The sequence below is a fragment of the Gossypium hirsutum genome, chromosome A12, assembly GCF_007990345.1.
Source record: "Gossypium hirsutum isolate 1008001.06 chromosome A12, Gossypium_hirsutum_v2.1, whole genome shotgun sequence".
Classification (NCBI taxonomy): Eukaryota; Viridiplantae; Streptophyta; class Magnoliopsida; order Malvales; family Malvaceae; genus Gossypium; species Gossypium hirsutum.
In genome coordinates this window covers 7,574,642-7,646,730 of record NC_053435.1, presented here as the reverse complement: position 1 = coordinate 7,646,730, position 72,089 = coordinate 7,574,642, and the positions used below count along the sequence as shown (strand labels likewise).

The window sequence follows — 72,089 nt, the reverse complement described above, 5'->3', positions numbered from 1 at the left end:
ACACAATCACATTGTCCCTCATAAGGGCCTACGATGCCTAAAACATGCTTTAGAAGTGGTTTGGGACTAAACTGAAAACATATGAAAATTTTTGGAAACGTAGAAAAATTTCAACCATACAGGGGTCACACGCCTGTGTGAATAGGCCATGTGCCTCACATGGCTCTAGACATGCTTATATCTCAAGCCGTGTGGAAACAGGGCATACATACTGACATGTATCACACAGCCAAGGACATGCCTGTGTGCCAGGCCGTGTGAAAACTGGAGGGTATGCTAACCTATACCACATGGCCAGTCACACACCCGTGTGTGAGACCGTGCAGAGCATACTGAATTCAATTCAATTTCAACACCAAGGGACACAGGGCTGTGTAACATGATCGTGTGTCACACACGGCTAAGACATACACCCGTGCCTCTGCCCGTGTGGACAAAAATAGACCATTTGCAAGGCCAATTTGCCACCCCAACTACATAATACCTACACAAGGCAAAATGGTGCCATTTCATCATACAATTAGGCAGCCAAAATCATCAACCAAAAGCCCAATTCATACCATTATAACTTCATCTATTCCAATTCTCAAATCACTACCATTTATTTAGCCAAAACAATATCAAAATAATATGGTTCATTTACCATAATTCATACATACATCACTTACCGTATAAATAGCCAGCACAACATATAAAATCATACCTCATCAAGGCATTTCTAAAGCATTTATACTCCACAAATCAATTAACCATTTGAGCAACTATAAAACCACTATGACATTCATACCAAAACACACCAAAATAAGCCGTCACTCGTGGCTATATATACAAATCAAAACATATACATTTACAAGTCATTTCTAATAGCCAAACACACATCAATATTAGCATCATTTAAAGCCAAATCTCATGGCTATAATCATAACCAAAATACCATATCTAGCCTATACATGCCATATGCCAAAAAATGTTTAATCCAAAAGTACCAACTTAGATATTTGATAGTGTAATGATGTTCCCGACGACTCCCGGATCCGAGTTAGCCTTGATTCACTATAAAACATAGAAAAATAACATGAAATAAGCTTTTAAGCTTAGTAAGCTCGTATGAGATAAACTTAATGCGATCATATAAACATAAATCAATATGTAACATTCATTAACTATCAAACCTTTCAAGCACTCATTCACAAAACTATTTACTCTCATCATCATTTATTCGATTCAAATCTAAAATGGTTTATTCACATACATGTACCATATCGTACCAATCTTATATACGATCTCATCTTTCATTTACTCGTTGAACCATTCAGAATAGAAGCCGGATACTCAAAGGTCTCACACGATAAGTACCTATACTATGGCCCGAAGCCAAATCAAGGTATCTTATCCGAAATACTGATATCATGGCCCGAAGCCAAATCAGCCGATATGCATGGCCCGAATCCAAATCGGTTTATCTCACACCTGAAGTGCTAAATCATGGCCCGAAGCCAACTCAAGATATCCCCAATGACATATCACTAGCATCCTAAACTATTCCTAAGGTTCAACTAGGATTCCAACTGTCGAATCTTCGTCAAATCATTTTTGAACTTTTCCATAATCACATAATCACAATTCATGCTATATCAAAGTACACAAAATACATTTGCAATAAAATTATAACATACGAACTTACCTTAGATGTTAAAACGACGAATCGAGTCGATTAATCAATAACTTTATGTTTTCCCCGATCCAAGTTCGTATTTCTCCTTTCTTGATCTAAATATATTTGGAATTAACTTATTTAATCAACCATTCATTTAATTTTGTCCAAAACATACATTTAGGCCTATTTACACATTAGCCCCTAAACGTTCACACTTTTAACAATTTAGTAATTCTTTCACAAAACACAAAATTCACATAATTCCAATAAACCCAAGCTTGGCCGAATTATTTATAGGTCATTTGAAGCCCAAAACTTCCATTTATTTCATATTTCAACCACACAATTTTCATATTTCACAATTTAATCCCTATTATGCATTTTCATCAAAAATCACTTTACAAAACATGAAAATCTATCATCAAGCTTTCATATTTCAAAATTAAACATCAAAGAACACATAGATTCAACAATGGCAACTCTCAAAATCTTTAATAGTTTCAAAATCTAAGGTATGGGCTAGCTAGAATACGAAACAACAATCTCAAAAACGTAAAAATCATAAAAAACCAGCTCAAAACACTTACCAATTAACCTTGCAATTGCCGAACCCTAAAACTCAATCAAAGGCTTTCTTCATCATCAATATTCAGCCTAAAAGAGAAAAGACGGACAAAATTTCACTTTATTTTTATTAATATAACATTTATTAAAGATTTTAACATTTTAACCTTAAAATTAATACAAAATTTCATTTATGCCAAACCATTAACATCCACTAACCAACTAATGGTATATTTAACACTTAATGACCTAAAATTCAAAGTTCTATAGCTATTTGACATCATTAGCTAATAGAATAGCACTTTTACAATTTACGCAATTTAGTCATTTTTACCAAATTAACCATTCAAACAGTAAAATTAGCTCACAAAATTTTCACACATATCAAATAACATGCTGTATATACCAAAAATAATATTAAAATAATTTTTTCAACATTATATATGTGGTTTCAAAACCACTGTTCTGATTTAGATAAAATTGGGTTGTTACAACTCTCCCCCCTTAAGGATTTTCGTCCCCGAAAATCTTACCAGTGAATAGGTTCGGGTATTGTTTTCTCATAGCATCCTCAGATTCCCATGTAGCTTCTTCAACCCCGTGTCGATGCCATAATACTTTCACTAATGCAATTCTCTTATTTCTCAGCTCTTTGATCTCACGAGTTAAAATTCGAATCTGTTCTTCCGCATATGACATATCAGACTGAATTTCAACCTCGGTGGGGGAAATGACATGTGAAGGGTCAGATCGATATCGTCAAAACATCGAAGCATAAAACACATTATGTATTTTCTGTAACTCAGATGGTAAAGAAAATCGATATGCTACTGGCCCAACTCGCTTAGTAATCTCATACGGTCTGATGAATCGCTGGCTTAATTTCCCTTTCCGACCAAATCGCAATATCTTTTTGCCACGGAGACACTTTCAAAAACACTTTATCCCCGATCTAGAACTCAATATCTTTCCGTTTCAAGTCTGTGTATAATTTTTGTCGATCCGAAGCTACTTTCAAACTATCGCGAATTACTTTCACTTTTTCTTCAATCTCTCAGATCAAATCAACCCCGTGAATCTTATTTTCACTGAGCTCACTCCAGTCCAATGGTGTTCGACGTTTACGACCGTATAGAGCTTCGTACAGTGCCATCTTTATACTTGATTGAAAACTATTATTGTAAGAAAATTCAATCAGCGGTAGATATTTCTCCAAGCTACCTTCAAACTCAAGAATGCAACAACGCAACATATCCTCAAGTATCTGAATAACTTGTTCAGATTTACCATCCGTTTGCTGGTGAAACGCAGTGCTAAAATGCAACTTTGAACCCAATGTTTCTTGATATTTCTTCCAAAATCGCGAAGTAAATCCTGGATCTCTATCCGAAACAATAGATAGGGGAACACCATGTAATCTCACAATTTCAGAAATATACAACTCAGCTAATTTATCAAGCGAGAAATCTGTACGTACAGAATGAAATGAGCTGATTTCATCAATCAGTCAACAATAACCTAGGTTGTATCTTTCTTTTTCAGAGATAAGGGCAAACCCAATACGAAATCCATAGTTACTCTATTCTATTTCCACTCGGGAATCATAATAGGCTATAATAAACCTGATGGCACTTGATGCTCACTTTAACTTGCTGACAAATCAAACATTTCGAAACAAAATTTGAGATATCTCGTTTCATGCCGTGCCACCAAAAAAGCTGTTTCAAATCATTATACATTTTCGTGCTTCCAGGATGTACTGATAAACAACTACTGTGTGCTTCGTTTAGAATCTTCTGAATGAGCTCAGAATTTCTTGGTACACATATTCTATCACAAAACATCAAATAATTATCAGGCCCTATTCGAAACTTTGAATCAGAAGTCGACTCACACTCAGCTCGTTTTGCTTGTAATTCTTTACCAAATTTTTGAGCCTCACAAATCTGCTGTAGAAATAATGGTCTCACTTTAAACTCGACTACTATTGAACCGTCATCAGACAAAGATAATTATGTGTTCAAAGCACGTAAAGTAAATAAGGACTTTTGACTCAAAGCATCAAACTACATTCGCTTTCCTCAGATGATAGTCAATCACTAATTCATAGTCTTTTAGCAATTCTAACCATCTCCGCTGTCACAAATTCAAATCTTTCTAAGTCATCAGATATTTCAAGCTTTTATGGTCGGTATAAATATGGCATTTCTCACCAAACAAATAATGATGCCAAATTTTCAATGCGAACACTACCACGGCTAACTTTAGATCGTGCATTGGATAATTCTTTTCGTGCAGCTTCAACTGTCTCGAGGCATAAGCTATAACTTTGCCTTCCTGCATCAAAACACAACCCATGCCATTTAATGATGCATCACTGAAAACCATGAATTCTTTACCTGACTCAGGCTGAACTAACACTAGTGCCTCTGTAATAATGCTTTCAACTATTCGAAGCTCTGCTAACACTTTTTTAACCACTCAAATTTAACATCTTTTTGAAGTAATCTTGTCATCGGGGTCACAATCATCGAGAAGCCTTTCACAAATCGTTTATAACAATCGGCTAGTCCCAGAAAACTACAGACTTCGGATACATTTCTTGGAGGCTTCCAATCTATAATCGCAGAAATTTTGCTCGGGTCAACTCAAATACCTGCCGCTGAAACTATATTTCCCAGAAAACCAACCTCTCGTAGCCAAAACTCACATTTGTTGAACTTTGCAAACAACTGTTTATCTCTCAAAGTTTGTAACACTATTCTCAAAGGCTCGGTATGCTCAAATTCATCATGAGACTATATCAAAATATCATCAATAAACATAACTACAAATCAGTCTAAGTACGGTCTGAAAATCTGGTTCATCAAATCCATAAAAACAACAGGTGCATTTGTTAGTCTGAAAGGCATAACAAGAAATTCGTAGTGTCCGTACCTTGTTCTAAATGAAGCTTTTGGCACATCTAAGTCTTTAACTCGCAACTGGTAATAACCCGATCTGAAATCAATTTTCGAAAACACTACTGCCCCTTTTAACTAATCAAACAAATCATCTATTCATGGTAAAGGGTATCTATTCTTGATGGTCGCTTTGTTGAGCTGTTGATAGTCTATACACATTCTCATCATGCCATCTTTCTTTTTCACAAATAACACCGGTGCACTTTAGGGAGAGAAACTCGGTCTAGCAAAACCTCTATCTGTCAACTCTTGTAACTAAGATTTCAATCCTTTTAACTCTGTCGGAGCCATTCTGTACAGAACTAGCGATATCGATGTTGTTCCCGGTACTAATTCAATACTAAACTCAACCTCTCTGATAGGTGGTAAACCCAGAAACTCTTCGAGAAATACATCTAGATACTCGTACACAACAGATACTATTTCAATCTTTGTTTTTGTCACTTTCGTATCAAGTACATAAGCAAGATAAACTTCACACCCTTTTCTCACAAATTTCTGAGCTAACATAGACGAGATTACAATTGGCAAACTATTCAGATCATCAGATTCAATTGTAATAGTCTTATTATTCTGAGATTTCAATTCAATTGTCTTTCGTCTATAATTCACTATAGCATCATGCATCGTTAGCTAACCTATACTCAAAATAACATCAAATTCATTGAATGGCAACAACATCAGATTAGCCAGAAAGCAGAAATCTCGATTCATTAACGGACAATTCTTGCAGACTTTGTCAACCAAAACACATTTGCCTAAAGGGTTCGATACTCTCATCATAAATTCAGTAGACTCTACAGGCAAAGTCTTACTAGATACTAAATTCATACATATATAAAAATAAGTTGATCCTAGATCTATCAATGCAATCATATTAGTATCATAGAGAGTAAAAGTACCGGTGATAACATCTGGAGATGACGCTTCTTCGCGAGCGCGAATAGCAAAGGCTCTAGTAGGTGCTCTAGCCTCGGATCTCACAGTTGAGTCATTTTTTGCCCCTTGACTACCACTCACATTTCCAACATTGCTTGTTGGTCTTCCCCTAGTCGACATATTACTTGGTCTCACATCCTAAGGTCTATCTTTCTCAATCACCTCAGGACAGTCTTTAATAAAATAATCCAGCGAGTCACATTTGAAACAAGCTTTAGTACTTTTATTCCTGCATTCACCAAAATGTCTTCTCTCGCACTGTTGACACTCAGGTTTGTTATTTCTCACACTGCTAACACTCGAAACAGAAGTAGCTTGAACTTTAGAATTCACAGCTTGATTTATATGATCTCTATTCTGATACCCTACTGATGCATTCAATCAACCATATGAATCTCGAAATTTCTTTAATAAAGAATGATAAGATTTATTCATCGGTATTTTTCTCGAATCTCTAGCCTCTAAATCAGCTTTCTTCTTTTCTCGGCTAAAGTATTCGGCTTTACAAGCCCGATCAACTAACACAATAAATTCTTTTGAATCTAATATCATGACCAAAAGTTTAATATCTTCGTTCAACCCGTCGACAAACCGCTTACACATAATTTTTTTGGTAGAAACATACTCCCGAGCATACTTGTTCAACCGTACAAATTCTCTTTCATATTCTGTCACAGTCATTCGGCCCTGTTTTAATTCTAGAAACTCTTTGTGCTTTTGATCAAAAAATCTTTAACTAACGTATTTCTTTTTGAATTCGGATTGAAAGAACTCCTAAGTAACCCATTCTTTTAGAACTACATATATCAACGTGTTCCACCATTGATACGCGGTGTCTCTCAGCAAAGATACAACATATTTAATACATTTATCAAGGGTACAAGACAATTCATCGAATACCCAAATCATATTTTCGAGCCAGAACTCAGCTCTCTCAGCATTATCATCATCAGTAGCCCGAAAATTTTTAGCCCCATGTTTACGAATCTTATCTACTGGAGCTTGTTCAACTTTTTCGGATCTATAACTTGAGGAATAACAGGGATTTGTTCAGGAATAGGTGGGGGTGGAGGTTGTTAAGTAGTCAGGATTGTATGAATGTATTAAGTGAACCATTCATTCATCATTTGGAAGAAGGCTTCTTTAGCCACTCCTCTCTGACCTCCCGTCACGGGTATAGAATTAGATGGCACTGCCCCTTGTGCGGGAGTAGGCGCATTACTCTCAACCTCATCGGCTATAGCTTCATTGGGATCTATTACTATTCGAAAACACAATTTAAGTTGTCAGGAATCATCACACTATCGCAGAACAACTAGACTCACACACACACTATGTTAGTCCTAGAATCGACTAAACCATAGCTTCGATACCAATAAAATATAACACCCCTAACTCGTATCTCTCGCTGGAGTAGGGTTATGAGGTATCACCGATCAATATACATCATATAGCTTACATTTATCAAACATAGAGCATTCATTCTCATAGATCATTCAACACAATCACATTGTCTCTTATAAGGCCTACGAGGCCTAAAACATGCTTTAAAAGTGGTTTGGGACTAAACCGATAACATATGAAATTTTTTAGAAACTTAGAAAAATTTCAACCATACAGGCATCACACACCCATGTGAATAGGCCATATGCCTCACACGGTTCTAGACACGCCCGTGTCTCAGACCGTGTAGAAATAGGGCATACATACTGACTTGTATCACACGGTCGAGGACATGCCCGTGTGTTAGGCCGTGTGAAAACTAAAGGGTATACTGACTTGTACCACACGGCCAGTCACACAACCGTGTGTGAGACCGTGTAGAGCATACTGACTTCAATTTAATTTCAACACTATGGGACACACGGCTAAGACATATGCCCGTGTCTCTGTCTGTGTTAGACAAAAATAGGCCATTTGCAGGGCCAATTTGCCACCGCAACTACATAATACCTACACAAGGCAAAATGGTGCCATTTCATCATACAATTGGGTAGCCAAAATCATCAACCAAAAGCACAATTCATACCATTATAATTTCATCTATTCCAATTCTCAAATCACTATCATTTACTTAGCCAAAACAATATCAAAATAATATGGTTCATTTACCATAATTCATACATACATCACTTTCCCTATAAATAACCAGCACAACATCTAAAATCATACCTCATCAAGGCATTTCTCAAGAATTTATACTCCACAAATCAATTAATCATTTGAGCAACTATAAAACCATCACCACATTCATACCAAACATACCAAAATAAGCCATCATTCATGGTTATATATACAACCCAAAACATATACATTTACAAGTCATTTCTAATAGCCAAACACACATCAATATTAACATCATTTACAAGCCAAATCTCATGGATATAATCATAACCAAAATACCACATCTAGCCTATACATGCCATATGCCAAAAAATGTATAATCCAAAAGTACCAACTTAGATGTTTGATAGTGTGATGATATTCCAGATGACTCTCGGATCTGAGTTAGCCTTGATTCACTATAAAACATAGAAAAATAACACGAAGTAAGCTTTTAAGCTTAGTAAGCTCATATGAGATAAACTTAATGCAATCACATAAACATAAATAAATATGTAACATTCATTAACTATCAAACCTTTCAAGTACTTATTCACAAAACTATTTACTCTCATCATCATTTCTTCGATTCAAATTTATACTATCTCGTACCAATTTCATATACGATCTCATTTTTCATTTACCCGTTGAACCATTCGAAGTAGAAGTCGGATACTCAAGGTTCTTACACGATAAGTACCTATACCATGGCCCAAAGTCAAATCAATGTATCTTTTCTGAAATACTGATATCATGGCCAGAAGCTTGCAAGTGTTGAACCCTAAAACTCAATCAAAGGCTTTCTTCTTCACCAATATTCGGCCAAAAGAGAGAAAAGATGGACAAAAATTCACTTTGTTTTTATTAATATAACATTTATTAACTATTTTACCATTTTAACTTTAAAATTAATACAAAAATTCATTTATGCCAAACCATTAACATCCACTAACCAACTAATGGTATATTTACCACTTAAGAACCTAAAATTCAAATTTCTATAGCTATTTGACATCATTAGCTAATAGAACAATACTTTTGCAATTTACGCGATTTAGTCCTTTTTACTGAATTAACCATTCAAAAGTAAAATTAGCTCACGAAATTTTCACACATATCAAATAACATGCTGTAAATACCAAAAATAATATTAAAATAATTTTTCCAACATCAAATTTATGGTTTCAAAACCACTATTCTAATTTAGCTAAAACCGGGCTGTTACAGGTTTTATCTCGAAATTATTAGATGTAACTGTCGACCTTGCTATACTTTTTTGGACCATATCTAGACTTGGTAAAGCATAGTACCTTAAATTTCTTTTGTTCCGAGCCATCTAAATGTTTGCAGAAAGCTGTGGTGCTGGTAGGTCTCCTAGGGCATTATCATCAACGTCGTTAAAACAGTAGATTTTCACGTGGTACGTTTCCCACAGCTGGTAGTGGTGGATCTTGCATTTATTGTTGTTGCTGTTGTCTTTTTCAATGATTTCTTCATATTATTCTCTCTAGATCTGTTGCTGTTACAATAGGTGTGCCCCTATTGGGAGTCATACACTAACCTAGAAAGAAAAGATTAGTAACAGTAAATGAAATAAAGTAAAATAGTATTTATAACTGGGAAATTTCCTAATTATTCTTTTATGTGCAAAAATTAAAATTAACTTAGTGACGTTGCCTCCCTTGCAACAACACCAACAACTTGAAACGTACTAATGTCCATAGTGTGAATACTGCAATAAATATATAATTGCGAAGTGGTTTCAGCAAGTATACGGGTCTAGTTATAATCTAGTTTTACAACGGAATAGGTAAGTACTCCGAGGATCGTACCCAATGGAGGCGAGTGCTAGATTAATTTTAACCTAAGCACTCAAAGATCTAATTAGTACTTTTAGATTCAGTTATAGTACGAAGAGTATAAAATAAAGGGTTTTTGGGGTTTTATAATGATAAAAGTAAAACAACATAAAAGAATAAAATTTAAAAGATTAAAAAAGAAGAATAAATCAAATATGATTATGGGTGATTAGTTTGTTTCGGTAATCTCCATCAATTTTCATATAATGATAAAAATAAAACAACATAAAAGATTAAAATTTAAAAGATTAAAAAGGAAGAATAAATCAAATCTAATTATGGGTGATTAGGTTGCTTCGGTAATCTCCATCAATTGTCAATTCGGGTTTCTCGTCAATCAACTAGTCGCTGCCCTAGCAGGATCTTCCTATCTTCCACTGACATAATAAGTCAACAAGAACTACTTATCTTCCGACCTTAGAGTCCAGATTGGTTTGGGGTTAAGGTGTTCATAAATGGAACATACCAATTTTGGGTTAATTCCCACCTTGATGACTTCCTAGGGTTTTCAAGACTAGAGTTTGTTTCACATTCTCCCTTTCCAAAACAACTGATTCATTGAGTAACCCTACAAAATAGTTAACAGATCATACCTCCACTCGCTAATCCCCTATAAAAGGATTAGTTCCTCATGGCTTTCATAAACAATATATAATCTATGTAAAAAGTAAGCATGCTAATTAAATCAAGAAGATAGAGTAAATGAAAGAGCCTAATTGTATTGATATTAAGTGTAAATCCACAAAGTTGAATGATTCCATAATTCAGATCTCTTGAATGAAACCAAAGAATAAACTAAACTATAGAAACCTAAGAAAGAAAGAAGACAAAACTAAATTTAACGGAAGAAACCAGGTTAATGCCAATGTATTTTTAACATATGCCAAAAAAGCCTATTTATAACCTTTAGGTGTCCATCATCCTTAACCCTAGGTCAGCTAACTTTCCCAAGCTTTAAGTTTCATTGTGCAGACTATAACGCCCCTACTTTGTGTCTATTTTTCATCCCAAAGTTGATGTTGTGACACACTAAGACATGTGTCGTGGCATAGCAACTAGTATGCTCATCTATAGCTATCTTCAAGGGTGACACCCTCAATTTGTGTCACGACATCGAAGGCAGACTTAAGTTTTCATCATTTTGTTCCTTATGTTGCGACATCAGTCCTATCGTGTTGTGACATAGCATCCAGTATCATCTTAAAATGCCTTCTAATCGTCTCTTGCACACTTACATAGTACGTTAGCTCTCTCTTAGGCCTCATTTGGCCCTTAAGGTCAATAAAAGGCTCAATTTGCACATTTTATTGAATGTAAGAAAAAACTAAAGAAACTTAACTAAATTGTAATGAAAATGCTTGTTTTCAGGATTCTTAAGTGTGAAAACTAGTTTAATTTGCTACATCGAATTTTAGAAGATCAAACTCCCCTACACTTAAGTCATTTCTTGTCCTCAAGCAACATAAACAAATATGACAAAGAAACATGATGACCCTTGAAAAAATATAACAAAGAAATAAGGCGTTTCATGCTTACTAACAACTTCAACATGATGAATAGTTGACTTACCACCTTTGACTTCAAGCATCTAAGTTCAGTATGTTACAAAATATACAAGTATTAAATGTCTCTCCTATAGGAATCCATTAACAAATCATAGAAGTATTTTGACTGTCTGAACATAATACAAATAGCCATTCATGCATATATATAGTATGATGTCCATCCATGTAGAAGGATATTTAAGTCACATAGGACTTTTCGGCTTGCAATATTCTGAAGCTTAGGACATGTATGGAATTAAAAAAAAAAGGGGTAAGTATCAAAAGGGTTACAGACACAAAAATAGTTTGGCACATCGTATTGATCCATTTTCTTCCCCTTTAGTGACCCTTACCTGCTCACCACATTATTTCCCATTCTCTCACCTTCATCATCTCTTCAATAGGGAACCATAGCATGACATAGTAACTACGACTAGCCTACGAGTTTTGGTGCACTACTAAACGAGTTTTTTCTATTGTTGTGACTTTGCCACTATTCTTTTTCAATTTTTCTCACTCAAGAATGCTTTTTGGCTTTTAAGGTACTTTTTCTACTTGTAAGGGTTTTCTTTTTGGATTTTTCTTTTTGTTTTGCACTTTTAGGCTAACCTATAATTCTCATATCACACTAGTCTTTCCTTTTTCACTCTATTTTTACAATTCCACTATGATGTATCTACTTAACTCTCAATACGTATGGCCAGACGTCTATAATCATGCAGTGTAGGACCAAAGAATAAGGGCAAATACAAATTGACGTTTTCAGGCTCGGGGCTTGTAATGTGGTTCATTAAGAAGTGTCAACATGCTAAAAAATTAGTACTAAAGGTGAAATATAAATATGACAACTTTTTGGCTATGGATGTGTTCGCCTTAGGTCATCCTTAAATATCTTGACATGCACAAATTTAATCAACCAATAAAATACAAATTCGACTATTTATTATTCGTTCTAGCGTGTCCATTTACTTATGTTTTCTATATCACTTGGTACTATTGATTGCTTAATACCTATTTATAGTGTAACATATAGAACTTAGTAGCCTAATAGTCAAAAGTTTAAAATCACCTATCATCATGCCAAATTTATTCATAAGCACAAGCAACCTATGTACATGCTCCTAACCAATCCACTTGTATTTCTACAAGCTCAAGCACACAAAAGACAAGAAAAATAAAAGAAAATGTAAAAATTTGAAGTAAATTTTCTATGTTACCCCTCACATTGACTCTATTTCGACTAAAAACTTCCAGCTTTAAGGATGTTTCGGTTTAGAGATGAACCTACACCAAATAAAAGTCAAAATCTAAACTAAGTGATTAGTTTCATATACAATAATTTACAAAATTTAAACCGCAATTCAACCAATTTTTAAGTTTTACTATGAGATTCATGCGGCAGTGTCACCAATTCACTGATGAAGGATTTCTCTGTTCTACTAGTATTGGTCTATCTTCCATCATGCTGTTCCACCTGTGCCCGTTTGTCCCTTTCCTTAAACCTGTTTATTTTGTCTAAAAGGAAACATGTCCCTTGACTCAGAGACGTTAGAAATAAATAATTTTTACATTTTCCCCCAATTTCCTCTTATTTTCATTACTTGATTGATAGCCACATTTAAAATTTTCAGTCTAACCATTGATTTTCATAGTTAATTCATTCTTTTCTAAATCAATGGTGGATTTTGAAGTGGCTAAAAAGGGTCCTTCTAATAAGACTGGTATCACATGATCTTCTTCAATGTCAAGTACCATAGAATTTGAGGGGATAATAAAACTTTGCACTTTGACTAACACATCTTTCAATACTCCTTTTGGATGTACTGAAGACCTATCAGCCAACTGTAATATTATTTAAGTAGTTTTCAGATCCCCTAACCCGAGTTTTTCAAAAATTAGTAGATGCATTAAATTATTACTAGCTACTAGATCGCATAGAGCTCTATTAAAATGAATACTTCCTATCTCTATAGGAATAGTAAAACTCCCTGGGTCTTTCAATTTTCGAGGTACCTATCTTGAAATAATCATGCTATAGGAAGCATTTAAAGTAGCTTGCTCTCCTACCTTAATTTTCTTATGCCTAGCCATCATCTCTTTTAAAAACTTGGCATACTTTAGAGCTTTTTCAATTAATTCTATTAAAGGTAGGTTAACTTTCAATGTTTTAAATAGGTTTAAGAAACTTACAAATTCATTCTCATCCCACATTTACTTTTCTTTTAGTCTCGAAGGGAATGGGAATTTTGTCTTGGCATAATCTTTTGTTACTTCTTTCTCTGTCTTTGCTGTCGGTTTGATTACTTTCTCTAATTCTGGCTCAATTTATGTTTCTAGGGATACCTTTCAAGGATTGTCATTATTTTCCACGATTGCATTTGGAGTAGTGGTTTCTGGGCTCCTCAATACTTTGCCCTATCGGAGTGCAATTGGTTTCACATGCTCCGTACCTTCTCTCCATGGATTATCTTTCATCTTGCTGGGAATAACTGTGCCAATTTGTCTTTTGACGTCACCCATCTTGCTCATAAATTGGTTTATTTGATCCTCGAGTTTAGTCAATGTTCTTGTTGTATTGGTGCATTAGGACTGCACCTGTTTGACATTAGTTCTCATTTACCTCATTTCTCCCTCAATTCTGTCCAGCAGTTGACCACATGCAGTATGATCATTTGGGATGACCCTATCCTAGGGTTTCTACAAATAAGGAGGTTGGTAATTAGTTTTTTTAACTTGATTTAAATTATTACCTGCTCCTTAATTTCTTTCCCATCTCAAATTCGGGTAATCTTTCTAGCCAGGATTATATGTATCAGAATAAAGGTTTCCACCCCTATTCATGACGTAATTTACATCATTAGCAAGGTTGTTAATATAGTGGAAGAGCAATGTCTCCCCTATGCATAGACAGTGTAGAAGCTGATTCGATACGGTTGAGTCTATCCACTAACTATTGATACTTATCATCCTCTTAGATAGCTTTTACCATAGTAGGTTTCTGACCATATGTGAATCATTCAATTGGCCACTAGCACGAGTTTAGTGCCATATTCTCAATGAACTTATACCCATCCTCGTATATTCTGTTAATAAGGGCTCCTCATGCTAATTCGTCTAATCCAGATCGTGCATTTGAATCCTCCCCATTATAAAACACCTACAGTCACATCCACTTAGGAAATCTGTGGTGCGGGCATTTTTGAATCAACATTTTGAATCGTTCACATGCCTCATAGAAACTTTCTCCTTCCATCTATCTAAAAACAACAATCTCCCTTATTAGTTGTACTACTTTGCTAATCTAGAAAAACTTCTGTAAGAACTTTCCAGCGAGTTCATCCTTTGTCGTGATAAACCCTTGTGCCTACAAGTCTAACCAAGAAAAAACATTATCAATCGAGGAGAAGGGGAACAACCGAAGATGAATAGCGTCATCAGTGACCCTATTATACTTAAAAGTATCACAGACTTGAAGGAACCGTTTTAAATGTTGATTAGGGTCCTTTGTCATAATGCCCCTAAACTGCAGATTATTCTGGATTATTTGAATCATAGTTGATTTTATCTAGAAACTATTAGCTGTAATTGTCGGCCTTGCTATACTTTCTTGGACCATATCTAGACTTGGTAAAGCATAATCCCTTAAAGTTCTTTTGTTCCGAGCCATCTAAATGTTTGCAAAAAACTGTGGTGCTGGTGGGTCTCCTAAGGTGTTATCGTCAGTGTTGTTAAAACAGTGGATCTTCACGTAGTACGTTACCCGCGGCATCTCCCCAATTGGAATTGTAAACAACATAATAATCCTTATAAGCATTTGAATCAAATGCTCACTTTGATTCTTTTACGGGATTACAGACTCGTTTAGATTATCTACTGATGTAAGTTATCTTTCTCGTAATGTAAACGTTCTTACAATGCCACTTATCATCAGTTTGAACTTAGAAAATCAATGAGTTAATATTTACTTGTCACAATTTCGCTATGCATGCAAAACATGAAAGACAAAAACACATAAGATATAACAGTGGAATGTGAAATTAACTTTATTTATTTATTCATCGTTCAAATACATAAAAACAATTTCATGTTTACTACAAAATAGACATACTTCCCAACACCGAATAGACTAAGTTTTGTGGTGGCTGGATGATGTTTTAATTAAATGTTATACCTTATATTCTAGTAGAAAAATATATATTGGATTCATTATATGTTATTAGGTGCTTTTATAAAACAAATATAGATTTTCTTTAGTATGATTAAGGAATGTTTATTGTCAGATAATTATCATATAAATTGTATAATTAAATTGTGAATTGATTGCAGTTGTTCTGATAATAAATATGACACACTGTAGTTCGAACCCGACGGTCGAGTCAAGTAAAAGAGTATTACACATTTTTCTCCATAGCTCAAATGAGTCATACACGTCTTTGGCCTCAAGTGCACACGATTGATAATGTACATTGTTGTATTGATAGCTTCTGCCCAAAACTTGTGAGGAATGTTTTTACTATTGAGAATAGCACGAGCCATATATTGAATTGTCATAGGTTTTATATAAGTTTAGAGTATATATTATTTTTCTATCTTAATTTCCTCTTTTAAACTTAATTTTAACAATTTAATTTAATTTAACAATTTAATTTAATTTTTTAATATATCATTTTTTTTTTCAATAAACTAGTATATATGGATGCATATGATTGTTGGTTCTTATTTGCTAGAACTAGTCTAGATTGCCAATTGAATTAAGAACTGATAGTCTAACCAATTTATCTAATACCATAAAATAATTTAAAACTAGTTGAATTAGAAGCGAGGTAAACTCGATTCGATTCGGAAAAAAAATTTAAATTTTCAATTAATCGAATCGAGTTATTCAAGTCAGCTCAAATAAGTAATTCGAGTTCGAAACGAGTTGAATTTTACAATTCGAATAACTCAAATAATTTGCACAACAAATTAGTGTAAATATCCTTTTGGCCCCTGTTAAGTTTGAAAATGAGCAAATTGGTCCCTCTCTCAACAAAATTATAAAAAAATTCAAAATAGTTTTTAAAATTCAAAATATTTATAAAAAATATAAAATTTATATATTTTTTTAAAAATTTATTAAAAATTCAAAAAAATATATAAAGAAATTTAAAAAAAATAGAATAATATTTTTGAGACATAAATAAGTTAATTAATGATTCAAGTTTATTATACTAAAGTTTTTTTTTTCGCTTTGCAAAAGTTTTCAAATTTATGTGCTCTAACATGGAATTAGTTATACAGCAATAAGATTTTAATTTTACATGTTTAATTTTTTAATTTAACTCGAACAGTTTCACTCAATTCAACTTTACTTGAATTCCATTTCACTCGACTTGATTCGAAATTTTTTTTAAATCGAGTTAGGATGATAAAATAGGACTTGCCAACTCGATTAACTTGAAATTTTTTCACTGAACTTGACTCAATTTGATCGAACGCTCACCCTTAAGTTGAATCACTAAAAATCCATCGAATCGATTGAAAATTAGTTGAACTAGGTTAAAGCTAATTTAAATATTAATTATTGTCGTTATAATTTATAAAATAAATGTTTATATTTCTATTATTACTTATTTGTATCTGTTTTTTTCCCTATTTTCTTGAATTTTTTCTAATTTTTTATGGATTTTCAAGATTTTTGAATTTTTTTAATCATTAAACTAACGATTAGTCGATTGAACCAAAAATTAATAGTCTAAGTAATTTAACTACAAATTTAAATTTTACAACATTACATATTACCCACTATATATTCACATGATTGACATGTATGCATATGATAACCAGTTAAATGATAAAAATAACAATACTCTATATATTCCAAATTCCAAACATAAAACAAAACCCTTAGTTACCATAATTTTTACATGTGATCTTATTCATGATTTGTTAATTAAGTTTATTTGATTCATTGTATATTGTTTCTATTTTAATTATCAATATTGTGTAAAATTATTAACTCGTGAATCAAATAAAATTTATTTTTTAGTTGTCTTAAATATTTGATATGATTTTATTCATAACTTAATTTTAGGTAAATAAGTTTCAGTGTGAATTTCATCCTTTTATTTTACAAAAAATTCAAAAGCTAATTTTTTTTTACTTTAATTTGTTAGAATTTGATCATCATATTTTAGAACAACTACTAAGTTACTCTAGTTATCGATAAATATATAAACTTTAACAACTAATATTTTTACTAATTTATTACATATAAATCGTTGAAATATTAATTTTTATTAATTCATTTGCATATAAATAATTGAGCCATGAATTTTTAGAACAACAAATTAACAATAATGTTTAATAAGGTTAGCAATTGGATTAACTTATCACTTTTAAAGAATAAAATTAACAATTATATCTATTTTTATAATTAATATATATACCAAAATTATATAAAGATAAATATTATATATATCCATCCTAGACATATTAAAATTATGATAATAAATAAATTAATATTAAATTAAAAATCATTAGTAAAATATATTTTTTTATTTGAAATATTTTATTTTTATTTAGAATGAGGGATCAATGACGACCATGAACAATATTCTTCTCCCAACCAACAATGTTTTCAAAGGCTTCTACTAGCCTCACTATGCGAAAACTGAAACTTTCTTTTCGAGGGACAGTTTCTATTCGTAGCCTCACCATATGCTGCTTTGTTATTTGTCCACGTCACAATGTCAAAATATTATCTAATGCAGTCACGCCATCTGTAGGTTTAACATCTATATCCTGTATCAAGATACAGGCAAGCATTTCCCAGTTCGTCTTCAAACGTTAATAAACAGCAGAAGCTAAAAAAAATTCTTCAAAAGTAACGAGACTTGGTAACAAGCCTAAGCTGTGCTTCTCTCACGTACTCTTTTGCATTCGAACTCACTCAGATGTACTGAGAACTCAGCTAGCGTGTGTTTTTGTTTATTTCTTCAACTCGAACTGCAAAAAAAAAAAGGAAAAAAAAGTGTGTTATTTAGTTTTAATTTCTTCTCTAATTTGTGCTGATTTAGGGTTTGAAACTCTCGTTCCATAGTTTCAATTCCTGTTCATATTTTCAAGGTATTTCCTTTCAATTTTTCTTGTTCCCCCCTAATTAGCTGCAGCATTTGATAGAATGGAGCCTCCCCTGCCGGTTTTGCCTACAAATTATGGAATCTCAAACGGTATTTACATATTTAATTAATTGCCAAAGTTTATTATATGTTTATAAGCTTCTTTTTTCTTTCTTAAATTTTTTTCATTCTATATTTTAAGCTTTTGGTATATGATCTTCATCTTTTACTTAAGTTTTAATTTTTTTTTGTTGTTTTTTCAATCTATTAATCTGTTTACTGGATTTTCAATTTGCTTTTAGAATTTGTTATCTATTTACTTACATTGATATGGTATTTCTTAGCTTTTGTTTTAAGTTTTCCCATTTTATTGTCTTCATATAATGTTGATTTTCTTCTTTATGATCGTCTACAGAATTCTGTTCTAAAGGTTGTAAGAGGACAAGATTATCCAGTGATTCAAAAGATTATGACAGCACCATCTCTGCTGCAAATCCTCAAGATGGCAATGAAAAGAAAAAACCTAAGGTCTCCCCGAATGCAATTGATTTCAGTGACCCACTTGTATATGCTAAAATGCTTGAAACTTTTAATACTGGTGGTAAATATGGAAGTGTTACAAAAGATTTAGAAGCCCTTATTTCTAGGAATACACAATTGGTAAGCAAGGTACTTGCTTTGCATCCTCGTCTTTCAAATATGTCGGCAGATGTGGAAAAGACCCCGAGGAAAGAGGCTTCAAAGGTCCCAAGTCGACAACTTTCCCATTTGTCACGAAACAATTTTATCGACTTGGAGGATGACTCTATTGGAAATGACATCACATCGTCGGTGTCACCAGTAGTGATTCTGGATTCAGATGATGAAGACAATAGAAATCCTAGATCTCTACATCCGGTCCAGGAAATTGTATTGAGGAAGCCATCTGGGAATTTAATCTATAAAGAGATAAAGGTATGTTCTTGTTCACATTTAGATTTTGAGTTGTGTTTGAGGATGAAGAAAGAACATAAAAGTCAAAGGAATGGATAATGAATATGAACATTGAATTTATCATTCGTTAGTTTTATAAAATAATTTAATGTTCTAGGAATTTTTCTTTTTTTGCTTTCACATTTTTCATGGATCATAATCATGCAAGCTTTAATCTCATCATCCTGTCATGTATAATTTCCTACGTGTCTAATTTATCTTCACTTGCATTTATCCATCAAACAAGGAAGAAAACAGCATTCAGATATTCGAAGTAGCTAGTCTCTGAAATTTCTCTTCAGGCCCTTTTAACTTTTAAATATGAGTTTTAGCACATCCATAAAATCTTACCCTATTGCTTATGTAGAAAGTATAAGGTGATCATTTGTATTTGTAATGTGTATGTGAGGGGGAGATTAAGTTGCTAAAGCCTTCCCGACTCAGGACAACAATGATGCTTTCTTCCTATCTCTGATTGCAAACAACATGGTTGAGATGGAGCAAAATGAAATGATGTTTGAGAACATGTTTGTAATGTTTCTTGCATCACTTGTCTGGGATCCTATAAGGGCAAATGGCTGGTTTGCTGGAAATTTTTAAAGTTTATTGACTTTAGAAGTTGTATATGCTATGTGACGATGAGAGATTAAATCTATTCCATTTATATTAAATTTGTAAATAGAAAAGATAAATATAATGAAACAACGAAGCTGTAGAACCTCAATTGATTATGTTTTTATCAACGTTCAACTCTCTTAAAGTTTTTACTAGTTTCAAGTCAATCCTATCGTAGGCATGTTCGATGTAACTGTCACATCAATGGTTGATTATGGGTATTTTGAGTGTTTAAATATTACATACTCTCTTTATGTGTACTTGAGTGAATTTTGGGTACCATGGTACTCTTCTAACTCTAAATTGTATGTTTACTGTTTTTTATTTTTTTAATCCAATGATTGGCGTTATTGATGTATTTCAGGTTGGAGAGCCTAATTTGTTTCAGTTTGGGGAGTCTATGGGCTACCGAGTTTACAAGGAAGAGAAGGTTAGTCTAACCAGTGAATTTGATATCAAGAAGGATAAAGGTATTTATGTTGGTGTTGAAGACGATGTTGATGCTCAAACGGAGAATGAAGATGATGGTCTGGGAGATATTTGGCAGGAGATGTCAATGGCATTAGAATTCTCCAAGGTGTTTTATACTGCTCTTAAAATTTAATTGGTGGTTATTTGTTGTCTTCTTTATTATTATTGTTGTTGTTGTTATTGTTGTTGTTGTTATTATTATTATTATTATTATTTGCTTTCTTTTGAAAAAGCAATGCTTGTGCTTTTTTCAGAAATAGATGGTCAAGTCTTAGTACTCTCTGTATCGAGTTAACATTTGTGCATGTGTCTGTTCTAGCTGCTCTTTTTGAAGCTATAGAGACAACTATGTGGTCTTGTTTTGTTTTTTGTTACTTTGTTTTCATTCATTCCATATAAGGTGCATTTAGGTTGAGAAGGTTTCGGGGAAAATTACAAGGCAAAACATGTAAGACTCTTGAGTTCATAACCAGATAATTTTGCTTGATGAAATTAATTCATTATTTAACTTAACTCACATTTGATATCGTTTATTAGCATAAATAGACATGAAAAAGTGTTTATGTTTCAGGACTTTCCTTCTAATTGTTTCCTTTTTGAGTTATCTACATGCACTATATTCCGATTCTAAACATCTTGTTCTCATTCTTTGTTGTGTAAGATATGTAATTACTGTTTCCAGTTGTGGCTGTAGTAAACAACTCCTTCATTGCTTCTATTATATTAGGTCAGACTTTTTTGAATCTGCGACATGCTTCTTGCTGTTGTGGAAGAAGAAGAAAAATCTTGTTTTCTACACCATGTTCTGATTAAACATCTTGTTCTCATTTTTTGTGGTGTAAAATATCTCATCACTGTTTGGTTGTGGCAATAAGAAACAACTGTTGCTTTTATTATTTTAGGTCAGATTTTTTGAATCTGCTACATGCTTCCCACCATTGTGGAAGGATAAGAAAAATCTTGTTTTATATACAATTATCAGTTTTAGGTTGTTATAATTATTGAACTGCAGGCAATATTATTCCCTAGAAAGGATGTCCTATATTCTTTATGACTTATGATGCTTTTGATAGGATGCTATTGAGGATCCTTCAAACGAGCACATGCCAGAAGATGACGAAGATTGTGATCATTCTTTTGTCTTGAAGGATGATCTTGGTTATGTATGTAGAATTTGCGGGGTCATTCAGAGAGGAATTGAGACTATAATTGACATCCAATATAACAAGGTAAGTCAAGCTTATGCTATTGAGCACTATGACTTCCCTACATTACATTACAAATTAGGTTTAAGTATCTGTAATTTGGTTCTAGCCTTAGGCTGTGTTTGTTTCGTTGAAAACATCTTCTAGAAAATGATTTTTGGAAAATGGATTGATTTTCTGGAAAAATTGGTATTTTCTAGTGTTTGGATGATTCTCGTAAGATTTTGTCTGTTTGTTTGACAAATTTTCATGAAATCATTTTATAAAGGTTGTTCTTAGTAAAACGAACACGACATAAATATATTTGCAAAATATTGTAATACAATTTCTTTTTGTCAATCAAAATTTATTTTATAATAAGATAATATTTTGTAAAAATTAATATCATATATAAACTTAATAATAAACAATCCTTAATTACAACTTAATTTAAATTACATATATGAGAGTGCATATTGACACATTAAAGTTAGAAGGGATAAATGAAGCTAATCATGATTTAAACAAATATTCATATTTATATAGTTAAAATATTCATATTTTATACTAGGTTAAAATATGTGATAAGTACATGTACTCTTTGTAAATTTAGAATTTATTCCCGGTACTTCTATTTTTTCTACTTTTTAGATTTCAAAATTCAGATCCAATTGTTAACACTATTAAAATTATTTTGTTAAATTCAAGCTTATTACGTCATTTTTTTAGTTACACGGTTACCAAGTGAGTATTTTCTATTTAAAAATGTCACATCAATAAAATTAACAAAACAATTTTAACAATTAGACCTGAATCTGAAAAGTATGACTAAATTTTTGAAAATAAAAGTATAATTCCAAATTTGTGAAGAGGACATGGACTTTCGGCATTTTAACCTTTATACTATGGAACATTTATTATTAATATATTTATAACTGTAATTTATATTTATTATTAAAATATTAATATAAATATTTTTCAAAAAATATATGAATAATATTATTTAAACTTTAAAATTTTTATTAAAATAAAATTGTAATATTAAATAATTTATTATATTATTAAATAGAAATAATTAAATATGTATGTTTATTAATATTGATGATTAGAATATTTGGTATTAATATTTCAGATATTTTTATATATAAATTAAAAGTAAAATTTATTATTAATATAATAATACTAGGCTTGATTTAAGTTAATTTATATATAAAAATAGAATTACATATAAAGGAGCTCTTTTCCATAAAATGACTTGCACTTTTCAAGAGGGTAAGTTATTTTATAGGAAAAAGGACTTATTTTCCGTTGAGTTGTAAATCATTTTCCATTGACTAAATTGTTTTTCATGGAACAAACACAAGAAAATACGAAAACATTTTCCATGAAACAAATGCACCCTTATATGCTTTAGTAATTGAAGTGGATTTTAATGTAGCTTCTGCCAGTATTAAACTTTGATGTAGCACCACCTATTAGTCTTCCTGGATGTGCCAATTTAGTTGTGCTGTCTCACCACGAAGTGATCTTTGAAGCTTTTCCAAAATGGCTTGGTTCTAGAGTTCTATGGCTGGGATAATTTATTCTAGTATGAAAGCCAATTTGTAGCAGGGATCTGTACCCCTGTTACACTTGGTTGACCTACTATATTTGTGTCTATTAGCTGCAGTGGAAAATGAGGTTAAACTCTGGTATTTTGATCCTATTGTCTCCTGTGGAGGTGCCTTGTGTTGCATCGTTTAGTTTTTGTTTTATCAGTAGATGCACAAATTCAAATTTGGATTGCTTTTTGGTTATGGCATTGTTATTATATGCATTGAATAACACAAGCTCAATTTGTTTTGGTGATTTATTCAGGCTTGGTTAAATCCAACTAATAGGACTTGTCAGCTCATTCCTGGCTGAAAGATTCATTATCTAAACTTTTTTCTCCTTTACCTACGCAGGCCAAAAAGAGCACAAATGCTTATGCATTAGAGCCTCGAAATGGCAAAAATAGAGAGTCAATTGAAACTGGAGTTAAGTTCTCTGAAGATGATTTAGCAGTAACCGACATAACTGCGCATCCAAGGCATATGAAGCAAATGAAACCTCATCAAGTTGAAGGCTTTAATTTTCTTCTGAGCAATTTGGTGGCAGATAACCCTGGGGGCTGCATCTTGGCACATGCCCCTGGTTCTGGAAAAACATTTATGATAATCAGCTTCATGCAGAGTTTCCTAGCCAAATGCCCACATGCTAAACCACTAGTTGTGCTTCCAAAAGGCATCTTGGCTACATGGAAAAAGGAGTTTGAAACATGGCAAGTAGAGGATATTCCACTGCTTGATTTTTATACTGTGAAAGCAGATAATAGATCTCAGCAATTGGATGTTTTGAAGAAGTGGGTTGAGTGCAAAAGTATCCTTTTTCTGGGATACAAGCAGTTCTCTACCATAATTTGTGATGGTGGAACCAGCCAGACTTCTATATCTTGCCGAGAGATACTGCTCAGAGCACCTTCAATTTTAATTTTGGATGAAGGCCACACACCGAGGAATGAGAACACCGATGTGCTACAATCCCTTGCAAAAGTGCAAACAGCTCGAAAAGTGGTGCTTTCAGGAACTCTTTATCAAAATCATGTTAAAGAGGTATTTAACATATTGAACCTTGTTCGACCAAAGTTTCTTAGGTTGGATACTTCAAAATCAGTAATTAAGCGGATAATGAGCAAGGTGCATATAGCTGGGGTGAAGAAGCAGTTAAAAGCTGGAGCAGATGCGGCTTTTTATGATTTGGTGGAGCACACACTGCAGAAAGATGAAAATTTTGAGAGAAAAGTCTCAGTCATCCATGATCTGCGTGAGATGACCAGCAAAGTTCTTCATTACTATAAAGGTGATTTCTTGGATGAGCTTCCTGGACTTGTTGATTTCACTGTTGTGCTGAGTCTTGGTCCTAGACAGAAGGATGAAGTTCACAAGTTAAGAAGGTTTCAAAGGAAATTCAAGATTTCATCTGTTGGTAGTGCTGTTTATCTCCATCCAAAACTTAATTCTTTCTCTGAGAATTCTGACACAACAGATGATAAGATGGATGAGCTGTTAAACACATTAGATGTTAGAGAGGGCGTCAAAGCAAAAATTTTTCTTAATATGTTAAATTTGTGTGAGTCAGCTGGTGAGAAACTCCTTGTTTTTAGTCAGTATCTTGTCCCCTTGAAATTTTTAGAGAGATTATCCGTGAAAGTGAAGGGTTGGCAACCAGGAATTCAGGTTTTCTCGATCACAGGTGAATCAAGCTCTGATCATAGGGAGTGGTCTATGGATCGCTTCAATAACTCTCCTGATGCCAAAGTTTTCTTTGGATCTATAAAGGCATGTGGAGAGGGAATTTCTTTGGTGGGGGCATCCCGAATTATCATTTTGGATGTCCATCTTAATCCATCTGTGACCCGCCAAGCAATAGGTCGTGCTTTTCGCCCTGGCCAAAAGAAGAAAGTGTACGCGTATAGATTGGTTGCAGGGGATTCTCCTGAGGAGGAGGATCATAGTACTTGTTTCAAGAAGGAATTAATTGCAAAAATGTGGTTTGAGTGGAACAAGTATTGTGGTAACCGAGATTTTGATATGGAGACTGTTAATTTGAACGAGTGCAATGATCTCTTTTTGGAAAGTCAGTTGTTAAGGGAAGACATTAGGGATCTGTACAGAAGGTTAGTCTTTTATTGCAACAACATTCTCATTTATTTTATCAAAGTTCTTGCCTTCCAATTTCTAATCTCCCTATATTTCAGGTAGATGCTGGGACCATGGGCTGAGGCGGCCATGGGCAGTTTCCTTGTGGTGCACATGTATTTTCTTCTTTTGTAGTCTGTCTTTGGATGTGTTTCCCGGTTAACTTTTGAAAGCATCTAGGCAGTTGCTTGAGAGCAATATGAATAGATTCCTTGCTATAGAAATGACCTTTTTTGACAGTCGTTGGAAACTTTTCCCTCGTGTCCAAGGATCTTTAGTGCAGGCAGGAATCGAGTAGATGCTTACTATTTGTACATGAAATTATGTGTGCTAGTTTTGAAATGGGAGAAGGCGCTTGGTTTAGTAATCGAGGTTCCCATATCTGCTTGGCCATTTCAAGGTGAATTTAATGTTGTCCTTCTCAATTCGATTGATCAATTGTGGATTGAATCTTAATTATATGATAATGTAAAAACCCTCATCAGTGGTCGCTTCAGCCATTAGTTAAAGCGCAGAGCTGTCACTGTACTTAACAGGGGCATCCATTATCCATGTGTTGTTTTCTCAACATGCAGAAATTTCATGCATTTTGTTCAGGCAGCTCAGCTAATTTGAAAGACCCCAAAATAATAAAAAGAATACACAGTAGAACCCAAATCATTGTCTATCTGAATAAAACAAGTCAATTCTTACCTTTTATTTCAAATCAGGTGTCTTTTTCTTTTCTCTTCAATATTGAAGTTGCAACTGATTGTACATATTCTTTTTCCTTCACATATTAAACCAAAATTATGTATCTTTACAAATGATTTATATTACAACTGTGTCTTATACTTCATCATCTTTGACAAGCAAGATGAATTTCAGGTAAGTTCAGAACCTGGTTCTAGCTCTCTAGTTTCGGGATAACGATATGAAGATTAACCAATGTAATTAAGAAGTCAAGCACATTTCATGTGACAAAATCATGTAACAAATGAGAGGAACTAAACCCATGTTGCCGATTTCCAGGATTTATGCATTCAAAATCTGATGTTTCGGAGGCTCCTACGCTTGATGCAGTAGGATTGCATATGTCAGCCCCTCTCATTGCAACAAAATCTTGATGGCCTCCGCCTGATATAGGTATATTACCACCCTCACAATGCTGCAATCCCAAAGTGAGTGAGACACTGCTTCTATTTCCAAAATTACCAAACCCTGACATCTGGTAAGCAGCAGCTACTGCCATAATCCGGTCACTATCACCATCAGGATGAGAAATTGCATTAGGGAACAGGTTAGAATCATCAATATTGGGCCTCTGCTCCTCTCGTAGCTTAAGTAACATATGCTCGGTTTCAGCTTCTCCTCGTGTGAAGTACTGGAAACCAGCTCCAGTAACTGGTCCTTCCATATCAACTAAAGAAGGAACAGGGTTGGGTTTGGAATCCACCAACTGTCTGGTGTCACTTCTCTCTATGGCCAGCGAACTTTCACTTTGTTGCACATCTTCACCTCTATCCTCAGAGGTCCTTGTATCGCCTTTTGTTGCTTTGACAACATTTTCGGATGAAGAATTAGAGTCCATTTCTGCATCCGCAAATTCTTCCTTGTACATCTCTTCGACCATAGGCTTCCAGAGACGCACCCGTGCATTTATAAACCAATTGGCAACCTGAGCAGATATAAATACCATCAAGGCATCAACATGAAATGTACAGATCGTCCTCTACGGATATTGTCTAACGAGAGCATAATGATCACTACTAAAATTCAACAAGAACAAAACACATGAATCTATTATAAATTTATTTTACTCGATTCAGGTGGGTGGAACATGTCCAATAATATAATATTTGACTATTCCTCAATTTGGAAGAATTTATATCCCATATTTTGCCAATGAGGTTGCTGTATCCGTACTTGTACCATATATTTCAAGTCAATACTCCTTTCTTTCAAACAATTTGCTATAATCCAAATTTAACAAGCACTGCTAACCACATTTGCTTTGTGTTATGTCAGTAAGATGATCAGTTTTTGATTACCTGACTTCTAGTCAAGCCTGTCTGTCTTGCTAGCATGATCTTATCAGAATCCTTCGGGTAGCTGGATGACAACAAGAGTAGAAATAAGTACACCCAAGGCATTGGTATTTAGGAGATCTGAGATTTGCTATAATACAAAGGAGTGTTAAACTTACGGATGAAGAAAATGCTCAAACAGCCAAGCACGAAGTATTGAAACAGAGCTTTCGGGCAGACCTCTCTGAGGCCTCCATGCATGTTGTTGCATCATCCCAAGTTGCTGAAGAGCTCTCTGTTGTCGCAGCTGCTGATCCACATAACGCAGACGAGTAATTCCTACTCCTTTACCATTTTCTGAAGTATCCTGCTCCCCGAGACTCTTACGTGTTGCCCGAACTTGACCATTAATAGCATCTCGCAAGCACCGAAAGTGGCGGGATATAGTCTGAAGCGCGAGTGCTGTGTATGGCTTAGCAGCTCCACACCCCGCTATCACATCAAATGAAGACACTACAATCTGCATCTGATGATAATACTGTTTATACCTTCTATCAACCTGCAGCAAGAACTTCTCAGTATTAGATGCAAACAGAAAAGAAAATGCAATAAAGTAACGAATGGGCCTAACTTCATCCACCTTCCAAGACCACTTGATCTTTATGCATAAACTTGCTAAGATTATATGGGAGATTCATGTACAGACCTATATGTCATTTTAATCACGTGAAACAATCATTGTATTCAGTCCTATGTCATTTCAGTTACAGCAATCAATCAAACAACAGGAAAAAACCACATTCTAGGAAAAGTTTAATTTTGGATATAACAGTTCCTCGGCATATCAAAGAAAAGCTTACATATAAAGTAGGAAGCTGAAGAGCAGATTAGGTAAACATATCAATGTCTTACAGCAACTATAACCAATTGATCATCCAAAACAATGAAGTGATCTGACTCTTACCTCATCCAACATGGACAACAGCTTCGTTAACTTGCTTTGTAGTTCTTGTTTTTCAGCATGTGAAAGGTGGTTTGGAGAGTTATTTGAGAATTCTTGCTGATTTGAGGGCATTTTTTTTGATCCTCCATCATCCTCTTTGGAACTCTTCATCTGGTTGTCTTCTGAGCTTTGGTTTTTCTCACCATTACATTGCTTTAGAGCCATTCGAACATTAACGACTTCATCAAGCAGTTGTTGCACTGCCTTGAGATATTTGGAATTAGGAATAGTTCTTGAAGTACTTGACATACCATATGCAGATAAATCCCCTTTATTTGAATTTTGGTTACCTCCAGAAAAACCAGGTGGAACATATTCCACGTTTCTCGACTGTTCATCTCTACAAGAGCTAGTCCTGCTGCCACCCTCTCCAGTAAGTGTTGGATTAGGACTCAAGAACGAAGCAAAAGTGGAATTGGGATTTCGATAGGGGATGGAAGTCATTTGAATTCCTGAAGGAATTTGGGTTCCAAGGCTTAGCGATAATCCTTGACCTTGCAAGTTTTGACCATTGCGAAGGATGCTGGCAGTACCATCCATCGGATGCATAACTAGAATTTCATTTCTACCATCCCTCCAAGTGCCAAAGTCACCAACACGTGAGCCACCAAGGTTTGACAATATCTCTTGCTGCTGTGGAGTCGAATCTGAAGCTTCCACAGCCAGAATCTCAACGCAGTTATTTTGTTGCTGAGAATTCCCAGCAAATGCATCTAAATATGACCCGGAATTCATATACATAATCGCATTACCAGGAAGATCTGGTGCCTCTGGAAATGAACCAGGCATCGATTCTCTAAAATAGATCATTGGAGCAGTATCTTTTTGATTATCAGAACCAGTGTCATAAGTAGCCATAATATTTCTCAGGATCTTGAAACTTTGCTACCCCACTTGTTCAAGTCGAATTACACAATCATGCTATGAACTGAAAATAATTTTGAGCATATTTAGAAAAGAATGATACAGATTATAGAATTCAAAATTTAAGTAGGAAATCTTATACGCACATCTTATCTTAGGCTTAATGAAATACATAATTTGGTAGCATATAGAACAGAACACAGCATTTCATGCTATGCTACTAATCTATACAATTAGAAGTCAGTTGACAGTTCCTAGAAGTAGAAGCTTTAGTAGTGAACTATGGAGTTCAAAGCTTGAACACTCATCAGCAAACAACAATGGAACCTTCAGATAAAGAGTAGAGACGAACCACACATATATAATTATTCTCTATGCATAAGCTCGCAAATAAAGAACAATTACGAGAAATCTCACGAATATTTCTAACAAAAAACTCAAACCAGGGTAACATGATCAAAGGAAAAAAAAAAAAACAAGCAAGTGTTATGAGCAATCCACCAAGGTAAAAAGAATCAAAGAAACAAGACAAAACCCAGAATTTGTAAATCCCAATAAACAGCTTTGTTATGATGATCATCTTGTCCAGACATAGAAGATGACAGAAACTAGGAAAAGAAGAGAACAAAAAGAAAGAATTTAAAAGACAAGCTCTATATCTCTTTGGGTTAAGAAAATGATATATATATATATGTATATATAGGCATATGTGAATAAAAAAATACCTGAAAACCAGTAACAGCTGTGGGAGTTGTGGGGAACAGGAATTCTCAAAACACCACAAGATCCGCCGATGATAACAAAATCCTTAAGAAACCAAGCACTTTGTTTCCCAATAACCCAGAAGAACAACAACAACAAACCAACACTTCACTTTTCATCTAATTTTTTGCACACACTAAACTAAAACTATAAAACAAATCAACCCCCCCTCCCAAATAAAGCTTCTTTTTTAATAATAATTCATACTCAGAGTCAGAGAGAAGGAGAGAGAGAGGAATAAGAAGATAAAGAAAAGAGCAAAGAAAATGAATTATTATATCACTTTTTTTGGCTCTCTTTTTTTACTAATCATATATTCTCTATCCATCAAACTCCACGTGAGAGATTCATATACATAAACTTGAACCCAATACCCCCCCCCTTTTATCTCTTTCCCTTGAAAAGATGATAACTTTCTCTGTTATTGGAGATAAAAGAGGGAAACTTTTTTGCTTTATGAGGTTCTTGCTTTGAAACCCAGTTGTAATAGTTGGTATTAGTTGATCTCCATCTCTCTCTTCCTTTTTTTGCTTATTCTATCAAATTCTTGATCTTCTTCCTCTTTGGGTGTTGTTGAGGATATGTTTGGTTAAAGAGTTCTATCTCTAACTACCAGTTGGTGGACCTAAACCCCCCTCTCTCTCTCTCATCCTTCATCTTCACCATGGAAGCTCTGTCTTTTCCTTTTGCTGCAATATCCACCATATAAACCCATATTCTGTTCCATTCTTTGATTTTTTTGTTTTGCCCCCTGATATTATTATTTTTATGTAGTGTTTTTCTTTCATTTAATCTTCTGCTACTAGTTTTGTGTAATATTTTATTTTGTTTTGAATGTGAAGGGCGCAGCAGTAGGTGCCCATATCACTGAACTTGTCTTTTTCTTCTAAGTAATGTTTAGTTTAGACTCAATTGTTCTTTTATTTTATTTTATTTATGGTTTGCTCCCCTTTATTTTTTATTATTTCAACATTATCTTCATAAGTTTTAATCTTTTCAAATATTATTTTTTATTTGTAAAGGGTAAGGTTAAAAATGGTTTAAGGATTGAATACAAACGAGTTAAGGAAAGTCCTTTAGACCTTCCTTGGTTGACACATGTCACTTTTCTTTTCCTTTTCTTTATATATAAAATGGCGTAATTTCAAATTTGACCCTATATTATCCTCATCTATATATAATTGGTAACTTTCCTTTTTCCTTTTTGCATTATTTAGAAGAATGGTAAATCTTCAATTTTGGCCCTATGTTACCCTCAAATTTAAGATTTTATAACCATGGTCAAAATTTAACTTTGGTGTATGTTCTATACTCGAATTTAAGATCTAATCTTTATACTTCAGTTTTTTTATATAATTTGGTACCTTAACCTTTACAATATCATTGATTAGCCTAAATAATTTATTTAATTAAAATGCTGATATAACTTTCAAGAATTGTAAACACCGTTAAAATCATTTGTTAAATTCAGTCCATTGCAATGCTTTTTATTTTGTTACATTACTAAGTAAGTGGATCTTTCTTTTTTAATTTTAAAATATCACACTAGCGAATTTAACAGAAGAATTTAATATTGTTAACAATTGGATTTTAAATTTTTAAATTCGAAAAATAGAAGGGCTAAATTTATAAAAATAAAAGTACGAATGCTAAATTTCAAATATACAAAGACTATAGAGACATGGAGCATATTTTAGCCTTCAATTATTTACTCTATAATTTGACCTAAAAAACAATTAACCCATTGCGAAATGTGGGGCTATAAACGAACAAAACGTTCTATAAATAATTCAAGAATGGTTCAGTTCATGTTCATTTATTTAGATTGTTGTTCGTTTGTTAAGATAAATAAATGAACATGAACAATATTTCGAGGCTAGTTTATTAAACAAACTGAACACAAACAATTTTTTTCAGTTCATTTATATTCATGAACAAGCTCATTTATATTTGTTTAAAGCTCATTTAATAAATCTTTTAAAACTCATTTATTGTTTCATTAGTATATATTAATAAAATTATTATGGTTAATATGTTTTTTTTAATTTATAATAGGCTTATATGTCAAAAAAGCCCTTAAGAAAATACAAAAAATCAATTAAGTCCATGTATTAAATCCACACCAAATTAAGCCCTTGCTATTAACTAAAATAATCAATTGAAGTCCCTCCGTTAGCGGTTTCCGTCATTGACCACGTTAACAATTAAAATAAATTGATGGGCTAATCAAATGATGACAGTAACAAGTTTTGATTTAATCTAATATTTTTGACACGCCCGTGCGGGAATAGAGCACACCTCCGTGTGCTAGGGACACGCCCGTGTCCCGAACCCATGTCCAAAAACCTGGATAAATACAAGGCTATTTTTCAAGCCATTTTGTCACCCTCACAACACATGCACACATACTTATACAATAGCATACAACATGGCAAAATTAGGCACTTAAACATTCCTAACATGACATGACCATGGTAATTTCACATGCAATAGATATCATAGATTTTTCTCACATCTTTACCACATTCATGCTATAATCATTATAAACTCATCACGTAATACCATAGCACATGCATGTATAATTAAAATGAATTTACAATCCCATAATCAAAATAGGCCTACACATATGGTCAAAGCCATGTCACATACTCTAATATTTAAACTCCTATACATGCCATAGACTCAAAGTACTTGAAATCACTACACCAATAGCGTTAGCTTGACAGTGTGATAATATCTCCGACGAACTCTAACCCGAGCTAACCTGGCAACCCTAGGAAACATGGGAAAGAAGGGGGGTAAGCTGTCGCTTAGTAAGTTCATATGAAAACAATAAGCAATTCATTAACTTGTTTTATCAATGTTTATAACATATTCTCAAGTTCACTACAAGCTGTCTTTCTGAGCAATAGTCACTAATTTATTTATATCTGGAGCTACGAAACTCCGAATTAAGTTCCGTTAATTTTCCATGAAACTATACTTATTTTCCTTTCTTCCAAAAAATTTCCAGAATTTTTAGTTAAGCCAAATAGTACAGTTTATTCCTCAAAGTTACCCCTGATTCACTGTCTGATAGTTCCGACCCTTCTGTACTAAAGTTCAATTATCTCATAGTACAAGACTCGAATAATGTTCTCGTCTATTTCTCTTGAAACTAGACTCATATTTCTATTTACTAATTTTTTTCTAAAATTTTTGATTGGGCCAATTAGTACAGTTTATTAGTTAAAGTCTCCCCTGTTTTAGGGTATGACCACTCTGACCCCTATGCACTACGAACCGAATTTCTCCCTGTACAGAATTCCAACAACCATTCCGTTTATTTCCCCTAAAAATAGACTCAATAAGGAATCCATGCATGTAACTTATGACTCTTAATAATTTTTGTACAATTTTTGGTGAATTTATAAAGTCAGAACAGGGGATCTCGAATTCATTCAGATCCTGTTTCACAAGAATTCAAATATCACACAATATGGAATTCTTTTTCTTCCTCTGTTTCTTTCATGTGAAAATAGACTCATTAAGATTTAATCCCATATTTTATTCTGGCTCTAACTCATTTTCCACTATTTTTAGTGTATTTTCAAAGCTACACTACTGCAGTAACTAAAATCTGTCAAGGCTAAATTACTCATTCATGATCATTGTTCACAAAATTAATACAACATCATTTGTATAATCATCACCGAGACATTCATATCACATTTTCATTTACCATCTTACCATGTTGTTGTTATGCCGAGTTTTCAACCCGAGGGTTAAGTACATACCTGTTCAAAGTATCCATTTCACAACATTTATCAATACGTCCCTTTCATCTCGAGTATTCCTCCATTTGAGTAGAATTTTACCCATTGAACACATCGGAATATAATTTGGATACATGGAAAGTTTGCACATAAGTGCCACATATGTAGCCAAGCTACCATGTAACCCGCCCATAAGTGAACTCGGACTCAACTCAACGAGCTCGGGCGTTCACATCCATAAGTGAACTCGGACTCAACTCAACGAGCTCGGATGCCTAGTTACATCTCACGAACTCGGACTCAACTCAACGAGCTCGAACATTCGCATCCATAAGTGAACTCGGACTCAACTCAACGAGCTCGGATGCCCAAATATTCCAGTGACATGTCACTTGTATCCTAATCTATTCCTAAGGTTCAACGGGACCTTTTTCCCAATCATGTGTCTCAACCATCTTCTACGGAATGCCGATACCAATACTCGGTAGTATTTCACATTTTTCAAGTATATCATATAATTTGACATATTATCAAACAATTATCACAAGTATAATATCTCATAATAATTATCATATCATTTAAATAACATCAAAGCATTTAAAATAATAACTATGTTACCAACATTTACATATGAACTTACCTCGATACCACAAGGTAAAAAAAGACGTAATTATCCCTTAATCGATTTTTTTTCGTTCTAGGTCCAAATCTCGATTTTCATCATCTAAAATATCACATTCAACTTATTAAAACAATGTACTGATCAAATTAGTCCATTAACACACTTGAGCAATTTTTACAATTTTACCCCTATATTTTGCCAAAATTACCAAATTACCCCTAGGCTCGTAAAATAATTTTTATCACATTTCTTTACTCCTTGAGTCTAGATGAACCATTTTCATAACTATAGAAACTCATAATTTCAACTATTTCACACATTTACAACTCATTTTACAACTTAGCAATCTAACCCTTTTTAAGGTGTTTTCATGCAATTTCTTTCACAAAAGTTGTTTATTAGACAACTAGGACTCATAATCTTCCATAAAAACACAGCAAACAACACATTTAATCTCATGGCAAAACCCTAGACTCTTCATCATTTTGCAAAATAGACCCCTCATATGAAAGCTCATGCTTTAGGGGTTCCAAAAATGTAAAAATCATCAAGAAAGACATTAAAAATCACTTACTAGCAAGGGATGTAAGTGGCTGATATTTCAGAGCTTCAAAATCCCTTTCTTTTCTGCCATTTTCGGTGGAGGAGAAGAGAAAAATGATAGCTTTTTCTTTTTAATTTGTTAATAATAAAACTAGTCAAAATTGATGACCAACTTCACCTAATTTTGACTATAATTTTTTTTTGTCTCCCATGGCCGACCATCACAATTTCAATGGCCTAATTTCACTTTAAAGACCCCCAATTTAAGATACAAGGCAATTTAACACCTTTAGGTATTAAAACACAACTTTTACCTTTTACGCGATTTAGTCCTTTTTCGAAATTGGACTAGAAATTGCTAAAATTAACTTACCAAAATTTACATGCACTTATAAAATTATATTATAACACATAAAATAATACTAAAATAATTTTCTCTGGCCTCGGAATAGTGTTCCAGAAACCATTTTTCCAACTAGGCCCAAAATCGGGCTGTTACATTTCTTCCCCCCTTTAGGGATTTTCGTCCCCGAAAATCTTACCAGAAAAAGTTGCTCTCTACTTTCACGAGTCACTTATATTTTTCTCTCAAAACTTACAAAACAACTCAGCTGAAACTCATACTCAGGATTTCCGTAATCTTTCCACAATTACCATAAAATTCTCGGCTCAATTCGAAATACTGAAAACTGATATTCTAAGAACTATAAGCTTAGAAGCACAACTTGTCCAAACCCAACTAACTATACCTCTGTATATACCAGAATAGTCATGCAGACTACTATCATCAATCTATCAAAATCCAATATGGTATCTCTTATTTCCCGGAGAAGAGAGAGACATCCCGATACAAAATTCATACTAATCCTTTCTCAATTTTCTCTTTCAATGTCAGCACTGACAATTATAATCTTTAACATATCTGATAATCGGCTTCACCTAGTAGTCAATTTAATATCCTTTGGAAGAATAAACAAAAAAAAATTGCTGTGAACTCTGTACACAATTCTCTACATAGCCTGGACTTTCTCAGTACCCTAATCTTACTCTGAAATAATAGTAACAGAAACCAGAAATCAAATCTTCCTTGCAATTCCAAATTAAAAGTCGAATCATGCTGTACTTGTTTAATTTACCACTTATAGCCACATTTCTATACTCTGATCATCAACTGTTTAAAAACTTTACTAACATGAATCAAATTATTCCAACTTCATAGATGTGGTCTCTTTATTAATCAGGATAACTATACTTATAACATCTCTCGAACAAGAGAAATCCAACTAATATGTTTCCATAACATACTTTCAAGAATAAAACCTCATCATTTCTGACTGTACGACTACTTACCAAGGAACACGTAACGGTATTCTCGAACCAGAGAATAAACTTAAATGCACATAACTCAGATTTACTTTTGTAGAATAACCATTCTTTACCCCAGGAATTTTAAAGAAATCTCGACACTGAAATCCCCACACTTCTATGGTCGAGCCAGAAGCTTAATCATAACAGATTCTAATATCGTAAGTCAAAGATTACTCGTAAAGATAAGCCAAGCTTGATAATTCTCGAAACAAGAACGAGAGAAAAGCCAATATAAGAAATTCCAAGATATAAAGACTATATCAGAAATCCGAGAATATAATCCAGAAGAAAATAATATAGATAATCCGGAAAATCCCTTAGAGAAAACCAGAAAGAAACTACTGTCTGTACGCTCTAGAATTTCTCGTAACAGAGATAATATAATTCTCGCATATATAAACCATAATCAATAGAACATCAGAATAATCTTACATAGATTTTTTTTTCTATCAACTTCATTCCAATATATCAGAATAGAAATCTGAAGAGATGGGGAAAATGTCAATCACAACTAACTGGACCAATAGAGCTTTTCTTCTAATATCACAGTCACTAGCATCCTCGTATGATAGAATTCTCACTCAAAAGGGATAACCATACGTATTCCCCAGAATAGAGGAAAACATAGAATACTCAGAAGAGAAAGATAGCCATAACTTTTATTTGATTGAATCCGACATACTCAAACATCAGTGCAAGTCTGACTTTATTCCTCTAACTAATTCTGTCGTCACTAATCCCATACTATTCCATTATTATACCTTTTTAGTTTCACTTTTGTAAGCTTATGCAACATATCTCTCGAGAATCTCGTCGTATAACTCTATTCTGGTAAGGGGCGAAGATTGTAAAGCCTCTAAACTTTTGACTCTCAAGCAAATACATATTCAACAACAACATAGCTTTACGCATATTGATTCAAACATTTCAAAATTCCAACTTGTTATAAACACATTTTCACATATCTTAGTAATACATGCAACTTTATTTCATGCGAATATTAGCTAAACATAAGTGAATTTATCACAATTCAAACTTTCATTTCTTTTTCTCAAATTATCGTTAATGTCTTATCAAATTCCCATATTTAGTTTTAATCACTTGCCAATATTTATCAAATTGGAGAACGTCTCATGGTTTTGAGTACATCGTTTACTTGATGCCTTAGTTCAACTATGGTCTTGTACTAGCTCTCGTCTCAATGCCGATGCCATGTTCCATACATGGTCTTACACTGGCTCACAAATCTCATGTATTGCCATGGTCCAACCATGGTCTTTTCCGTCAATTCATTAGTGAACGATCGTACTCATTCCATGCGTTCCACCTAATTTGATCTTTCATTACAACTTTCATGTTATTGTGACATTTATGATTCTCTAACTGAGATTATAAAGCATAACATTGCTATATCTTGACTTCATTAATCTAGACATAAATGTCAACATCATGTATATACTGATTATTAATCATGCAATAAAAGCATTCATACATACATTATGTCATTTCAAACAAATTTCTTTCTTTTCATAAACATTTGGTCAAATCAAGTTGGACATTTAGCATCGTATGAATACTAACATGCATAAAAGAGCTTTTCACAACTTAACTTTGTTTCATTCCACTATTTTACATTCTTTAACTCAAGAGTATCACATAGTGAATACTAGTTCATATGAAAATCATGAATTTCTTTTCATACCTTTCCCATTTTCAGCATGTCACAAGTATGATTCAATAATCTCAGCTTTACTCTTATCTTTATCAAGATTTACTCGGTTGGAATTCATTCCTGTCTTAACCAACAGTTTTGTTAGGGTTGGGAGATATCACATTATCACGAGTAATACTATGGCATGTATAGCTAGACTCTCTTACGCTAGGTTAGTCCGAGAATCGATTAAACCATGCTCTGATACCACTAAATGTAACACCCTTCGCCCGCATCCGACGCCGGGACGGGGTTCGAGGTGCTACTTGACTTTTACTAACACTTCTATACTAAACAGGGCCATGAAATCTCAAATAATTAAAAACTTTTCTTTTCACATACAATCTGTCCCATATATGGGCTTACGAGGCCCAAAACATACATCCGGAGTGGTTCGGGACCCAACCGAGAACTCATGAAAAACTTAAAAAATCTCTTACATCAAGGCTTCATACGCCTGTGTGGGAATAGAGCACACCTCCGTGTGCTAGGGACACGCCCATGTCCCGAACCCATTTCCAAAAACCTGGACAAATACAAGGCTATTTTCCAAGCCATTTTGTCACCCTCACAACACATGCACACATACTTATACAATAGCATACAATGTGGCAAAATTAGGCACTTAAACATTCCTAACATGACATGGCCATGGTAATTTCACATGCAATAGATATCATAGATTTTTCTCACATCTTTACCACATTCATGCTATAATCATTATAAGCTCATCACGTAATACCATAGCACATGCATGTATAATTAAAATGAATTTACAATCCCATAATCAAAATAGGCCAACACATATGGTCAAAGCCATATCACATACTCTAATATTTAAACTCCTATACATGCCATAGACTCAAAGTACTTGAAATCACTACACCAATAGCGTTAGCTTGACAGTGTGATAATATCTCCGACGAACTCCAACCCAAGCTAACCTGGAAACCCTAGGAAACATGGGAAAGAAGGGAGGTAAGCTTTCGCTTAATAAGTTCATATGAAAACAATAAGCAACTCATTAACTTATTTTATCAATGTTTACAACATATTCTCAAGTTCACTACAAACTGTCTTTCTGAGCAATAGTCACTAATTTATTTATATCTGGAGCTACCAAAATCCGAATTAAGTTCCGTTAAATTTCCATGAAACTATACTTATTTTCCTTTCTTCCAAAAAATTTCCAGAATTTTTAGTTAAGCCAAATAGTACAGTTTATTCCTCAAAGTTACCCCTGATTCACTGTCTGATAGTTCCGACCCTTCTGTACTAAAGTTCAATTATCTCATAGTACAAGACTCGAATAATGTTCTCGTCTATTTCTCTTGAAACTAGACTCATATTTCTATTTACTAATTTTTTTCTAGAATTTTTGGTTGGGCCAATTAGTACAGTTTATTAGTTAAAGTCTCCCCTGTTTCAGGGTATGACCACTCCCACCCCTGTGCACTACGAACCGAATTTCTCCCTGTACAGAATTCCAACAACCATTCCGTTTATTTCCCCTAAAAATAGACTCAATAAGGAATCCATGCATGTAACTTATGACTCTTAATAATTTTTGTAAAATTTTTGGTGAATTTATAAAGTCAGAACAGGGGATCTCGAATTCATTCAGACCCTGTTTCACAAGAAATCAAATATCACACAATATGGAATTCTTTTTCTTCCTCTGTTTCTTTCATGTGAAAATAGACGCATTAAGCTTTAATCCCATATTTTATTCTGCCTCTAACTCATTTTCCACTATTTTTAGTGTATTTTCAAAGTTACACTACTGCAGCAACTCAAATCTGTCAAGGCTAAATTACTCATTCATGATCATTGTTCACAAAATTAATACAACATCATTTGTATAATCATCACCGAGACATTCATATCACATTTTCATTTACCATCTTACCATGTTGTTGTTATGCCGAGTTTTCAACCCGAGGGTTAAGTACATACCTGTTCAAAGTATTCATTTCACAACATTTATCAATACGTCCCTTTCATCTCGAGTATTCCTCCATTTGAGTAGAATTTTACCCATTGAACACATCGGAATATAATTTGGATACATGGAAAGTTTGCACATAAGTGCCACATATGTAGCCAAGCTACCATGTAACCCGCCCATAAGTGAACTCGGACTCAACTCAACGAGCTCGGGCGTTCGCATCCCATAAGTGAACTCGGACTCAACTCAACGAGCTCGGATGCCTAGTTACATCTCACGAACTCGGACTCAACTCAACGAGTTCAAACATTCGCATCCATAAGTGAACTCGGACTCAACTCAACGAGCTCGGGCGTTCGCATCCCATAAGTGAACTCGGACTCAACTCAACGAGCTCGGATGCCTAGTTACATCTCACGAACTCGGACTCAACTCAACGAGTTCAAACATTCGCATCCATAAGTGAACTCGGACTCAACTCAACGAGCTCGGATGCCCAAATATTCCAGTGACATGTCACTTGTATCCTAATCTATTCCTAAGGTTCAACGGGACCTTTTTCCCAATCATGTGTCTCAACCATCTTCTACGGAATGCCGATACCAATACTCGATAGTATTTCACATTTTCCAAGTATATCATATAATTTGACATATTATCAAACAATTATCACAAGTATAATATCTCATAATAATTATCATATCATTTAAATAACATCAAAGCATTTAAAATAATAACTATGTTACCAACATTTACATATGAACTTACCTCAATACCACAAAGGTAAAAAAGACGTAATTATCCCTTAATCGATTTTTTTTCGTTCTAGGTCCAAATCTCGATTTTCATCATCTAAAATATCACATTCAACTTATTAAAACAATGTACTGATCAAATTAGTCCATTGACACACTTGAGCAATTTTTACAATTTTACCCCTATATTTTGCCAAAATTACCAAATTACCCCTAGGCTCGTAAAATAATTTTTATCACATTTCTTTACTCCTTGAGTCTAGATGAACCATTTTCATAACTATAGCAACTCATAATTTCAACTATTTCACACATTTACAACTCATTTTACAACTTAGCAATCTAGCCCTTTTTAAGGTGTTTTCATGCAATTTCTTTCACAAAAGTTGTTTATTAGACAACTAGGACTCATAATCTTCCATAAAAACACAGCAAACAACATATTTACTCTCATGGCAAAACCCTAGACTCTTCATCATTTTTCAAAATAGACCCCTCATATGAAAGCTCATGCTTTAGGGGTTCCAAAAATGTAAAAATCATCAAGAAAGACATTAAAAATCACTTACTAGCAAGGGATGTAAGTGGCTGATATTTCAGAGCTTCAAAACCCCTTTCTTTTCTGCCATTTTCGGTGGAGGAGAAGAGAAAAATGATAGCTTTTTCTTTTTAATTTGTTAATAATAAAACTAGTCAAAATTGGTGACCAACTTCACCTAATTTTGACTACAATTTTTTTTTGTCTCCCATGGCCGGCCATCACAATTTCAATGGCCTAATTTCACTTTAAAGACCCCCAATTTAAAATACAAGGCAATTTAACACCTTTAGGTATTAAAATACAACTTTTACCTTTTACGCGATTTAGTTATTTTTCGAAATTGGACTAGAAATTGCTAAAATTAACTTACCAAAATGTACATGCACTTATAAAATTATATTATAACACATAAAATAATACTAAAATAATTTTCTCTGGCCTCAGAATAGTGTTCCCGAAACCATTGTTCCGACTAGGCCCAAAATTGAGTTGTTACACTTCTAAACTTAAAAATATTGTAGCTAGAATTTTCTAAAACTATACAGATTTAGTAAGAAACTGAAACTTCTGAAATACTTTTGAAACTTCTGATAAAAATTTAAAGAATAAAGCATTTGCTAATAAGCACTGAAACTGATGCATAAAATTTCGTAATGTAGATAATACTTGAAAAATGATGAGTGCTCATGGAACTCGCGGTCGTGGTATTTGTGGGCATGGTGGATGCCGTATAGGGACTCAAGCTGAGTCCTCCTCTTTGGGCAGTATGCCAACTCTGGATACGAGCGGTTTCACTTGCTACCGAAACTTGGTCTCATAGCCGCTCTGCTGGGGATGATGCATTGTCCTAAGCCATGTTGAGAGTTTTGAAGAGGGTCACTGGACCTCATTCTTGATCTAAGGGCCGTGGGTCAGTAACTAAATGAATTTGGTCCAATGGAGCTGAACTGTTTAGGGGTGTCACTAAAGTCGCCCCTACTGTGGCCAAATACTGGTTGGAGGCCACAGAGAGAATAATGAATGACATCGACTTCACTTCATGTAGAAACTGAAGGGTGAAGTTTCTTTACTTTGCGACGAGGCATATCAGTGGTGGTTATCGGTTGAGGAGGGTATTCAGCTGGATAAGGTTAACTGTGAGTATTTCAAGACTACTTTTCGGAGGAAAAATATATGGGAGCAAGTTATGTGGATGCTTGCAGATGTGAGTTTGTGAATCTCGCGCAAGGGGATAGGGCTGTGGTCGAGTATGAGGCTGAATTTTTGAGATAGAACTACTACGCGAGAAGCAGTGTGGCATCTAAATACAAAAAGTATGTTTGTTTTGAGGACAGTTTAAGGGTTTTGATAGCTCCGTAGATGAACCAAGTGTAATATCCGAGACCCAGCCTAGATGTCCAGCCCAAGCTCCAAGAGTCATATGTAAAATCAACTACCACATAAGACATCATAATACCAAACCGTGGTTTACATAAGGTTCAATCCAAATATTAATTAAGTAAATAATTTGCTACAGTCATCCTATTATAGTTTAACAAGGCTCCTACTAAAATAGTTTAGAGAAATCTAATAGTTCGACCGAGCTTCTATGGCACTGACCCGTTCAAGTTTGCAAACCACCTAAAATCCAAGCAACAACAGAGTGAGCTGTGAACTCAGTGCGTAAAAGAAGTTTATTCAATTAATTTTTACTGTAGCGTAGTCTCAAATTCAGAGATTCGGTTCAACACAGGAGTAATTTCAGTTCAGATTCAAAGCAGACCATTTACATGTGTAAATATATGCAATTTCAGTTCATATACGATACTGATCTGATTCAAATACAATATTCCTATTACCGCCTGCTACACATTGTTTTCAGCCATCCCAATACACCATTAAGGACATTCAATGCCCAACCAACCCTACACACCTCAAAGTGTTTGTTAACACTTTTACTAAAATGTAGCTCAACTGTTAATTCAATATGTGACAAGCGTCAGAATCAGATGTATAATCATAGTGGCATAGCCACGATTTCAGAATAGATTTCTTCCTCCTTCATAATATCCCAACCCATGCCAATACAAAACACAAGTTCCTGTATCATCTGTTTATTTATTCCAATTCATTTCACAATCAATAAGATAGCTCAATATCAAAATAAGCATTATAGTGTACTTATAACTAAGTTGTTCATAGATCAATCTCAGAGCATCAAACAGTTCTAATATCATCAATTTTCATTAGTCATGCATTGAAGAAGCTAGTATTAGTGTTAGGTAACATTTCTGACCTCGAAAATAGGTTTTGAGCCCCAATCACATGCCACATGGCCTAGTCTAATACCTGTGTGACTTGCCTGTATAGTTCTAAAGCATAAACAATAAGTTACACGGCCCGTGTCCTTGCCCATGTGATTCACACGGCCCGGGTACACACTCGTGTCCCTGACCGTATGACTTTTATACCACAAAATGTGAGTTACACGGCTTGGGCACATGCCCGTGTTCTTGGCCGTTTGTTCTATTTCCGTAAACAGTGGGTTACGCAACCTAGACACACACAGATGTGCCTGCCCGTGTGGCCTCAGTTCAATAAATAGTGAGTTACATAGCCGATCACATGGCCTGGCATACACCTGTGTAGACCACATGGCCTAGTTACAAGCATGTGTAGTGTCTACAACCACTATTTTTGGCTACCCGAAACTTGCAAAATTAAAGTTTTCGGTATGCATCTAATTTTGTTTTGATGGGAAAACAATACAGAGACTAAACAGAACCTAATTAATCATTCAACAATCAATTACACCATCTATTTCTATATTTAGCAAAATCAATTTATCGTTAAGATCATGTCGAAAGATTCAACGTAATTTTATTTCAATTCGCACACTCACCTCGCACGAAACAAGAGAAATCAAACTAACATTGCGGATTAATGTCTCTTGCTATATCCTTGCCTAAACAAAGTAACCAATCGAGTGTTTAACAGAATGTCAAATAAATGAGCAAAATCTCGTTTCGACAGAAAAATGTTAACACAACAGAAATCGCAAACGAAAAAAAGTCACAATGGAACTTACACAGAATTGACCTCACAGGCACTAAGATTTCCAATTCACATAAAAATCAATTTTCGTAAGAAGAAAAATAAAAGAGGGAAGAACGGAAAATAGAGAACTAAAATTTTAGAAAAAAATAAAAAGAATGATAGAATGTTTAAGTTAACCACCACTCCTTCCGGCATTTGTAAAAAAAAAAGAATATTTCCTAATGCGTACGGTGGGATTCGAACTCAGAACTAGACAGAATATAGATAGATGCTTAACCAGTGAACAGTAAGCTCATTCTTGACACTGATTTACCCAAAATTACACTTAACCACCTAACTCATGGATAAGGGTTGTTCTAAAAACAACCAAAACTTTTAGTAGCGCAACTCCAACTCCAAACTTTAGACCCAAAAGCAGAGCATAGAACCAGAGATATAGAAATTAATTACTCCAGATTCTCACAATTAAACTCTTACATTTTTGGTTACACTGAGAGTTCGTTGTTCTGGTGAACAAGGTGAAGATCACAGAAGAGGTTAAGCGTATGAAGCGCCAAAATAGGGATCGTGAGAGAGATAAGAATAAGAGGGAATCGGAGCCTTCTAGTTCTGTTTAGAGGCCTAAGAAATAGGCCAGATTTGATGGGCTTATTAGAGTAGGAGTTTCAGTTGCTCCTACTGGGGTTTAAGTATGTGGTGATTGTGGTAAACTCCATCTGGGAGAGTGTTGGAGGAGATTGGGGGCATGTTTGCGTTATGGGTTAATGGATCATCGGATTAGAGAGTACCCGCAGTATTCTGATCAGATGTAAGCTCCAGGTTCGGGTTTTGTTCAACTTTAGAGGGCAATACAATAGCCACCTAGGGGTCGTGGTTTGGCTAGGAGTGGTAATGGTTTGGGCAGAGAACAGAGAGTACCTAGCAGAGATGCTAATCAGACTAAAGGGAGGTAGCTTACACTAGTTTATGCTGCTTGACACTGTGAGGACAGAGATAACTCTGATGTGATTATGGGTACATTTTTTATTTAGTATATCCGATATATTGCATTGATAGATATAGGGTCAACACACTCGTGCATAGCTAGTTCTGTTTCTGAAAACCTGGAGATTGTAGTTGAGAGTACTTCGGGTGAGATTTTTGTACTGAGTTTATTGGGTCAATCTATTCGGGTTAATAGACTGTATAGGAATATACCACTAAAAGTTCAAGGGGTAATGTTTCTGGCAAATCTAACAGAGCTACCATTTGGAGAGTTCGACTTGATTCTGGGTATAGACTGGTTAATAGAGCATTGAGTCAATTTGGATTACGCGATTAAGAGGGTCATTTTGAGAACCAAGGATGATGTAGAAGTGGCTATGATCGACGAGCATCGAGATTACTTATCCAATGTGATCTCCGTTCTAGTAGCTAAAAAATTGGTTCGAAAAGGGTGTGAAACATATCTGGCCTTCGCAAGTGTTTCAGTTTTTAAAGATTCTTCTGTCAAAGATATCAGAACAGTGAGCGAATTTCTAGATGTATTTCCTGGTGAGCTACTAGGTTTACCTCTGAATCAGAAAGTTGAGTTTGGCATTGAGCTTCGACCCGGTACAGCTCTAGTATCTATCGCTCCATATCAAATGGCACCAAAAGAGCTTATGGAGCTTAAGGTTTAGCTTCAAGAGCGTCTAGATCGTGGATTCATCTATCCTAGTATGTCTCCATGGAGGGCACTGGTTTTGTTTGTGAAGAAAAATGATAGTACTATAAGGATGTATATCGACTACCGATAATTGAATAAATTAACTGTGAGGAATAAGTACCAACTTTCGAGGATCGATGACCTATTTGATCAGTTTCATAAGGTTTCAGTATTCTCGAAGATGGATCTCCATTTCGGCTATCATCAACTTAAGGTTAAGGAAGTTGATATTTTTAAGACGACTTTTAGAACTCATTATGGGCACTACGAGTTCCTAGTCATGCCCTTTAGTTTGAGGAATGGTCCAGTTGCATTCATGGATCTGATGAGCTGAGTTTTCTAACCGTATTTGGATCAGTTCATCGTAGTCTTTATCAATGATATTCTTGTGTACTCTAAGACCGAGAATGAGTATGATAAGCATCTTAAAGTGGTGCTTCAGATACTTCGAGAGAAACAGCTCTACGCTAAGTTGAGTAAGTGTGAATTCTAGTTAAGAGAAGTAATGTTTCTACTGAGGGGATCCGAGTTGATCCTCAAAGGATTGAAGTTGTACTTGATTGGAAACATCCTAATAACGTTACTAAGATCTGCAATTTTCTGAGTCTTGTGTGTTATTATCGACAGTTTGTTGAAGGGTTCTCATTAATTGCTGCTCCTCTAACTAAGCTTCTACGCAAGAATGTTCCCTTTGTCTGTACTGATGCGCAACAATCGAGCTTTGAGAAGCTCAAGTCTGTTATGACTCAGGCTCATGTTCTGATATTAAGGAGTTCGTGGTCTATAGTAATGTATTGTATGTCAGTTTAGGATCTCTATTGATGTAAGATGGTATGGTGGTAGCTTATACGTCCCGACAACTTAAGTCACATACAGGGAACTATCTAATGCATGATCTCGAGTTAGCTGTCATAGTGTTTGCTTTAAGGATATAGATGCACTATCTGTATAGTGAGAGGTGTATCATCTACATCGATCACAAGAGCCTCAAGTACCTCCTCACTCAAAAGAAGTTGAATCTTAGGCAGCATAGATAGATTGAGCTGTTTAAGGATTATGACTATACGATAAAGTATCATCCGGTAAGGCCAACGTGGTGATCGATGCTCTCAGTCATAGAGCAATGTTTGATTTGAGGGTGATGTTCGCTCATCTCAGTTTGTTTGATGATAAATTCTATTAGCCAAGTTTCAAGTTAAGCTGACTTAGATTGATTAGATTCGGGAAAAATAGTTGGGAGACGATTCTCTGGTTCTGTATTTTAGTCAAGTTGAAAGTGGCAGTACATTTGATTTTGGGTTGAATAGTGATGGGGTTCTATTTTTCCAATAATGGGTTTGTGTACCAAATGGTTCTGATTTAAGATAGTTGATTTTGAGGGAAGTGCATAGTAGCCCTTATGCTATATATCCCGGTGGAAATAAGATGTATCGAAATCTCTGTGAACTGTACTGGTGACTGAGTTTGAAACGAAAGGTAACTAATTTCGTTGCTCGTTGTCTGATGTGCTAACAAGTTAAGACTGAACACTAGTTGCCTTCGGGTTGCCTTCGGGTTTGCTCCAACTTGTTAAGATTCTCTTATGGAAATGGGAGCATGTTACGATGGATTTCATTAGTGGGTTACCGTTAACACCTACTAAGAATGATTCTATTTGGGTCATCATAGATCGGTTTACCAAGTCCACCCATTTTATTCTAGTTAAGATAAATTATTCTCTGCAGAAGTAGGCTAAGCTCTACATTTTTGAGATTGTGAGACTTCACAGGGTTCTGGTTTTGATAATTTTTGACAAGGATTCTCACTTTACTTCTTAGTTTTAGAAGAAACTTCATGAAGCTCTGGGCTCTAGATTAGACTTCAATATTGCGTTCCGTCCTCAGACCAATGGTCAATCTAAGAGGGTGATTCAGATACTGGAAGATATGCTTCGGAGTTGTGTGACTGCTTTTCGAGAGAGTTGGGAAGACTTTCTGCCTTTAGCGGAGTTTGCCTACAATAACATTTTTCAGTCTAGCATCTAAATGGCACCTTACGAGGCTCTATATGGTCATAAGTGTCGCACTCCACTGTGTTAGACTGAGTTAGGTGAACGGCGAGTTTTGCGCCCTTAGTTAGTTTCGAGACTGAAGACAAAGTTAGACTGATACGGGATCGTCTTAAGGAGACTTTTAATAGACAAAAGTCCTATATAGATCTGAAAAAAAAAGGATGTCGAGTACTCTATGGGTGACTTTGTTTTTCTTAAGGTATATCCGTGGAAGAAAGTTCTACGTTTTGGATGTAAGGGCAACTTGAGCCTTAGGTTCATTGGGCTATATCGGATTTTGAAGCATGTGGGACCTATCGTTTATCAGTTAAAGTTACTTCCAGAGTTAGACTGAGTCCATGATGTGTTTCATGTCTCAATGTTAAGGCAATATCGGTCTAATCCATCTCACGTTGTTTCTATTGAGAAGATCGAGGCTAGACTGGACTTGACTTTTGAGGAGGAGCCGATTCAGACTTTGGATTGAGACTTAAAGATTTTAAGGAGGAAGTCTATTCGGTTAGTTAAGGTTCTGTGGCAGAATCATGGCACTGAGGAAGCCACGTGGCAACCTGAGGACTCGATGCGTCAGCAGTATCCTCTTCTGTTTGGATCAGGTAAATTTCGAAGCTGAAATTTCTTTTAGGGGTAGAGTTGTAATGCGCTGAATTATTTACCTTTGTTTCTGTAAAATATAATATAAATGAGTATTTGCTTCAGTGGTTAAGTGATATGGTTGTGTGTTTGAGGTCTTAGGTTTAAGGCTCACTTTTAGTAATTTTGCTATTTTTGATCCTAACCTTATCCCTTTGTGGTGGGCTTATGTTATATTTTCTGTGAACTTATATTAGAATGAGTCTGTTGGTTCAAGTGGTAATGTATTAGCTTACCTAAGGTCTCATGTTCAATTCCTTGTGTGAGCATAGATGATATTTTTGCTTCGGTTGTGTGAAAGAGGTTCGGTGAAAGTGGAATTCTGAGGTAGTTGAATGTGGTTAGTGGGTAGGATTCTAGGGGATTTAGGTATTAGTGAGAAGTTAGGATAATTCCTTTCAAATTATTTTTATTTTTATTTTATTTTTTTCCCAAAAATTTCTGGTTTTTGATCCCAAAAATTTCTGGTTTCTAATGTTTTCTTCTCCCCTTTTCTCTGCATTTTCTTTTTTTATTCTTTTTGCTTTCTCCTTCTATCCTGTTCCCAATCCGTGGTCATATCTTTGCATCTTGGATTATGATTTCCTTTGTTTGTTTTGGTAAGTGGGGTTTTAGTTTTTCTGTAACTTTCGTTTTTTGTAAGGCCGGTTGGAATATGCCTTTTGTTTTGACAGTGTGGTGTGTAGTTAGGGGATTTAATTTTAGTAAATGTATGTTGCGTAAGAGAACACTAGGAAGCAGCGAGTTATGCTCCAATGACCTAATTCGTGTTAGAGGTTGTTTTCATCGTTGGTAAATTCATGTGTATTGTTTAGGGCATTGTTGTCGATTTGTAAAATTAAGTTGCTAAAATAGTGTTTAGTATACTATTTTAGGGTTTTGAAGGTCTCGAGATTGTTGCCGCATAAAAAATGAACCAGGTGTGTACCGAAAATGCTGAAAAACGAGGTTCGACAAAAGCTGAAAAAGTGGCCTGTCAACGCGACACGGACGTGTGCGATACACAGGTGTGTGACAGGTAAGTGTTTGGCCATGTGAGCTATATGGGCTAGGCTAATTTAGTTGTGTGGCCATACGGCAAGGCCGACTTGAGGGTGTAGGATACACGGGCAAGCCACACGGTCACATAGGCCTAAATTTCTGAAATTTTCCCTAAGGTGGCATAATTCGTTCCGATCGACTGTAGGCCTTCTATAGGGCTGTAAGGGAAAACAAACCCTAATCTATGATACATTCCTAATCTGATTGACTAATTTGAGATTAAGATATTGATACGTATAATTTGTCTTTTTTGTAAAAGCATGTATGATATATGTATGTGAGCATGCGAGACACGTTAAATCTAAATATATGCATCTATTATCTGTATCTGTATATGGGTGTGATTTGTATATGTAGAGGAAGTGTTCTGTGAGGCAACCTATCACCGATATACTGGCAGCTTGTCTGCATACTATTCTAATAAGTGTCATATAGACACTATGTGGTGTATAGGGATTGGTGGGTGTTTTATACCACACATGGTGTGTTGGAATAGACGGAGGTGGTGTGTAGAGGATGGGGGTCGGACTTTGTATATCTTTATGTTCTAAAAATCTGATTCTAATATGATCTGACTCTGTTAGGGACTTATGTCCGCTTCTGATCTGAAATACTGGAAATCTAAATTTTATGCATGTATATTTTCGTCAGTTACACATTGAGTTTATAAAACTCACATCTGTTTGTCTATTCTATTCAGGTAACCCTCGGACATAGAAGGGTCGGTGCGAAAGAGGCTCAGCGGTGACCACTAATGTATATGTCATCTTTTAATTATCGGTTATATATTTTTAATTCTGGTTTTCTTGAGAGTTTTGTAAATATTGAACTCTCTGCACTTTTCGACTGTTTGTTTTAAATGTTTGGGTTTGGATGGTTATGATTTTTAAACTTTGATGATTGATAAAAACCCAATTTAACGCAAACAAATGTTTTTTAAAAACACGAACTGGGTTTTCAAAATAAATAACGGCTTTTAAGATTTTTACTGCAAATTATGTTTTAGTGAATGAACAAACTAACGATAGTTTCAGTAATGAACATGTAAGTGAATACATTTTGCAAAAACTTAGACTCTTCTTAACAAGTAACTATACAAGATTTTTATCAAAGTAACACTATTTTCAAAATCCTTCTTCGTAACACTTCCTAATTCGCACATAACGTCTAGGCCAGGTTTGGGGTGTTACAAGACACATAACCATAATAGTGTCCTTGGATATTGTACATTGACTGGTGTTGAAATCATTATGTGAGATGTGTTTAGCTAATCAAATGGAATAATTGGTTTAAAGCTTAGTCTACATTGCAATTTTGATTAACTTTAACATATTTTCACTAAATAAAGGTTCAATTGTAAAACACTTTCATTTATGCAATTGATTTCCAAGATTATCAAAATCTAGAATATTTTGAAAATGTGGGAGATTGTTGGAACATTTTCAATATATATATAGTGCTCCAATAGTTGCAAACAAAAAGTTATAAGTAACCAGAAGTTATATCATTTGGTTATTACCCAAGAGTTATCACATTTCTTACTAATGGATTATGTCTCTTAAATTCAAAAATTATATCACTTTATTATTAATAATGAATCATGATTATTCAAATATACATCTATTGAATAATTATGTTTATTACTAAATATATAACTATCCATTTTGGTAGTTACGTCCATGTGAAGAGATATGAGACCTCTTATAAGTAGGAGTGAAATATCATTTGTATGGCACACCCAAAAAACATGGAAACCAAGTTTCTTTTTTATTCTCTCATCATCTTTTATATTTCTAGATTATTTTATAAAGTATTGCCACATAAATTCTTTATAGAATTTGATATTCTTGTTATGCTCTGCTTAATGCTCAATGGACTGTTTTCGTCAGTGTAAAACGTCAATTATTGGGCTTAATTGCATCTTCAAGGTTTATTTTCCCTTAACTCTTTTGCACACCATAATATAGGTGAAGATGAATAGAACCTTAAAGAAAGTGATATTGACACACACCTTGAGGCCTTTATTAATTTCTTATAAGTTTATTTTATCCATACACACCAATATCACCTTGATTAAAAGAGAAGTTCTAGTTGCTTAACCCTCCCATCCAATTTCAATTTATTAATTTATTTGTGAATAAATATTTGGAATTAATTTACTAGAGAAATTTGTAAAATGAAATACTATAAGCTTCAACCTTTGTGTAGTAATTAATAAAAAAATGCAAATTCTACGAAGACAATATAGTAAAATGTGCTTTTTAAGTAATTTTGCATTTCATCCATTAAATAGAAAAAAATTATATTATAGCTAAATGAACCAAACATAGTAATGTAACATACCCAGTAATGTGCTAAGGGTGCAATTGGTTTAAGGAATGTAAAATTACCTCTAGTAATATGATTATCATAATGTAAGATTATTTAGTCCATTATTGGGTATGTTACATACCCTGTTTGGGTCATTTAGTTGGAATATAAGATTTTGGTGTTTGATTGACGAAATGTAATATTATCTAAAATCACATTTTACTAAAATTTCCTTATTATAAAATTTGGTTTCTAAAACATGTTTAATTTCTTTAAATTTTTAAGTCTCAATTTCCATAAAATTTTGATACATTTTAATTTTTTATTAAAAATTATATATTAATCACAAAATATATGATTACATCACCAATTAGTTGACTCTTAAAATTGTTATTAATGCAAAATAATTAATGAAAAGCGATTTAAATTACCTCTATATTCTAAAATCTTGACAATGTTGACAAATTGAGATTACCATTTCATGAGAATGTTTAAAATTCAAAAGTGATAATCACATAATGTAAGATTTGGTAAACAAAAAAAATAATATCAAATTCCATGGATCAAAAGTTTCATAAGAAAATCTTACCATTTTTTATTGATCAATAAAATTTCTTTAAATTATAAAATAATAATAATTAATGAATAAAACCATCAAATTCATGTATATATATATATGAAAGAAAAATATTACAACATAGAAATTGTGGGATATGAAGTTCCATTGGTATTAGATAGCAACAAATTTTAAACTGTAGAAAGCAGTCTACCTCTCTAACAATTTTATTATCGGAAATAGGATTTCTTGAAAAATTAACTCTGTAATATTAAAAAATTATGAAAATGACTCAATTTCTAAATTATTTAAGAAAATGACTTAAAATCTGTAGTGAAATTGGGAGTCGCCACTTCCCAAGTCGGCATCACCCCAAAAATGAACTCAATCATTACCCAATAATTAATTCAATGATTAGCTGAAAAAAATATTTTTTTGGTGCCACCACTTTCCAAGGCGGCACCTGTATGAGTTTTTACTTGTATTTTCACCGGTATTCCTGGAGTAAAAAGAAAAAAAAATTAATTATTGTGACAAGTTTTTAAGTGGTGGCACCAACATAGGAACTTTTTTATTTTTTTGGTGACAAGTTTATAAGTGGTGACACCAGTGTAGGATTTTTATTTTTATTCTTATTTTTTGGTGTTGCCACCTTCAATGGGGGCACCAAATTTCAGTAAAAATGTTTTTTTGGTGCCAACTCTAGATGTGACGGCACCAATATATATATATTTTAACTTTTTGGTGTCGCCACTTCACATGGAATCATCAAAATTAGTAAAAAAAAAAATTTCCTGGTCCTACTCCAGATGTGGCGTCACTAGTAATTTTTTTTTTTACTTTTTCGGTACCACCACCTTCTGTGGAGACACCCAATTCAATAAAAAAATATTTTTTTTCCTGGTGCTCACTCTAGATGTGGTGGCACCACCAGCTATATATATCCCTAACGCCAACTTAACAAGTGAAGGTCTTAATTTTTCTTTTAATCTTTTTTGGTTGTTGTTGTTATGTTGAAAGAAAAAAAAAGAAGAAAAAATTTGTTATGTTGAATGAAGGGGAATATTTTTTATTATGGTGGTGTTTTACGGAAAAATTGTTTAGTTTTTTTAAGTATGTCTACGTTCACATCGATATGGTGGCGTTCGAAGTGGCACATATTTCACTGTCGTATGGGGAATGGACCATAACCCTCATAGATAAACAAATCGTAAAACAAAATGTCGTTTTTAAGGTAGTGGTTACGCAGTTAAGAGTTCCTGTTAGCAATGGTTACGCGGTCAAGAGTTCCAACCCCATTTAATGCTAAAGGAGATAGGGCTTCTAGTGATAGTGGTTACACAGTCAAGAGTTCTTGTTGACAGTGGTTACGCGGTCAGGATCGCAAATTGGTTATGCTGTCATGGGAGAAAGTGTCGGCGGGGGAAGTGCTCTTAGGCGAGGGAAGTGTCGACAAAATGTTGTTCCCTGAGAGCAACCAAAGTTGAATACCATGAGGTTCCTAATCAACCTGATTCAAGTAGAAGTTGAAGGAACCGAGCAAAATACTGATTTAACTAGATTATCAACTTTATAATGTGATAATTTTAATTGAATTATTATTGTAATAGTTGAAATGTTATTGTGTTAAACAATATTTGATCCGTTAGTTATATATATAGAAATAAGATCAGTGGAAGGAAAACATGTTTAGATGATGAGAAAAATAAATATATTGTTCCATATAATCAAATGCTTAAATAAAAATATGTTTGTTTTGGCGGTTCTTTTTTTGCTTTAAAAAAATATAATGTTTCATATAATTGGATGGAAAATAGTAAATGAAAAAATATATATGGTAAATGATGGGAGTTTAATAAAATAAATCCAAGTGAAATAAAAAAATTAGAAATTGATAAAAGAAATGAGGAAGAAAATAATATTTGAAGATGATAAGAAATATGAAAATTTAAATATAAAATTTTGATGTATTAATAAAATTAAAAAAAATGAGTAGAGAAAAAAAAGATGTTAGTAGAAAAATAAAAGAGAAATGAAAAGAAATAGAAAAATAGAAAAGGAAATGTGTAGGAAAAATTGAGCAAAAATGAATAGAAAAAGAAAGTAAAAAAAAAAAGGTGATGGACTTGTGATCTACGGGATACATCAATGCAGAGCCGTTCACTTTTTTTTCTTTCTTTTTATTCTTTTTCCCTATTAAAATGAAAATTGGCCCCCACTAGGCCATATTCGACTATTGAAAGAAATTTGAAAGGGAAAAGAGTTTTTTGCTATACGACAATCAGTATTAGAACCAGGTTTGCATGTCAGCAATGAGGACCAATACAGGAATGGTGGACATGTCCTTCACCATCGGCATGATGCAGTTGGAGATTATTTTCACATCTAACTTGTGATGGTCTTGCGTCATACGTGCGAACATGCATGTATGAGGCTCTTCAAGTTTTTGAATGCACCACTATTGAGTCATTTTCCCCAATACAGCTCGAACTACCATTAGCACCCTTCCACAGACCTCCAACATTCTCCAACATATAATGTTGGTGTAGACTTGATGACTTTGTAGTCCATCAACACTTTCATATTGTACTGCTTGATGCTATATATATAGTCTTGCTTATTTGGGAGTCACTGTCCTCCGAACAAATCTTCCTTTTCCAAATATGCCATCAACTGGTGAGTAAGTAGTATATCTTTATACTCGGGGCACTCAAGTGCATGTGTCGCATCAGGGTTAACAATCAACATGTTGCCCCAGGGTCATTTTGTATAGTAATCCCACGACTCGGGTGCTCGACCGAAGTGGGTGTAGATTTTCACCATTCTCTGCACCTTCATCGTCAATATCATCTGGGACTTCATCTTGATCAGGGTCACTATATTCTTCACCATCATGGTGAGAATGAACATCATTATTAGACCCTTCTTCATCGTTTGTATCGGTGCCCCTCATCTCAAGATGTATCTTTAAATGATGAGCTGGAATTGGGTTATTATATGTTGTTGACCCGTGCTGTGTTTTTTTAGCCCCTATCAGTGACCCTCCATAACATGGTTGTTTTGTCCATCTGACATTGAGATCAAAGTCAAACCCGTGTTGTTGACTTAATGGAGCGACATTTTCAAGGGGCTCGTGTTCGACTAACTCGACAAACAATTGAACTGGTTCAGTGTTGCTATCCCCATTCGAGCAATAAATTCTTACCATTGTGCCCAAGTCTTCTTTGTCTACAAGTTTCATTTGCTGAAATTTTGACGGATTGATGGAAATTGGAAATTTGTAGAATAGTCTAGACATTATCCTCCCACAACATCGAGCTATTATGGAACCAATCCTTTCTTTCATTTCTTACACCCCTACATTTTTATTGAACCTTATTTTAACCTTATGGCAAGATACAACCAACTGCTCTTTCTAAAATGGCTCCGTCAAAATGAACGTAAATGAGAATTAATTTTTACGCTGCACACTCCAACTACAACAACTGTATTTTTTTTCTCCCATCTTCAACAGTTAGCAACAAATGTGACAAAACAAATACAGATAATGAACTATACCCAGGATAGGAGCTTATATAAACATACTAATTTTGGTGCCGCCATGTCAGGAGTAGGCACTAGGGATTTTTTTTTACTGAATTGGGTGTCTCCATTGAAGGAGGCGACACCAAAAAATAAATAAAAAAAATCCTACATTGGTGCTGTCACTTATAAACTTGTTATCAGAAAAATATTTTTACTGAAATTTAGTACCTTCATTGAAGGAGGCGATACTAAAAAATAATTACAAAAATTCATACATTGGTGCTGCCACTTAAAAATCTATCATCATAATTGATTTTTTTTCATTGAATTAATTATTAGGTAAAGATTGAGTATGTTTTTTGGGTGGTACTACTTTGAGAAGTGGTGACACTCAATTTCATTATAAATTTTAGGTCATTCTTCTAAATAATATGCTACTTGAGTAATTTTCATAAATTTTTAATATTATAAAGTTTATTTTCTAAAACCCCCAAAAGTAAGTAAAGATTCTCCAATTGAGATCCATTGCTAATTCAAATTAAACATTTTAGTAATTGATATGATTTAATTTGAAAATTTCTCACAAACTCTCTCTCTTATAAAATGAAAAATAGTCACGGGAAATACATGACTTTTGAAGATTCTGATTCTCTGCATCTTACATTTATTTATCTTATTATTCACAATATATTACATTTAGAGCACGTTTGGTTCGCTGTATTGGATTAGAGGTGTATTGGATTGGATTAGAGGTGTAATGGAATAGAGGTGTAATAGCAAATCAACTGTTTGGTTGAATGTAATGGAATAGAGGCGTAATAGTAAAACTGTGTTTGGTTGAATGTAATAGAGGTGTAATAGCATAATGGAGAAAACTAAAATGACCAGAATACCCTTAGCATAAATTTGTTTTGGTAAATGATTATTGTTATTGTTATTTAAATTTTAATAAGATTATTTATTATCAAAAATAAATAATTTAATCATATTTAAACATAATTATTATTTAATATATTTTAATTAAAATATATAATTTAATAAAATTCTTAATAATTAGCAGAAATTTGTTTTGGTAAATTATTTTATTTAAATTTTAATAAGATTAATATCAATAATAAATAATTTAATCATATTAAACATAATTATTATTAAATATATTTTAATTAAAATATATAATTTAATAAAATTCTTAATAATTAATATTCTTATATGAATTTACTCAAACCATAATATATGATACTGTAAAATATAAAATAACATAATTATTATTAAATATAATATAATTAAAATATATAATTTAATAAAATTCTTAATAATTAATATTCTTATATGAATTTACTCAAATCATAATATATGATTATAACTAATATGATTTAATTAAATATATGATTTAATAAAATTTAAAATTATTATAACTAATATGATTATAGTTTATGAATTTGTATAATTTAAAATAATAATTATTACATATAATTTAATAATAATATATAATTTCATAAAATTCTTGATAATAAAAATTTGCAAAAGTTGATGACAAAGGGGAAAGAGCAGGAGCTTAAGACGATAACATTACAACGTGCATGCATAAGCACACATAGCGTACATACCAACTTCAAATTAATACTATAACACGTTACAACTTGAATCTCATAAATCTGAATAGCTGTCTGCAACATCACACTGTCTTTTGGTTTCGATCACCTGGGCAAACTCACCCTTCCAGAAGTTCACTAATAAAAAATCAGCACGTTGTTCAGAAGAAAGTAAATTCTATTGTAAGCCAATCAATCTGACGTAGCAAGGGCTGATTGCAACACATCTTCCAGGTATTTTTCAGCAGCAGCATACTGCCTTTTCTTGTCCTCAATTGCTAAGGCAGCTAAAGCTTTATCCTGCACGAACAAAAATAAAATAACGGTAATACTGCGCACTTCTTTAGAGCACATTCCCTCATTGCAAGGACAAGGATATGGAAACTAGGGCCCCAAGTCCAAAACATTCTAGACAAAGATGACGACCAAAATTGAACTTTGAACATAGACCATCTGAATTAACAATGTTACCTATATTATGACTTGTCAATAAGGATGCAAGTTTTACATAACAAGCAGTGCCAAGCAGGGTACCACCAAAATGTTAAGACACGTGGAAAAAGTGCGTCTACTTATGTGTTTGATGAGATTAAATGCACATCAAATATAAATTCTGTTCATTTATTTATATCAAAACCATAAACAATCTTGAGAGAGAAATATACAAAAATACTATGTGAAGCTTCACTACAAAGATCCATAGAAACCTCATATATTTACAATTACTATTTTACTCTTGTAGCTTTACATGAAGACATGATGGGCGATGAACAGACAAGAGGATCCATTACCAAAGAGTCTGATATAGGAAATAAAGACCAAGTATAATGGAGAAGAAATTTTGATATGTATATAGAAAACATTAACACCAAAGCACAATAGTGCTCCAATGCCAACCATGATAACATGTTACCGGAGGTAGGTCCTGGTAGCTCCTCAAAGTATCTAAGATGGGTTTGGTCTTCTTCTCTAAGTCCTTCCTGTGTTCGGCCATTTCAACCAACACCCCATGATTAATTTCAGGTGTGTAGCCCACACGATTCAGTAATGCCTGTCAAACAAGATTAAGCATAAATGAAACGCAGAAAGAATTCATGCAAGCAACATATAGGTGATAATTAGATAGCCAAAATCTTGATAAATTAACAATGAGTGAGAAAACAAGAATAGCTACATCCTTGTAGCTTTATATGCAGTACTTTATTATTTAAATTCCAATATATGCAAAAGTGCAATATTCACCAAGGAAAATGATTCTTCTACTAAAATGATCTAATGATAAATTGTCCAAGACTATGAACTAGTACCTCAGCTAATGATTTTTCAGCTTTAAAACAGAATCCGTACAATAATTCTATTCCAACTCTGCCTATATATGAAGTTCTAAGTCTCCTGTTCAATCCATTTTATTTATAATTTCGAATAGTAATAAAAAGTCATTTTATACATTGAATGTCCTGTCTATATGGTTGATAAACTTTAACCCTACCACTCAAATCAAACCATACATATCCAGTTAAATTTCATCCACTTACGGCAAAGGCAGCTTCTCTTTCCACCCATTTTTGTCCCTTTTAACTGATAAATAGCATGTTCATCTCAGAAGAACCAACAGCTTAAATTTCTGTAACTAGTTTTGCATCTTAATGCATCCCTGAAAATAAAAATACAAAGGATACCCTATAGTTGTTATACTATTGCATGTACTGTCGCTCCTTTGACGCCATAACACCCAAGTTCGTCTTCCAATTTTCCATTTGAGCATCACATGGAGCCACATCATCTTCTAGTTGTGCTAATGTCCTATATGAAAATATCAATTTCTTCTCAATAACCATCAAATAGACTCAAACGAAGGGCTAAATTTAGGGTGGTAAACGTACAAATTCTTTACCTTTTCAAATAGGTTAACCTAGCTATTGCTTTTCGAGTATACTCAAGAAGAGTTTTGGACTCTTTGTGCACTTTAGCCCTCTTCTCATCTACCCCAGTCTTTCTCAAAGAAATATCACCCATTGCTACAAGAAAACTAGATCCATTTTGTTTTTCTTCCTCGTTAGGTTCCAAATATAATACATGGAAATCAACATGAATTACGGAAGTTTTCAAAATTGTAAATTGAAAGCAACCCAACTACTAAGTTCGGTGTCTCGAATATTCAACAAATTAGCAACGTTTGCCAGAACTTGCGCCGATGCAACCACATTTGACGGCAAACTCTCCTGCGCTAATCCTACGTTCTCCAATATCTCTCTAATTCGTGCAGCTATAAGAGATTTCAATTTTAGGAAGAACAAGATGAAATTGTTTGAATTTGAGAATTTCAATTCAATTTAGAAAGAAAAAAAAACAAATTAGGACCTTGAGAACGGTATTCGGCGGCTTTCTGGCGAAAATCGTTGGCAACAATGTTGGCAGCTTGAGTCTTTGCCTGCGAGACGGTAGCCAGATTGTACAAATGAGCAATGCTTCGCGGAGTGTATTCGAAATCAGGGACTTCTTTCCCGGCGTTATCGAACTGAGCCAGAATAATAAACAAAAACGGTGGGAGATGGAAGGAGAAATTTTGAGGACAGAATAGGAGAGGGTCGGGTAGGGAGGGAGGGTAAAACAGAGAGCAGGGGACGTAAGGCGGACGTAATAGGTATTACAGGGATTTGGGAAGGGATTACAAAAGCAGCAAAAAAGGGGATTAGGTCGGGATTGGTTTACGCCCGTAATGCCTATTACAGCGAACCAAACGCCGGATTAGAGGCGTCATGTAATACGCGCGTATTCGGCCTGTATTGTATTAGGTAATACACTGAACCAAACATATCCTTATTATTATTACTATTATTTTGTACTTTCTTATGTCACGGGAAACCTTGAATATGCCATGCCCCGCACGTTGGAACTATTTTAATTTTTAGGCCCAAAATATTTTTCAATATTTTCACTAATTAATTTATCATTAATATAAGGCTTTCAAAATCTATTTTTCTTTTATTTATCAGACTTTGTTTTCAAACTATGATAAAATTCAATGAAATAAATATAATAAAGTCCCACTTTTAAATATTAAAAACATATTTCAAGCAAAACTAATTATTATTTTAGACATTAATGAAATAATACCACATAGTTAATTTTTAATAATATATTATACTCATTCATATTCAATGCTTTTATTTAAACTCTATTTAATTTTAATTAAATTATTTTAAATAAATAAATATAATCACAAATTAACCTTAAAAATGATTGCTTTTACTTAACTAACATCTTAGCCATTTCTATTTGATTCCGATTAACATGATTGAATCAAAAGTAAATCTGAATGCATTGCAAAATAAAATAAAATAACTTTCAAAGCATTTAAATTGGATCGGTAGTCGTATTAATCAGGTCATTAATTCGGTTAGTTTAATCTGTTTATCCTGTTCAATTAAATAGATTATAAAAATATTTTTTTAAAAATTCAATTTAACTACTCAATTTAACTTTTGCTTGATTCAACTAAGTGATATTGATTCTCAAATGAACTAATTTAATGACTTTCTCTAAATTAATACCACAACTGATTCTCGATAAATTGATGAGAAGAGATAGAAATTGGGTGGTAAAGCAGACAGGTTGATTGAATGTAGGAATACCTGCAGAAATGACGTAGAAGGAGATGGTTCAATATCAAAATTCGTTGCCATTGCTTTTAACATGATAATAATATCTACATTTTTCCTCATAATTTCCATAAGATTGCTTTCAATGTTTGGTCCGTACCTATTCCATTGCCCATTCAGAACTTGTAAATTAAGAATCCCCCACCAACTTTTTCATCCCAATTTCAAAGACAAAACCTATCATTTATTGCTGGATTTAATTCCTAAAATAACACCCAACCAAACTGTAATCCGATTCAACGGCTGCAGCCTAATACCTGCCATCCTCCACTTGTTTCAACAAAGCAGCCACATCTACTTCCATTAGCAGCACTCAGCAGAGAATAGAAAAGAAAGGGGGTGCCACGCGGGCACACAAATCGAGTACTTCTCAATATAATAATTTGTTTCCTTTGACTAACAAATTTGGAACATAATATTAATACTCCTCAATATGTTATTATATTATTAATATAATAATAAAATTTGAAAGGTATAATGAGGGATATATGAGTGAATTTCTAAAAAATACCTTATTTTAAAAAATTGACTAAATTAAGTTAATTTTTTCCGAAAAATTACAAGACTAGGCTGAAATAATGAAAACACTTTTAACTCAAAAACATTTTTCCTAACTATCATCCCATTCAACAACTATTTAAATATATGTTGAAACCCACCCATGATGGCTTATTTATTTATTTATTTATTTTTTATATATAAACTCATCCAATTCTTTTACTTTTTCAATTCAATCTCAACTATCTCTTTCAAATTTCTCTCAATTCCCTTTTAATTTCCCACTTAATTTTTATTTCTCTCTCAACTCTCTTTTTTTATTAAAAATTTTTAAAATTATTTTTCTGTTACAATTTATTTAATGTTTTTCAAAATTAGTGATGGCAAAATCTCTAATTTGTTTGAATGACAAGCACATCTTGATTGATCAATTGCAAATGGTAATAATTTTTTATTCTATTTAGTCTAATTGAATTTAAATATTTTCTTGTTATACTGAAATTTAATATTTTGTATTTTTTTATATGTAGTCAGAAGATAGAATTTTGGAGATGTACATTTGTAATCTACCCGCTTCTCTATTGTCTTTAATCAAATCATACTTGAGAGATGTGAGAGATGCGAAATTTTTGCACATGGCCTGTATGGGTAGGGGGTGTAAATTGGATCCCGCACTTGTAAGCGCGTAGGTGAAAATGTGAAAACCTGAGATGCACACATTCGATCTTCCATGCAGCAAGTGTGCTGTCACTCTCGAGGATGTGCAGTTATAGCTTGGTTACCGGTGGATGGGCCGGTAGTGATTGAGTTAGTTGTCGTAGCTGATTGGAGAGAGGTATGCGAGCAACTTTTAGATAGGGTTCCAAAAGCGATTTATGAAGCCCGAATAGATATAAATTGGTTGAAAAGGAAATTTTGTGGGTTCGATGCGGAATCAAGTAAAGTCCAAAGAGAATAACACATTTGGGCGTATATCCTTATGATCATCGTGGGTCTCCTAATATTCGATAAATAACGAAATCTTGTCTATTTAAGGTGACTGTTAAAACTCGTAGACTTTAGAGAAGTGGACAAACTCAGTTGGGGGTCAGCTGTGTTGGCGACGTTGTACCGGGATATGTGTTAGGCAACGGAACCATATAAAATTAAAATCGATAGTTGCACGCTACTATTACAATCATGGCGTGGTACCAACTTCCATTTTTACGTTCTCGAGCAGACTACCCTTACACATTCCTTCTCGTAACAAGGTAAAATTCATTAGATAATATATTTACGATAATAAAATTATTTAAATTTTAAATTATTATGTTAACATATTATTTTAGTAAGTGGAACCATATGCTGAGTTACGTGGGACTACCAAAGGAGCTTCAAGATATACGACTTCTATTAGATCAACTATTAGAAGTGGATGTATGTGTTTTTTAAATTTGAATTATATAATATTAACGTAGTTGATTTAAAAATTAATAGTATATGTAAGACCCAAATTTTGCCTGGGGCTCAATAAAATCACAGCACAAATACCAAAATTCAACTAAAACCCAAAATACCCCAAGCCCAAATACAACCCAAAATAATAAATAAAAAAATAAAAAAATGAAGAAAAAGAAAAAAACCTAACCTCTTCACCCTATGTGCCGCCCTAAGCGCCGCCTTAATCCTCTTTTGTCTACCACTTGTAAAAAGAAAAGATAGTAAATAATAAAAAAAATGTTGTAACAAGGCTATAAAAGCCATCATAAAACCAAATGTAAAGGAGAAGGAGGGATAAAAAAAACATTGTATTTTCAGATAGAGATCAAAAATCCAAAGCAAAAAAAGGTTGATTTTAATTTCTTGTATTCCCTTTGTTCATTTTTCATTTTTGTTATTTTATTTCATTTTCTTTATTTTATATATATACATAATTTAATTAAATTACTTATTTGAATTCCCTTGCAAACATGTTTATATTTTTCCCTTTAAATCTATTTATGTATACCATTTATTTCCCAATTTTAAATTATACTTTGTTTATTTCAAACACTTGCCTATATTACTATTTTTTTTATATACAATGTTTATATTAAGTTTTATGCTTTATGTATCTTGTTAATTGTTAGTAAGTAAATCTTGTTTCAAATTATTTTGTATAATTATTAATTTATATTATATAGTATGTCATTCTTATATTCTTTTGTATATTCTTACATGGTTGCATTTATATAATTCATCTATGTTACAACTTGTTAATATGTACATTATTCGTTTTAAAATTTTATATAGGTACACATTACTATTGCTATGCACATAATATATATTATATACATATATACATTTTTTGAATCTTGATTTTTAAATTATTTTGCATAACACTAACTTTAAATTTCCTCTTATAATACTTATTTTGAAGCTCATTTATATGTTAAACTTTTTATACTTTATGTATTATTTATTTTTATTTTTTATTTATTTTACGATCTATTGTAAATTTTTTGCATGTATTATCTGTTTATGTGTATATATATATATAATTTAGCTACTTTTAAATTGTTCATTCCAAGTTTATTTGTTTTAACATTTTTTATTACCTTTTAAAATATTTTCTTAAATAGATTTTTATTTAACCATTAGTTAGAAACGTTAAATAGTGTATGTGGTAAGATTATTATCATTGGGCATGTTTCAATTTTCGTGTTTGTACTTTTCAAAAAATTGTATAATATATTATTGATATATGTTTTCCATATTTGTTACTTTATTTTGCATCCCCATGTGTTATATTATGATTGAGATTGCCAACCTATTTGCTTGAAATCAACCTATTTGCCTGAAATTATTCATTTCATTTTCTTTGCTTCAAATGAATCGAATAAATACGTTGCAAGTTTGTTTCCATAATCACTCCCTTTAAAAAAAATAAAATTTCAAAGCGAGGTAATATTTCGTGTTTGGTAATTCGAGAAATTGTGCCCTAACTTGTTGGGTTTCGATTTTCTGTTTGACCAAATAAATATTCTCTCGAGATTTCGTCCATGTTTTTTTCAAATTAAAAATAAGGCAATATTTCGAATTTAGGAAATTCAAGAAAATAGTACCCTAACTTACTAGGTTTCAATTTTTTTAACCTAAATAACTAAATATCCTTTTGAAATTTCAAAAGCATGAGTTTTGGAAATTATAAAATGATATTGTATCGAGGATTTGAAATGTTGTGTCCTATCGTGCTGGGTTGCGCATTTTCATTTGTTCAAAACAATCGAAGATCCCTTTGGAATTTCACTCACGTTTTCTAAAAACTCTTTAAAATGAAAGAAATGTTCGATGTTTGGCAATTCAGGGAATAGTGTCCTATCGTGTTGGGTTGCAATCTCCCGTTTGTTCAAAATAATCGAATGTCTCTTCGGAATTTCACTCATATCTTCCAAGGTGAGGCAATGGTCAATATTTGGAAATTCGAGGAATCGTAGCCTACTGAGCTGGGTATCGATTTTTCGTTGGACCAAATAGTTGGGCATCCTTTTGTTATTTTCGAATTATAAATTTTCGAACGTCGAAACAAGAAGATTTTTGGCAAATGACTCGGGTTATTCAAATGTTATTAACAAGAACCATATTTCAAAAACATTTTTAATTTTAGACAAAAGGACAATATTTAATCGATTTGGTACCAATTTTGGGCGTAATGAGGGTGCTAATCCTTCCTCATACGTAACCGACTCCCCAGCCTATTTTCTCATATTTCTGTAGACCAAAATCATTGTTTTAGTAAACCAAAATGTTTTATTAAAACAACCCAAATTTCTAGGTGATCCGATCACACCTAAACAAGAAAAGATTGGTGGCGACTCCATTTTCACTTTCCAAAAAGTCAATCCATTATTTTAAAAAAAAATGAAAAAAATGGTTTCAACAGTATATATAGAACTACAATTTTTATTATTTTAATATAGTTTAAATGGATGCCATACTCCAATTTGAAAATTCAAGAACGTATCACATCTTAATTCTTGGTGAATCCTAACATCTGATACGTGAAAGTGTCATTGGTAGTGTACACTACGGTGGAGATGTACGAGTCAGATAGAGTAATACGATAGGTCAGGTTTAGGCAAACGATTCCACTGGCACCCCAAGACATTGAAGATTTACACCATATCAACTTGCGGGGAAGAATGGATGAGCATTGGCCTATATTCCACGCGAAATATATCAACCTTTGGAATAATGGGTACGAGTTTTTACCTACACGAGAGGTTATTATCGCTTTAGAGTTAGCCAGCGATCTGGAATACATGCTATGGTTTAGACACCATGGCAAGCCATATTTATTTAAGGAAGAGGCGGGGGGTAGAAAATGTTATACGAGGAGGTCACGACGGACGCCTAGGCATTTAAGGTTTAGAGTAGTTACCGAAGCGGGTCCATCTTCTACACTTACACAAGAACTGACACCAATGGCTGCACCGGCCCCCGGTCAATTTGGCTTGACTTATTCTAATGCTTGCACTAACCCTGTCATTTTTACACAAGCACCATATCTTGCACCACATTTTTCTAATTCTACATTGATGTTAGATTTTTTTTTTGGACATCCGTCCTTGACATATTACATGCTGATGACATCTACGTTTCAAACGACGACGATTCCAATGACGATGTATAGGTCATCTATGTTTGGGGCATCGAATAGAAGTCCGATCGTTCTACCATCGGTGTATAGGACATAATATAGTTACGAGCCTATGCTGATGGTGTCGCGAACACCTCCAGGATCATTGTTCTACCAAGTTGGACCATCTTCATAACCACTTATTCCTAGAATAGAGGATACACTATGACAACTAAGGAGCACTCCATAATCAACCACAGATGAAGGTGAAAAAGATAAGAGGTAGAGACCACAACCTGTACTTGAGTGTAGACGTAACGAAGAAGGTGGGGAGGCCGATACACAGCTTAAACTAAGAACTTTGCATATAACCTAAGAATTGGTAATCCACTGGTAATATGCATCTGCACCATCACCTCCAACCTCCTTGCGCCTCTAATATCGAAAGCGTCATATCTAACGGGGTGACCGAAGCACAAAATTAATACTTAAGTGACGATACTCTTATCTGGTTTGATTCGACAATTTTTTTGCCTAATTCTTCTACGCAGATCTGATAATTGTATGTTTGGGTTAAAAGTCAAATGTGTTGTGTTCCTTGATAAAAAAAAAAGAGAGACCTCATTCTCAATGTCACGCACTTCACGTAATAAGCAATAACATTAATTTGTCCACTCATTTTCAACAAAATAACATGTTTTATGTCGAAACCATTTTTATTTTGAAAAATGGGGATCGACTTTTAAACGAGGTATGGAGTCGCCACCAATCCTTTTTGTTTAGGTGTGATCGGGTCACCTTGTAATCGATTATTTTAATAAAGCATTTTGGTTTATTAAAATAACGTTTTTGGTCTATGAAAACTAGGAAACGGATTCAGGAGTCTGTTACGCGCGATGAAGGATTAGCACCCTTGCAACGCCCAAAATTGGTACCGTATTGATCAATTAACGTCCTAATGTTGAAAAGTTGAAAAGATTTTAAAACACGATCCCTTTAAAAATGTTTAGATATCCTAAATTGAATATTGAGATTTTTTCGTTCAGAAGGAATAAAATATCATATCCAGCACGGTAGGTCACAACGTTTCCAAACCTTGATACCAAATCATCTCATGATTTCCAAAACTCGTGCATTTGAAATTTTAAAAGGATATTTGGCTCTTTGGCCAAACGGTAAATCGAAACCTAGCACGATTGGGCACGATTTATCGAATTTCCAAATACGAAATATTGCCTCATTTTAATTTAAGAAAACATGGATGAAATTTCAAAAGGATATTCTGTATTTTAGTCAAATGAAAAATCGAAACCCAGCACGATTGGGCACGATCTCTCAAACTTCTAGATACGGAATATTGCCTCATTTTAAGAGGTTTTTTTTTAAATGAAGGTGATTATAAAAGCGGTGAAATACATTTATTCGGTTTATATAAAAAAATGAATTGAACAATTTAAGATGACAAAGTAAGCAAGCTCGATCATAAATCAATACACAGAAATCCAAAAGCAAAGTAACTAATATGGAATATGTACATAGTTAATATATTACACCATTTATCAACGATATTACAAAGGTGCATATATGTAAATTAAAACACACAAAAACAAACAATAAACAAACGAACAATACATAAAATAAACTATATGTATGTAGACAAACAATACATGCAAAACTTTAAAATTAATTATAAAATAAATAAAAATAAGTAATGCATAAAATATAAAATATTGATCTATCTAAATTAATAATATACATATAATGAAAAACTTATTATAAATATATGTACAGAAATAATAATATAAAACTTTTGAAATAAACAAAAATACATCATAAAATAACTTTAAAAGGCATAAATTATATATAAATTTAAAAGGAAATGTATAATCACAAATAGATTTAAAAGAAAATACATAAAATAATATAAAATTAACAATATATATAAAAATAATAATGTACAACAATTCAAAGCTGATGATATAGTAAACATTTACATATATATAAGTGTAAGAAATAATTTTGTAACGAAACATTATAAATGATATACAAAACATTATATATATATACAAATAAATAATATACACAAAATACAAATAGCTTAATATAAATAATATATACACAAATAATAATATAATATTTAAAAAATGTTCATAAAAGAGAAAATAAATAAAATATAATAAAACAGAATGAAAATATACAAAAGAAAATAACAACAAGAAAAAATTAAAATAAGGTGGAATCAATTAACAAAATGTTAAAATAATATGAAAAGGGGGAAGAATGAATGAATTATAAATAATATAAAAACATGAATTTTAAAAGAATTCAATGGAAATAAAAACAAAATTAAGGGGATAATTTGTAAACAAATAGAATTCCTAAAGCTTGACAAGGACTAGAATGAAATGTGCCCAAATAAATAGGGATTTAAAATACAAATATTCCAACTCACAAAAGGCAGTATTTAAATGAGGAGCAAATTAAAACGATGAGCAAATCCTTTGAAATAAAAACCGTTATTCAATCGTTGTTTTTTGTGTTCGTATTCAGCATCTCCTCTTATTTTATCCAAAAAAAAAAGCCCTCCTTTACAATAGTTTTGAATGGCTTTTATAGCCAAATTTTACAATTGATTGCCTCCTTCCATGATGGCAAGTGGGGTAATGGAGTTAGTGGGGTGGTTTACTGGGATGATGGAGTTAGTGGTAGATTTAGTAGGGTGCTAATTGGATGGTTGGTGTTCTGGGCTCTGCTTGTTGGGCCTGGGAAAAATTTGGGCTCTACAGTTGCCCCACTTTACTCATTGTCGTGTAACGGGAACGGGGCAAAGACTTTAAAAGAGCCAATTTTGCCTGGTCTTCCTGAGTCTTGATTTCTTGATGCTTCATTTCTTCAGGTAGCTTCACTTTAATCCACTACGTCTTCAGAGGTATAGGAATTTTCGTTTCAATCTACTCCACTACTGCTTAGGGAGATAAGATCTGTAATTTTCAGCCTGTTTCCCTACTGCTTAGGGGGGTAAGGCTTACTGTCTTTGATCTGCTCCACTACTGCTTAGGCAGATAAGATCTGTAATCTTCTGCCTGTTACCCTACTGCTTAGGGGTTAAGGCTCACCATCTTCGATCTGCTTCACTAGTGCTTAAGGGAGATCTGTATTTCCCAGCCTGTTACCCTACTGCTTAGGGGGTTAAGGCTTGCTATCTTCGATCTGCTCCACTACTGTTTAGGGGAAATCTGTATTTTTCAGCCTGTTACCCTACTGCGTAGGGGGTTAAGGCTTACTGTCTTCGATCTGCTCTACTATTGTTTAGCGAAGATCTGTATTTCCCAACCTGCTACCCTACTACTTAGGAGGTTAAGGCTTGCTATCTTCGATCTGCTCCACTACTTTTTAGGGGAGATCTGTATTTTCCAGCCTATTACCCTACTGCTTAGGGGGTTAAGGCTCATACCTTTAACCTGCTATTTTGCTACCTCAGATAGATAAGGCCCGCGGCTAAAATCTGCTCCATAGCCGAGACATGGAGATAAGACTTGCCATTTCTGATCTGCTTCATAGCCGATACATGGAGATAAGATCTGTAATTTTTAGCCTGTTACCCTACTACTTAGGGGTTAAGGCCCGTATCTTCAACCTGCTCTCTTGCTACCTTAGAGAGATAATGCCAGTGGCTAAAATCTGCTCCATAGCCGATACATGAAGATAAGACTCTCCATTTTTTATCTACTCCATAGCCGATACATGGAGATAAGATCTGTAATTTTCAGCCTATTACCCTATTGCTTAGGGGGTTAAGGCTCGTATCTTCAACCTACTCTCTTGCTACCTCAGAGAGATAAGGTCGTTGGCTAAAATCTGCTCCATAGCAGATACATGGAGATAAGATTCGCCATTTCTGATCTGCTTCATAGCCGATACATGGAGATAAGATCTGTAATTTTTCAGTCTGCTTCCTGCAACTTCAGGAAGATAAGACTTGTATCTTCAACCTGCTCTCTTGCTACCTCAAAGAGATAAGGTTGGTGGCTAAAATCTGCTCCATAGCCGATACATGGAGATAAGACTCGCCATTTTTTATCTGCTCCATAGCCGATACATGGAGATAAGATCTGTAATTTTCAGTCTGCTTCCTACAATTTCAGGAAAATAAGACTTGTATCTTTAACCTGCTCTCTTGCTACCTCAGAGAGATAAGGTTAGTGGCTAAAATTTGCTCCATAGCCTATACATGGAGATAAGACTCGCCATTTTCGATCTGCTCTATAGCCGATACATGGAGATAAGATCTGTAATTTTCAGTCTGCTTCCTGCAACTTCAGGAGGATAACACCAGTGGCTAAAATTTGTTCCATACCCGATACATGGAGATAAGACTCGCCATTTCTGATCTGCTTCATAGCTGATACATGGAGATAAGATCTATAATTTGAAGCCTGTTACCCTACTGCTTAGGGAGTTAAGGTTCGCAACTCTACCGATACACTGCACTGTCCTTTGAGGAACATAATCTGTAAAATCGGTTTCATGTATATATGCTTATGCCAAACATTTAGGATGCTATGATCAAAATGAATCAAATGCTCCTAGCTAGATGTGATACTTATGCCAAATAATTAGGATGCTATGATCAAAATGAATCAAATGCTCTTAACTAGATGTACTATGAATGACATTGGTATGAATGTAAAATGTCATGAGAAATGCCCCTTTTTTTATGCTTAAAGTGTCATCACTCATTATTCATCAGGGTCTTATCACTGACGTATTAATTTTCATCTTGTTTGGCTGGTATTCTTGACAAAAAACCCAAAGAAACAATCCTAGATGTGATACTTATGCCAAATAATTAGGATGCTATGATCAAAATGAATCAAATGCTCTTAACTAGATGTACTATGAATGACATTGGTATGAATGTAAAATGTCATGAGAAATGCCCATTTTTTATGCTTAAAGTGTCATCACTCATTATTCATCAGGGTCTTATCACTGACGTATTAATTGTCATCTTGTTTGGCTGGTATTCTTGACAAAAGCCCAAAGAAACAATCCTATTCTGCTCAGCAAGCTTGCCCCAATGTAGTTTCAAAGTCCCTTCCACTGTACCTTCTGGGACATAAAGTTTGTACTTCCCACTGCAACTTCAAAGGAATAACATTTGGTTTCTTCTATCAATCCTGTTGCAACTCAGAGATATAGGATTCGTACCATCTTCTTCAATCAAATGATCTATTACACCCCTCTCTGAGTAATTTAACCATATGCGTATGCAGTATATCAATTTTCTTTTTTGAGCTGATCCCATTTAATGCTTGGGTGAACATTGTTCGT

At 33.8% G+C, this 72,089-nt stretch overlaps 3 protein-coding genes and 1 non-coding gene across 5 annotated transcripts; 2 read left to right on the top strand and 2 right to left on the bottom strand.

Annotated features, from left to right (window-relative positions):
* The first annotated feature begins 14,808 nt into the window (after nt 1–14,808).
* On the top strand, nt 14,809–14,915 carry LOC121211698 (small nucleolar RNA R71). The gene has a single exon (XR_005906917.1). It is a non-coding gene; the product is annotated as a small nucleolar RNA R71 (small nucleolar RNA).
* A 3,548-nt stretch (nt 14,916–18,463) lies between these two features.
* LOC107928073 (protein CHROMATIN REMODELING 35) lies at nt 18,464–26,186 on the top strand. 2 transcript variants are annotated; one of them, XM_041082611.1, is made up of 6 exons: nt 18,464–18,840; nt 19,145–19,683; nt 20,705–20,893; nt 21,861–22,016; nt 23,918–25,668; nt 25,750–26,057. In XM_041082611.1, exons 1-6 carry the CDS (start codon nt 18,792–18,794, stop codon nt 25,751–25,753), a joined length of 2,688 nt encoding a protein of 895 aa, XP_040938545.1. In that variant the 5' UTR covers nt 18,464–18,791; the 3' UTR covers nt 25,754–26,057. The 2 variants fall into 2 exon arrangements, with proteins under 2 accessions (XP_040938545.1, XP_016714716.2); XM_016859227.2 differs by having other exon boundaries at nt 18,467–18,840; nt 20,681–20,893; nt 25,750–26,186.
* Nucleotides 26,187–26,363: 177 nt separating this feature from the next.
* Nucleotides 26,364–31,240, bottom strand: LOC107928080 (BEL1-like homeodomain protein 6). The gene is made up of 5 exons (XM_016859234.2): nt 30,289–31,240; nt 28,661–29,627; nt 27,876–28,255; nt 27,721–27,781; nt 26,364–27,347 (listed from the first exon to the last, which is right to left on the bottom strand). Exons 2-5 carry the CDS (start codon nt 29,555–29,557, stop codon nt 26,643–26,645), a joined length of 2,043 nt encoding a protein of 680 aa, XP_016714723.2. The 5' UTR covers nt 29,558–29,627; nt 30,289–31,240; the 3' UTR covers nt 26,364–26,642.
* Nucleotides 31,241–57,937: 26,697 nt separating this feature from the next.
* Nucleotides 57,938–60,027, bottom strand: LOC121210851 (AUGMIN subunit 1). Its single transcript, XM_041082610.1, has 4 exons — nt 59,893–60,027; nt 59,534–59,801; nt 58,912–59,049; nt 57,938–58,298 (listed from the first exon to the last, which is right to left on the bottom strand). The coding sequence occupies exons 3-4, from the start codon at nt 58,990–58,992 to the stop codon at nt 58,191–58,193; spliced, it is 189 nt and encodes a 62-aa protein (XP_040938544.1). The 5' UTR covers nt 58,993–59,049; nt 59,534–59,801; nt 59,893–60,027; the 3' UTR covers nt 57,938–58,190.
* Nucleotides 60,028–72,089: the final 12,062 nt, after the last annotated feature.

Excerpts from the sequence above, each read along its gene's own strand:
- LOC107928073 (XM_016859227.2), top strand. The coding sequence starts at position 18,792 with ATGGAGCCTCCCCTGCCGGTTTTGCCTACAAATTATGGAATCTCAAAC. Across the intron at positions 20,894-21,860 it reads TGGCATTAGAATTCTCCAAG|GATGCTATTGAGGATCCTTC; the intron begins GTGTTTTATACT and ends TGCTTTTGATAG. Across the intron at positions 22,017-23,917 it reads TTGACATCCAATATAACAAG|GCCAAAAAGAGCACAAATGC; the intron begins GTAAGTCAAGCT and ends TTACCTACGCAG.
- LOC107928080 (XM_016859234.2), bottom strand. The coding sequence starts at position 29,557 with ATGGCTACTTATGACACTGGTTCTGATAATCAAAAAGATACTGCTCCA. Across the intron at positions 27,782-27,875 it reads TTTGAGCATTTTCTTCATCC|CTACCCGAAGGATTCTGATA; the intron begins GTAAGTTTAACA and ends GTTGTCATCCAG. Across the intron at positions 27,348-27,720 it reads CAGGCTTGACTAGAAGTCAG|GTTGCCAATTGGTTTATAAA; the intron begins GTAATCAAAAAC and ends ATATCTGCTCAG.
- LOC121210851 (XM_041082610.1), bottom strand. The coding sequence starts at position 58,992 with ATGGCCGAACACAGGAAGGACTTAGAGAAGAAGACCAAACCCATCTTA. Across the intron at positions 58,299-58,911 it reads GCTACCAGGACCTACCTCCG|GATAAAGCTTTAGCTGCCTT; the intron begins GTAACATGTTAT and ends TTGTTCGTGCAG.